Source organism: Bufo gargarizans, chromosome 10 (assembly GCF_014858855.1).
Source record: "Bufo gargarizans isolate SCDJY-AF-19 chromosome 10, ASM1485885v1, whole genome shotgun sequence".
NCBI lineage: Eukaryota > Metazoa > Chordata > Amphibia > Anura > Bufonidae > Bufo > Bufo gargarizans.
The window spans coordinates 122,112,088-122,184,176 of NC_058089.1; positions in this window are offsets into that span (position 1 = coordinate 122,112,088).

The window sequence follows — 72,089 nt, forward strand, 5'->3', positions numbered from 1 at the left end:
GAAGAGCTAAGGTCAGACAAACACGTGGTAGAAACATCAGATCAGTGGTGAAACCACAAAAACCACATGTGAATTCTGTTGCGAATTCACTATGGATTTCAACCCTACGCAGAAATTCACAGTGAACACTTGCAACAACCTGTCCTGCTGCCTTTTTGTTTTTTTTAGCAACGTATGGATGGTGTTTCCAAAAACACATCAACATGTATTGTGATGCAATTGTCTGAATTCAATCTAACAATAATAGGACAGTGCGAACTGTATATGATTAGTGTGATAGATAGATAGATCTCACCCTAACAATAACAGGACACTCAGTGAGAATAGGTGTATATGATTTGTGTCTAGATAGATAAATAGATACATGGAAGATATACGTAGATGCATAGATAGATATGAAAGCCCTGAAAAAAATAGAACATGTCCTATTCTTGTCCGCTTGGCAGACAAGGATAGGACATTTCTACAAGGGTAAAAAAAAATGGCGGCATGTACACGTTTGGGATCTGTGTTGTGTGGGTTCGCAATTTGCACATCGCTAAACACTTACAGTCATGTGCATGAGACCTAACACTAAGGACATAACACTAATATGTGACTGGCGATTAAAGCTTCATTGCCAAAGACCTTAATTAGAAGCTATTACGTGAAATTCTTCTTCTGGACACGACCACACAGATCGGCGGTGTAGTCCATTCACCTCAATATCCGTATGTGAAGTTGTCTTAATCTACAATGCTGCTCTTACTATGGTTTTCTGACTCATATCTGCTTACTTTAGAGTAATCCTCATATGTAGGGCAATTCATTCTTCATGGTCCGTGAGACATATAGATGGAGGGTACTTCTTAAGAAAAGGCAGAATCAGGAGAGCGCACAAACATTGCATCTTGCCTTTGGCCAGACACTTAAAATGTAGGTGTAATACGTGCAGTATATAAGACAATGACAGGTGAAGGTCAGAGTTTTCGCTTCGGTGTATTTTTTTTCTTTTAATAATGTCAACACAAATTAGTTAAGTTTAGCCATGAGATGCGACATGAGGACTGAGCGTATTTGCAATAAACAACACAGGGATGAAGCCCACGTATTAATCTTGCAGGTGGTAAAAACATACGGCTTGCTTTTCTTTGTAACAGCATGTCCAGAAAATCAGCACGCTCACATCAGAGGCTGTACCTGGGGAATGCATCTTATTGTGGAGATGACATTTAAAACAATGCACCTGACCTATTTGAGTGTTAACATAAGTAATAGGAAAGTCTTTGTGTCTATTATTTATAAAAGATTCTCTTTGGAAGACGACCTTGGCCAATGCTTAGATTTCTGCGTTATTCCGGTAGTTAAAGCAGAAAATCGGAAAGAACAATGATAACGTCTGATTCTTAAAGGAATGTGCGTTCCATAGTATTTCTGCAAAACCTTCTTAAGACAAGTGCTACATACCAGGCCATAGAACGCAAAACAATCATCATCTGAAGTCAGCCATAAAAGTGAAGAGCCTCTCCATCCCCTCCCCCAGCACGCTTGCTGCAATCGAAGTGCTCATCAGGAAGACGGCATTCAGATATGGTTATTTCCCATTATGTGAACAACTATACCTATGGAAACTATCTTGAATTTACATTGACCCACATGAAGTTCTTTGGGGCATTGAAAGTTGTAGCTATGGCTGTATCATAAATAAAGGTCGACAGGATGATGAGTCCCCAAAATACAATGCCTTAAAAAATATTTCTTACAATTTTAACTTTCACGTTACACCCACAAACTTTTTTTTTTCCTTTAAATATTTTATTTATTATAATACAAAGATTCATATCAATGTTACATTTGTGGTATTATAAAATCCATAAGTCCGTCAATTCTGATTTGTAAACATAATTAACAATAATTACATACAAGTGCCCATAATTGTGTAGATATTAAAAATCTAATGGAGATCTCACATACTGGGGGAAAAGCACAAACTTAAATGTATTTTATTGGAATTTTATGTGAGAGACCAAATACAAGTCTGTGAGAAGAAAATGATACGTAATTTCCAAATGTTTAATAAATAAAAATCTGGAAAGTGTGGGGTGCATTTGTATTCAGCCCCCCTGAGTGAATACTTTGTAGAACCACCTTTCAAAGCAGTTACACCTGCAAGTCTTTTGGGGTATGTCTCTACCAGCTTTGCACATCTAGAGGCCGAAATTTCTGCTCATTCTTCTTTGCAAAATAGCTCACACTCAGTCATATTGGATGGAGAGCGTCTGTTGACAGCAATTTTCAAGTCTTGTCTCAGATTCTCAATAGGATTTAGGTGGCCATTCTAACACATGAAGATGCTATGATCTAAACCATTCCATTTGTAGCTCTGGCTGGATGTTTAGGGTTGTTGTCCAGCAGGAAGGTAAACCTCTGCCCCAGTCGCAAGTCTTTTGTAGCCTCTAGCAATCTTTCTTCCAGAATTGTCCTGTATTTAGCTCCATCCATCTACCCATCACTTCTGACCAGCTTCCCTGTCCCTGCTAAAGAAAAGCCTCCAAACAGCATGATGCTGCCAAAAATTCCATCTTTGGTCTCATCTAACTAGAGCACCTTTTTCCACGTTTGCTCTACCTCTATCCCCTACATGGCTTGTGGAAGACATCGTATGGCTTGCTTTTTAAAAATGGCTTTCTTCTTGCCACTCTTCCATAAAGGCCAGATTTGTGGCGTACATTACTAATAGGTCTCCTGCGGACAGATTATCCCATCTGAGCTGTGGATCTCTGCAGATCCTTCAAAGTGACCATGTGCCTCTTGGCCTCTTCTACAATTAGTGCTCTCCTTGACTGGGCTGTCAGTTTAGGTGGACGGCCATATCTTGGTAGGTTTGCAGTTGTACCATACTCCTTCCATTTTCAAATGATGGACTGAAAAGTGTTCCATGAGATATTCAGAAACTCACATTCACTACAGTTTACATCATGTACCTTTCTAACGTGTCAGAAAATATTTTTGTATGAGTGCTTCTTTAAACAGCATCTTAAAGATGGAGGCAACTCCTCAGAAATATCTTATTTTAGGACAATTATAACAGATGAGGAAGTTGAATTGGTTTGAACCTAACAAAATATATGAGTGTAACCGGACAACTCAGACCAATTTCATCTCATGTCATGGTTTGTTAATATGGATAGATTCCCAGGCAATTTATTGCAAATGAACCGTTCCTTCCTGATAACTTCCCAATCATTGAGCAAAGGGGAAAGCTGCACTTGTATGCAATTGCACTGCATAAGGACAAGCGATCACTTCTGTGATCGTTCATCCCCCACACAGAATCATTGTTTCTGGGCAGTAGATTCCTGTTTATACAGGATGATGTGCTACCCACACCGAGCATAAGAGGGAAGTGGGGAACAGGGAATCAGGACTGAGAACTAGGGAAGGAAGATGGACACCTCCTAGTAAAATCCTAACCAAAATCCTCACTGACTACCAGTATGAACAGACCCCAGAGGTAGGTGTTTTCATACAAATGAATACCTAGAGTCCTATCTAGCCCTATAGGACCCTGGTGCTAATGGCAGGGACGAGACTACCCGTTCCTCCAAAAGGAAGGACGAACAGGGGTCCCCTCAGGCCTAATACAAAGAATAGGGAAATGCGACACATAGAACAACTGAAACTGAAGCTATAGAACGCACAGCATTGTGGGAGAAGCTACAATAAATAAGGAAGGTTAAATGACCACATTAGCAACACCTGAGGCAAGAGGTGAGGCCATTACCAGAAACAACACAGATGCCTATTGATGCACAAGGAAAACCTGTCGGATCAAACCACGTGTTACCAGTCTCACCGATCTCCTGCAACATGTCGCGGGAACATCCGGGACACTATGATTATGGGTACCAAGATATGATTTCATGATGAATGAGCATTTGCTTGCTCATCAGATGATCGGGGTTACATTTATCCTCAAAAATTATCAGGAACTAGCTTTTTTTATGACTGTTTATCCCAAATAATCATTCAGTGTAAAAGGACCTTTAGCTGGGTCTGCTAGTTCCTAAATCTGTGTGTATAAGCCCAGAAAAGTCCAAGAGTCATCTCCAGACACCAGTCACTTCAATCGGAATGAACATAATGTCACATGAATGAGGCACAGCGGCGAAAAGGCTGCGGCGCTACTGTCTTCTCAAACAGATGATTGGCGGGGGTCCCGATTGTCGGACTCCCACCAATCAGATATAGATAACCCATCCAGAGTATAGGTCCTCAGCTAAAATATCTCGGAAGACCCCTTTAACCCTGAAGTCCTGCATTTAGATACCTAGCCAATGCAAGGTGGCTTGTTGGCCCTGTGCTTGGTACTCAGTACCCAGGGCATTTGCCCAGCTAGCTACACCTAAGCACTAATAATTAAACATAAAATGTATGAAGTGTAACATTGGTGCAGATGTCTATTGTTTGGAGCCTATACCTAATGATCATCAATAATGATCACAAAGTGGATCACTGACAGTAATCATTAAATCTATGGCCAGATCCACTTGCTTCCCCCATCTCAGGAGGAAGCACTTGGTACCGTGGAGTAATCACTGTAGTGATTGCTTCATCCTGCAGTGACTTTATGGAGGAATGCAGTGACTAACATCCTTAGGAAAACATATTCTATTCCTTTGTATCACCTGTCTAGTATCAGCATGAATCTCATACAATGGAGATAAGAGCAGTGATTACTCTAGGCATCCTCTATGCATCTCAGCGTGCAAACTCTTTTGATGACAGTAAAAGAAGAGGTTTTATGGGTAGAATGGACTCATGTGGATAAGGTGGTGGGATAAGTGGGAGACAGCTCCGGAAAGGAAAAAAGCATTATGGGGAAGAACTACAGTGTATTTTCTTCCTAGACTAAATCCTAAAGAAAACAAAAAAAGCCAAAACCAGAACCGGAAACTTTCAGGCCCAGATCCCCATCACTCCATATAGTTACACAGTAATAGTGATGAGGTCTTTACGCATTTCACATATACTGTATGTGAAACACTAAAGGCGAAGTCAATTTATATCAAACTATATAAAATATGGATAGTGCTTTTTTTAAATATAATTTAACAGCTGGGGGACTGTATGGGGTATTTATTTCAGTTTTTATGAGTACTGTAGTTTGCGCCACTTTTTCTCATGAGAGACAGTCCATACCAAATCCAAAATTTGTGATTTCAATAACATACATGTATGCAGTATTTGGGTGGGACTTCATTTTCAGGACTATACTCCTAGTGGTCAAAACAGTGCAAAAAATAGCTATCTACCTAAAAGGAGTGCAGAAAGAATACACCGGGCATACGTTTAAAAGTCTGATGCATGACTAAGAGGTTGCCATCCATACACATACAAATTCTATGGGGATAAGTTTTGCATCCATAAAGTGGATCCATCAGTTACTGGCTACTAGGAGTAAAAGCTTTGGTTAAGGTGAGAGAGATGGACAGGACCACATTTTTTTCAAGATAGGCCACATCCACAGGTTATAATAGAGGAATCACTGAAATTAGTCTTGCCGTATAAAAGGATTGCACGAATTATCCAGAAACATTGGTATTAAATAGAGGAAGATAAAACAATGGGGCCCAGTCTGACAAAGCATCCACCGATTGTGTACACAAGAGCGCCCATTCTGGGAAGTGGCTCCAACAACTAGGAGAACAAAGGACAAAGCATTGACTACACCGTGGGCGTCACTAAAGGGATTTTAAAGATGTGGCGTGTGCCAAAGTTGTAAATTGACCAGTTTCAATAAGAAGTGGACTGTAATTAAATCAAGGAGAGGTTAATCTGCGATAGTAAATCAGTAATATATTTAACTAGCAGAAAGACCCAGCTTTGCACGTGGATATTTCATCTATTTCATCTAATGGTTGTGTGTGTCGTTAAAGGGAACCCGTCATCAACTTTATGGTGACCTCACTGAGGGCAGTTTAAAATAGTGGCAGAAATGCTGATGTCATCGGTGTGTCACACATCAGCTAAAAGTAACTGGTTGCTGAGAACCAGCATCATAATTATTGCAGCCCAGGCCTTGAAAAGAGTCAAATCTACCTGACAAGAGTCCTGGTTATTGCTATTCTCCTGCACTCTCAGCTCTGAACCCAGACAACCCCTTTAAGCTACAGACATGACTAGTGATCAGTCACTTTGTTCTGGAATTTGCTTATAATCTATGGTGCACTTGTGACTGAGGTATTACTACAAATAACACATTTTGCTTTGGAGGACTTGGGTGGCTGTGTATAATTGGCCATTCAACTTGATCAAACATCAAACACGATGTTTCCAGACAGATAATGGACTTAAATGAAGATTTATTTTACCACCCAGCAGGTGGGGGAGGGGTCCGCTACACTCACATGTAATGGGGCCCGGCATTGTCACTGTACTCAACCCCTTAGTGACCACCGATACGTGTTTTTACGGTAGTCACTAAGGGGCCTTAGGCCGCAAGCGGGGAGCGGGGACCCAGCTCTCACATGAGAGCCGCAGCCCTGCTCTAACAGCCCGGAACGGCAGGAGTTCTGATCCGGGCTGTTTAACACTTTACAAGACGCGGGCAATGGCGCCCGCCGCATGCAAAGTGGTGACAGAGGGAGTGGACTCCCTCGCAAATGCGATCGCAGGGGTACCGATGTGTTTGAAGGCTACCTGGCTTCCGATGTAGGCCCTGGTCCTCTCTGGCGCAGCCTGCTGGTCAATGTTAAAATAGCATTGCTATTAAAATGCAATGAATTATAGGGATAATGCATTGCATTTAAAAAAACTATCAAAATACTGTCTGGTATAGTGGTAAAAAAAAAAAACACTTTTATTAAATATAAAAATTCCATTTAAAAAAATTATTCCATTTAAAATACGCTTACGAAAAGAAAAAAAATCTCCCCCATATATTTGGTATTACCGCGTCAGTAACAACCCAGACTACATAAATATCACATAAATTATTCCCTACGGTGAACGCCGTAAAAAAAAATAAAAAATAAAAAAAATATTACAGAATTGCTAATTTATTCTTAGTTGCCACCGAAAAAACTTACCGTAATAAGTGATCAAAAAGCGCCATTTACTCCTAAATGATACCAATGAAAAATACAAGTTGTCCCGCAAAAATCAAGCCCTCACGCAACTCCATAGAAATAAAAAAAAAAAAAGTTATGGGTCTTGGGAAGAGTCAATTTAAAAAAATATATATATATTTTTCAAAAAGTGGTTTTATTGCAAAAAAGTTGTAAAACCTAAAATAAAACTATATGTATTTGGTTTCAGCTGTAATCGTACTGACCCAGAGAATAAAGATAATGTTATTTATACCGAAAAAGGAATGCCGTAAAATTTATAATAAAAAACGTAGTGGCAGTATTGCTGTTTTTCCCATCTCCCTCCCAGGAAGAGTTAATAAAAGTTAATTCGAAAGTTATGTGTACCCCAAAATGGCCATTAAAAACTACAACTTGTCCCACAAAAAACAAGTCCTCATAAAGCTATAAAGACGGAAAAACTAAAAAAGTTATAGCTCTAGGAACGCGACAATGAAAAAAGGAAGAAAAAAAAACCGCTTGGTCAGTAAGGCCCAAAACAGACTGGTCACTAAGGGGTTAAAGCCGTACCCCGTCAGAACGCTCATCACAGCAGCATCACATGCGTTCTGTCTGGCATCTATCAGGCCCCAGTGCTGCCCTACTAGTATTATTCACAAACTAAGCCGTGGGGGTGGTGGTTTGTAGCCTGACTAACATGGGTCAGCTCCCCCCCCCCCCCAACCGAGTCATACATGAATACTACTATTAGAGCAGAGCTGTGGCCTGATAGATGCCAGATCGACCACATGTGATGCTGATGTGATGAGCGCTTTGACGGGGGGCCCAGCATGAAGTACAGTGAAAGTGCCAGGCCCGTTACATGTGAGTCAAGACTGGGGGAAAATTACTGGGGATACTATAGGGCAGTGGAGGCGAACCTATAGCACAGGTGCCAGAGGCAGCACACAGAGCCCTCTCTGTTGGCACCCATGCCCTGGAAAAAGTCTATGGTGTACCAATATGCCTTAGACTTTTCCTGCCATTTATCAACTGATGGCGTGCTATGAACGCACAGGAAGCGCACTAAATGTAGGCAGGTATTATAGCTAAATGACAAAGTACATGGAAGATATACTATATTGGTATTCAGGTTAAATTGCTGTGTTGGCACTTTGCGATAAATAAGTGGGCTTTCATGATCACTGCTATAGGAAGATTACTGGGGTCAGTGGAGGCATGAACATTACTGGGGGAAGTGGGGGACATTACTGGGGTCAGTGGGGGACATAACTGGGGTCAGTGGAAGGACATTACTGGGGGCAGTGGAGGACATTACTGGGGTCAGTGGAAGGACATTACTGGAGACAGTGGGGGACATTACTGGGGGCAGTATAGGGATATTACTGTGGGCGCAATAGGGTCATTACTGGGGTAGTGGGGAGAATAATATTACCACCAGAGACCATGGGTGTAACGATCGCGGTTGCAGAGGGTTCGACCACAACCAGGCCCAGTGGAAGAAGGGAGTACCGATCCAAAGTTTGCCCTGGGGCTCACAGAACTGTAGTTACGGCACTGCCACCTAGTTTTCTGTAAAAAAAAAACTCTGCCTCCTCCCTCACCATTTTGTGCCATTGGGTTAAAAAAGAACGTTCTGTGAGGGTAGAAAGTGGCTGCAAGGTAATGCAATCCATTTTTCTTATTATTATTTCATTAAGCTGTATCTCACTAAACTTCTTCCCAGATCTCTCGGCCGAACCACATTTGTCTCTCCCTGTGTAAATCATAAATCACTGGCCTAAATTACAATGTAATTATAAATGCCTTTCCTTCTAATGCTCCGCAAGACCTTTTACCCTCCTACATAATTCTAAAAAATTGCCCGTCATAATTTTGTTCCCTAGGATAAATAAGGAGAAATATCAGCCTGAATACCACTTATACACAGGAGACAATTAGTATTCACAATACATCCATGACAATGGTTTAGGAGAAATTATGTTGTTGTTTTTTAAATATATAAAATAAGCATGTATAAATCCCTCCTTACTAACCATTGTTAAACAGACAACGGATAAATATAAATGTCAGATAAATTTGGAAGAAAAAGTAAGTGAACTCTCTGGAATTTCCTGTATTTCTGCTTTGGTTTCATTATTAGCCAAGTCACAATTATAGAAAAATTCTACTGTTCTTGTCCTTTATTGAGGACATTAGATAAACATCCACAGTTCTGGGAGAAAATGGAAATGAACCCTTGAAGTTAATCACCTATAGGTCCCCCCACACACACAAAACCTTTCTTGCAAATAAGGTTTGTACAATATTGAGAAGGAATCTTGGCCCCTTCATCGTTATTTCTGGCATACCTTCCATGCTCAGGCCTTCAGCTTTCAGCTCACGTCACAGTATCTCAATAGGGTTAAGGTCAGAATTCTGACTCTTCCATACCAAAACACTAATCTTTTTCAATGACTCTTTAAACTCTTTAGCTGGTTTACTTGTGAGCTTTGGGCTATTGTCTTGCTGCATCACTCAACATCTCTTCAGCACCATGGACACAGCCCTTACATTCCCCTGTAAATTGTTTTCATACACCCAAAATTCATTGTTTCTTCGATGCTCCTAAGATGTCCATGCCCTGAGAAAGAGAGGCAGCTTCAAACCATGATCCTCCTCCACCATACTTCACATTTGAGATGAGGTTTTGGTGTTGAGGTGCATTGCCCATTTTCCCTCCAAACGTAGCCTTGTGCATTTGTGGTAAAAAAAAATCCACATGTCCATTGAACATGTTCCATTGGGCACTGTAGAATATCCAGGTGGTCTTGGACCAGTGTCTGACTGAGGAGGAGATCTGGCTGGTTCCTGGCAAATATGTCGGTATTTGGGGAAACGCTGCAACGCACAACATTTTTTGTCCGGATCATTCCCGGTACTCCATGCTGGAACAGCCTGCTAGAAGGCTGTGCGCAAATCTGAAAGAAGCTTATGCCCTTTTTTTATAACCATCCACTTTTCCTGCTTTGACCCCGTCCTGAGGTGACTATTTCACCGCCCCGCTGTCACTATTCACAGTTCTTACAGTAAAGAAGCCTTGACGCCTCTGACGACGGAACTTCTGGATTTTACATGGAACAGCTTCTCACCATATTTTTTGTATATATTTGTATAGGTTAATCATGTCCCCCTTAGACGCCTCATCTCAAGACTAAGTTAATAATACACAGGTTCACTTACTTTTTCTACCTGTACTGTGAATGTTTACTCAATGTGCTTAAAAGGACACGAATGGTACAACTATTTGTATATTATCAATTTAGTTACGTAGATTGTGTCTGTCTATAATTGCGACCAAAGCACATACAGTGTAATTAGTAACCAATGCAGAAATCCCTGTATTTCCATAGGGCTCGTGTAAAGGGAAATTCCCAACTCGCTAGAACAAGCCACCAATGTCACACAGGCGCGTGTCCTACCTCTGGGACCTGTTTCTATCTCCAGAATGGGCCCTCTAAAGTGAAGGAGAAGACACCACACAAACGCCGGCACTTTCCACCTACCGCTAAGGGAGTTCTGAAATCAGCCAAGCACCAGCTTGGTCATTTTCAATATTTCCATAGCGGTGAATGAAGAGGTGGCGGTGCATACGCAGTGCCCTCTTCTGTGGGACTTCAGAAAATAGCCAAGCTCCTATAGAAGTGACTGCAGAGCAGTGAACTCTCCTTCGCTTTGGGTGGGGACACCCGACATATCCTAGTGATGAACCGCCAATGTCTGAGATGGGAATACCCATTTAAGGCTCCTTTACACTGGCCAACTGTGCAGACAATTATCATTACCTGATCGTGAGTGGAGGTTAGAGCTGCATTAACATGCCGCAATCATGTCCGGTAAATGGAGACAAGTGATGCGATCGTTTGATCCCATACAGATTAATTATTTCTGTGTAACAAATTTGCTACCCAGAAACAATGATTTTAGTGTTTGCATGTACAATGCTTTCACCCGATGATAGGCGGCACCTATATACAGGGCAATTATGGGGAATGATAATTCTCTGATCAGTCGCCTATGTGAAAGGGCCTTATTTTATCTTGCAAATGTAGACAGTTATAGGCTAATTGATTGTGGTACAAAAGTCCTAATGGCCCAGTGAGACATCACCAGACTGGGTACAGCAGGTTGGTTGTCTACAGCGCTGTCAGATTCAGCAAATTTGTGCCTTGTGTTAGTATGCCACCCTCAGTCTACTGCCATAGGCTCCATTCATGCATTTTGGCACAAGTTCAGGTTAAATAGACAGCTGATGTGTTCTTTGTTGTGACAAAGTGAAATGTCTGCTAAAATCAATTTAGGGCTCGTTAATTTCATTGAAATCGCAGCTAACTGCGGTAATTAATCCTGAGTAATTGATCCCAGTTAAAGATCTGTGATGTTTGGTTAATGGGTCTTATCCTTGTCGAAAGCAGATGAGAAAAGGGTTTCTCTCCAAATGTTAGATAGACTCTCTTGGGTATCTGAGACATATTTATGCCATGAAACATGCAGTCATGGTAATGGAGGGAAAAGGAACACATGTGCTGTACAAGAGATAAATAGGCCATGTATTTCTGCCATATGCACATATAGACAGACCAAATATGTCTAATTATCATTATTATTTTGGTACAAATCTGTTTCTTGTACATGTCAAGATGCTATTTTCCAACCGTACATAAATGACGATTGCCTAGAAGTAGTTTAAAGAAAAACGTGGGGAAACATGGGAATGAGCCATAAAAAAAACTTTTTATATATATTATTTTTATTCTTTAAATTATAATCAATAAATCATAACATGTGATTGTTTACAAGCCTTTTTTGGAATTGCAGTCCCTTGATTTTATGTCTTTTTAATGTATCTTTTTGCCTTAACTGTTTTATGACGGGCATATGAAAGGGTTATCCAAGACTGAATAACCTCCGCTACAATGCCCTGCAACACTGTGCATACTTACCTGGTCTCCGATCTGCAAAAACAAGGTTTTAATGGTATGCAAAGGAGAGCTCACAAGTGCCCAGTGGCGGCGTCCTGGCTGTAAGTTCCCAGGCCCCTCAGAGCTTTGTGTTCCTAACTCCTCCTCAGCCTCATCTGGTCAGCCCTGTTCTCATCTTACAGTCATCCTCTCCAGCTCCTGAGATCCTGCACGTGCACAGTTCACCACCAGACCCAAGCACTCCGATAACTACTGCATTGGTTGCTGCAGTGCGCCTGCGCACAAAGCCAATGCCCTCAGTGGTTATCGGAGTCCGCATGCCTGGGCATGGCGGTGAACTGTGCAAGCGTGGGATCTCGGGAGCTGGAGAGAATGACGTAAGATGATTACAGGGCTGGCCAGACGAGGCTGGAGTCTTTTGGATCAAAAGACCCCTGTCAGGCAGGCACATGGCTGCTACATTCATTTCTATGGGAGTTCTGCAGATAACCAAGCACAGCGTTTGGCTAGCTCCGCAAATTCCCATAGAATTAATTGAGTGGCCGCATGCATAGCCAACCGGCCGCTCCCACATTTCAGGGGGCTGCAGTGGGTACGGGGCCCCCGTTCTTGTGATCAGTGGGGGTCCCAGCAATACGACCCCCACCGACTTATAGGGGATAACTTAATGTAACCGGGATACCCCTTTAGAGGGGTTTTCGGGAATAAATTGTTTTTTACTAATGCCCCTGGCCTCCCTTTGCTAAGGAAAGAATCATACCTACCTGCTATCCACTCTTCTGGTCCTGCATGCAGGCTCCTGTATGTCCATCTGACTGGAAGATAGACACGTGGGAGCCTGAGTATAGGACTGGAGCAGCGGGGAGCAAGTAAATATGATTCCTTCCCTAGCAGAGGCAGGCTGCGGGCATCAGCGAAAAATTATTTATTCTCAGACCACCTCTTTAAGAGAAATAATTATAATGAATTAAGAATGTTTTCCTACCGCCTTATGTTTCAGGAAGCAGGAAATCAGAGGTGAAATCTGAGAGATGTGACTGATGCCCACTAATCTGTGACATATCCACAGGACTTGTCATCATCAGTCCATCCTGAATTGGATGTGTTTGGTGCTAAAAAAACAAACAAAACATTTTTCTAACTGGGTTTAATTCAAAATGTTGCTTTCTTTGGCTTCATTAGCTTGCATGCATCCCAATACATAGCAAGCTGCAGAATGCCATTCAGAGCTAAACACTCTAGATGACACCTTTGACGGCTGTGTCTGCAGCAACTCTCTGACTTCTGAAGCTAATATAATCTCAAAAGCTTCAAGAGAGGTCAGAGAGGGGCTGCAAACTCAGCCATCAGTGAGCCTGTCTGACAGATTTAGCTCAGAATGCCGTTCTGCAGCTTCCTATGTGGTCGAATGCATGCACGCTGTTGTAGTCAAACAAAGCCACATTTTTAAGGGCTCATGCACATGACCGTGATTGGTCCGGGGAACACGGTCCGTGCGTCGGCCGCATCTCGGCACAAACTGACTGTATTATAGAAATTTATGATACAGTCAGTCTCTATCTCTAATCTCCAGGCAACAGAAAAATAGATTTGAAAACAGAAAGCAATGAACGTTATCTGATGTTTTAACATCTAGGTATTCTTTTGCTAGGATTCACTTCATACAGCCCCGGATAACTTATTACTGGACATTCTGGTCTTTCCTGCCCACTTAAAATGGCAGAGGTGAGCGCAGAACTCTCTGAAGTCACGCTGATCAATAAGGACAGTCACTTGTATTTCTCAATTGTTCTGCAATGAGATACAGACGGAGTGAAGAGATCATTCCCTGGAGGGAAGCCTCTGATCGGCTTCTTCCATGTAGAGAAGCCAGATTAGTTATTCTTAATGCATGGTATAATTGCCCCTACACCTGGGACTTCTATTAAAGGATGCATAACTTAAGCCGGCCTGCAGATGGTAAGCTAGGGAATCGCTGCTCAGTTGTGAGCTTGCATTTACTGAGGTTTTCTTTTATTTACAGTTGTAGTTTCATACCTCCCAGCTTATAAAAAAAAAATATATATAGAGGGGCAACTTGTCACGGACAGTGTACAGAAAACAAGACAAAGCAACATGCATATATGACTCACTGGATCCAAAGCTAAGGAACCAAAAGGGAGACCCCTGCAACAAGACCTGGCACTTTCCCTGGCTGCTCAGCCTATGCAAAGATCCCAAAGGTGGATGGTTGCATATCCACGTACCTCGACTATATAACCCCTGAACACCCTACAATAGTGAGGGGACACGACCACCGGCTCCCTACACCAGACACGGAGGGAGTCAGGGTCACCTGGGATCCAGCAAACAGAAAATAACAGATAAATGTACAGCACTTAAAGGGGTTGTCCGGGTTCAGAGCTGAACCCGGACATACCCTTATTTTCACCCCGGCAGCCCTCCTGAGCCTGGCATCGGAGCATCTCATGCTCCGATGCGCTCCCGTGCCCTGCACTAGATCGCGCAGGGCACGGGCTCTTGTGTTTTCAATAACACACTGCCGGGCGGTAACTTCCGCCCAGCAGTGTGTTCGGTGACGTCACCGGCTCTGAGGGGCGGGCTTTAGCTCTGCCCTAGCCGTTTTACTGGCTAGGGCAGAGCCAAATCCCGCCCATCAGTGCCGGTGACGTCACCGGGCTGCCTGTCAGCCCCATAGAGAGCCCGGTATGTCACCGGAACTCAGAAAAATGCCTTTGCCCTGCGTGATTTAGCTCAGGGCAAAGGAGAGCATCGGAGCATGAACTGCTCCGATGCTCATGTCAGGGGTGCTGCCGGGGTGAAAATGGAGGGATGTCCAGGTTCAGCTCTGAACCTGGACAACCCCTTTAACTTTGTAGCAGACTGGGAAACAGGATCAGCATGCACACACACTCCAGGAAGAAGTATAAGCCGCCCAGTAATGCATTATGGGGTGGAATTTAAAGGGATGCAATCAGTCCAACTACATGACAGCTGAGAGAGGCTAACGAGATGAGGAACTGAACATCACAACAAAGAAAACTCAAGGAGGAGGTTCTGAAAGGCTTCTGTCAGAGCTTCTCAGCTGTCTGGTTGTGACACAACTACAGCGGCGTGCTAACATTTTACATTAAATGGGTTATGCCATGATTAATGTAATAAGGGAAAATCAGACATCATATAGTCCATGACAACCTCTTTCTAACAAAACTAGAACAGCCCTGTAACTTATATGGATTCAGAGATCTCCCCATTGGTTGATCTGCTAGATTTATATCAAGCTGACCGCTCAGCGAGCCCCTTTCTGCTGCAGCTCAGGGGGAATGTTTATTCTGCTGCACCACAGGAGAACGTTAAAGGATGGAACTGAGCATGTGCATCAACCTCGGGGTGGTGGACAGAGAAATAAGAAAAAAAATCTGCAGATAGTTTATTTATACAGATACATTTTATTGAATAGCTGGCAAAATTGCAGAATATTTTTCTTGGGATCACTTGTTTAAGCCATACCTACAAGTTTACCCAATCCCTATCTACACACACCTAATCCTGTTGTGTCACCCACACAATAAAGACATGTCCTTACTGTCTCTCCACTTAGTACCGCAACACAGTAACAATGTCCCCTCTCACAGCAGTGATGCCTCCACAATGTAAAGGTGTTGTTCAGACAGGTAAATGCAGCCACCCTGGGATCGCAGGGCAGAGAGTGAAATTTGGGACTATCCTTTTGGATCCAGGACGGTTGGGAAGCATGGCAGCAGAACGTAACCTGAATGACATCTCTTATCAGTAAAATTTTTTGAAACCTTTCATGTAAAGTACACAATGTGACTGATATTGTGAGGTAGGGAGGTGGTGTCCAAGACAAAGCGAAGCAATGGCGAGGAAAGGGAGCAGGTAATGTTGCTGGAGAATGACTACATCTGGCGAAGTCTGCTGCGTCCACTTTTCTCCTGCTATTTCCAACAAAATTATTTGACAATGTAACGTGATTCTGTGCAATGAAGGTCAGACTGGTCATTTCTATACACAATGAAAATCATATTTCATATCCATCAATGTCTGGGAGCAATCTATTGTAATAAATCTGTCTAGTAAAAGACAGTGGATTATTTTAATATTTCAATAGTCAATAGCCTGTGTATGATTTAAAGGGACCATATCCTAAATCCATCTGTCTGGTATATGAGTCTGTGAGGGCAGAAGTCATTTTCGGAAACACAGAAAGCTTCTAACATATCATCGGGACATGATCAGAAGTTCTCATCAGTAGGTGGTGGAGGGTCTGTGACAGGGGTTGAGTGGGAAATAAAAGCAGCCCTGGAAAATCCTAAAAGTGGCCCCATGTTGTAGGTAGATCCAAACTGACAGCTCATACACAAGTAGGCAGGACAAACAGAAGTAGGGGGGACCTACAATACCACAGTGCAGCACAAAATACCGCCCTAGCAGAGCCAAATACCACAGTGCAGCACAAAATACCGCCCTAGAAGAACCAAACACACAGTGCAGCACAAAATACCGCCCTAGCAGAGCCAAATACCACAGTGCAGCACAAAATACCGCCCTAGCAGAGCCAAATACCACAGTGCAGCACAAAATACCGCCCTAGAAGAACCAAACACACAGTGCAGCACAAAATACCGCCCTAGCAGAGCCAAATACCACAGTGCAGCACAAAATACCGCCCTAGCAGAGCCAAATACCACAGTGCAGCACAAAATACCGCCCTACAAGATCCAAATACCACAGTGCAGCACAATATACCGCCCTAGCAGAACCAAATACCACAGTGCAGCACAAAATACCGCCCTAGCAGATCCAAACCACAGTGCAGCACAATATACGCCCTAGAAGAACACAAAATACCGCCCTAGAAGAACCAAACACACAGTGCAGCACAAAATACCGCCCTAGCAGAGCCAAATACCACAGTGCAGCACAAAACACCGACCTAGCAGAACCAAATACTACAATGCAGCACAAAATACCGCCCTAGCAGAGCCAAATACCACAGTGCAGCACAAAATACCACCCTAGCAGAGCCAAATACCACAGTGCAGCACAAAATACCGAATTAGCAGAACCAAATACCACAGTGCAGCACAAAATATTGCCCTAGGCCCCTAGCAGAACCAAATACTACAGTGCAGCACAAAATACTGCCCTAGCAGAACCAAATACCACAGTGCAGCACAAAATATCGCCCTAGGCCCCCAGCAGAACCAAATAACATAGTGCCACCGGTCAGGTGCATAAAAACCTGATGCTCCTAAATGAATTAGTGCAGAGAGCATCAGATAGTTATGTACTCATCCCGCAGCCATGAGGAGGGCTTGGAAGGCCCCCTGAGCATTGGCACAACTGGAAATTTCCCTGTATTACCTATGGCTAGTCCGCCCCTGCTCTGTGACCTCCAACAGCAAGAATGATGGGAAGGCTGTGACCTCATGGCGTTCACAGTTTCTTTCTGGACTCCACAGTTTGCAGCATGCTCTACTAACCCATAGAGACACGGTTTGTATGAATGAGACAGGTGGAAAATCCAACCTGATCTTACTTTATTTTTTGGATGAAGGAGCTTGGCAGTCCAAGTCCATGCGCTGACAAGAAGCCACCTGGCTGACTTAGCAATACAAGCTCCAGGATACCAAAAAAAGAATTAGCAACCAGCCGCCTGATGCTCTTCTTTGTTTAGGATACGGGAAAGAAAGGAAGGAGGGTGCAGCAACAAAAAAAAAAAAAAGAAAATAAAAAAAATCCTCAGTCATTTAGTACAAGTCATTTTACATGCTGGGATAATGAAGTATAAAAATGCCTTCAAAGAACTGATTTCTTAGATTTAACTCACTACCAGCCAAGCTTTTTGTGAGGCCCCAAGGAACACGCATTCCCTGCTCCAGCCAAACAAAAGGGCTGCAAATTCATCAAACTATTTAATTATGCCTCTTTATTTTTCTCCATTAGCAGGTCCTGCCAGTACAAAGTAAATAAAGCCACCATGGTCTTTCCCCAGCAGACACATTGACTGGTTTTATTCTTTATTCAGTTTACAATATAAAGGGACCTATCCACCCGGCACCACCCCCCCCCCCCAACCACCACCCTCCTTGCCCCTTTCTTTTCCTCCTCATTCTCATCTTGGCTAGTTTCCTAGTACAAGCATCACAAATTGGAGTGCCCAAATGCACACGCATGGCCCTGGTAAATAGCTGCCACTAAGGCTTTCTGCATTGCAAGCACATAGTTCCCCGTCCAGGCAGAAATACTGAGAGAGGCAGCCGGCGGCAGCCAAGCAGCACTTTACAGCCCGGTGGAAAAGAGGAGCTTTTTATCCTCTAGTAAATTTGCTTTTTACATCTATTTCTTTTCAGAGGGGTTTGTTATTGAGCTCACTGTCCACAAATTCCATTGATCTCAGGCTGTGACTCAATCCATATGCTTATGCTTTGACACCGGCTCAGCAAGCCAGCCATACAAATCCTGTTCAGGCTGCAAAACTTATTGATTTTATAGATTTCCCCCAAAGTTGTGATAATGATATATCATTGTTAAATTTGGTAGAACAAACTGCTTTCCCAATCTGTCAATGCAAGCATGAAAAACCAATTCACAACCCTGTTTAGAAGGCTTTCTAGTAAGCGTTACATAGAACCGCACAACTTCCCTACTGAGCCCAAGGCAAACGCTTGAGGGTCAATCCCTTCCTCTCCTGGACTGATGAGATTCGCGGTGCATGGTCAGTCTCCGGTGGAATAAAACATCCCTTTTTTCATGCTCGTTATTTTTGGAACAGTTCCTATTTTTAATTACTGACATTCACCACTTGCATCTCGTATCAATTAGTTTTTAATTCAAGCTCAGGGAATGTTCCAGTTGGGATTTTTAGGCGCAATTAAAATATATTTTTGGACACAAAAAAAAGAAGACAGAAAAAGCGATTAGTGGCTCTAACAAATTGTTCTTTTTCTTTTAATCAGAATTCTTCCAGTTAATTAAACCTTGGGTACAATGCTTTTTTTTTTTTTTTACAGATAATTGTGATTTTTTTTATTATTTTTTTGGGTGGCCGCGACGCACACTGCTTTTCGTTCTTAATGCTGCCTTAATGGAGGGAGCTGACAGTTGTCATAAACAATTACATAGAAATCACTTCTCCTTTCATTAGGCAATCATCTCTTTTCAACCATTCTCAAACACCCCAGAAACTTTTGTTCAGTCTTCCATGCTTAGAAAAGTGAGGAGTTTATTCTTAGCCTTTGCTTCATTTAAAAAAAAAATTACTGGAGAACGTGGCATTTTATTCTGCGGTGTTTTGCTCAAATCAAGCTGTTTCCTAATTGCAATGGTCCAGATTTTTCAGGGCCAGTCATCTCTCTCTCCAGCATTTGTTCAGCTCCTCTGGGAGGAGCAATTTACAAAAAGCAGTATCGATTTTCACTATAATAAGGCCTGAGATGTCCTACAGACTATTCACAATTGGCACATTGCATCTAACAGTACATATGCAATCCAACTGAACATAGGTCATTACGAGCTTCTCAGCTCCACATTTAACTCATGTGTATTTCATAGCATGTGAAAGAGAAATAGAGAGATACATAGATATAAAGATATGTAAATAGATAGATAGATAGAATTGATAGATATGATACATTAGATAGAGATAGATAGATATAGATAGATAGATAGATAGATATCATTGTTTCATAGATATGGTAGATTAGATGCAGATAGATAGATAGACGGAAGGATAGATAGATATAAGATAGATATTAGATAGATATGAGATAGATAGATATTAGATAGATAGATATCATTGTTTCATAGATATGGTAGATTAGATGCAGATAGATAGACGGAAGGATAGATAGATACTATGGGGGTCATTTACTATGCTAAATTAAACACGAAATTAGGAGTATTTTAGGAACAGACAGAGGCACAATGGTTAGTTCGCCCCACTCAAGCCAGGTCTAAAATTGTGGGTGGGGAAGGGTCGGCACGCCAGTCTCATTCACTATTTTCTACGCCTGTTTTAGAGGTAGAAAAAGTTCTAAATGTAAGATAGCGAGGAAGCGGTCTTACATTTAGAAATGGTGCTGGATGCACCAAAGTTATGAGGTTTGGCAAATTCACCGCCAGTGTAGGGCTTAATAAATGTGCCCCCCATGAATTCCTGCTTGGTTCGTGACCTCGTTCTCCTGCCTGGTGATTTGACCCTTGATTAAAACTCCTGGTGTTTAAAACAGGTAGAAAGAGCAAATGGGCGGAGCCAGCAGTAGCTGGTTACAGCCTATTCACTAATATAAATTATTAATATTATTACCTAATTTTAATAATTAATAATTCCTATAACATTTAACCTCCTGCTGTTTGACTTCTGGCCTGGTATTGTGACTTTGTTTTGTCTCTGACTTGTTTTTGGCATTACCCTCTATGCTTGACCTCAACTTTTTTTGCAGAACATTATCTGTTCAGTCTTTTCCCCTTAAGGTCCGATGCCTTAGTCAGAAAGGGACAGTCATCCAGTTGGGGGCCACCATTTAGGGTGGATCATCCAAGTAGGTGGTTTGGAGACTAGGGGGGTGCACAGATCCCTACCATATTGATATAGATAGAAAGAGAGACAGAGGGACGGATGGACGGACAGATAGCTAGATATGTATTTAGTGTGTAGCATTGCATATATACTGAATATGTCTAGCTACAGTATGTATTCGTGTGGCTCCAGCTATGTATTGTGTGTTTCACTGTGGAGTCTTCCTGTTGAGGGGGCCTATGTCATCACTTCATTACTTATATTGTAGCCGTGACAGTCTAAGCCAACAGAACTCTCGGCATCCTGCTAGATACAGTAAAGCCAGCCATGCACACCAGATAACTGACAGCTGAACGTGCGTTTGGCCAACAGCTATATCTCCTGATCCTCTTGTATACATGCATGCTCAGCTCGGCAGACCATGCATGTGTTCTGAATGGCAGAACGATAAAAACAGCTGCCAGACCCCACTGACAGCACCTTATCTCCCTAATAACAAAAGGATCAGGTGCACTAAAATCCATCTCCCATCAGGGAGTCGGGAGGACTATAGAGATTAGATGGTCGGCTGATCCTGCAGAAATCGGTAGGTTTAGTATATCTAAGGTATATGGTCAGGAATAGAAATGCTCAGAGACTATGTGGTTATTCAGTTATTCAACCCATTAATATTTTAATTTATTGTATAATCCATGAGTATAGAATTTATTTCTGACCACTGACCGTTGTATCAGTCTGTGATATTACCTCACTATCCCTAAAGACTGGCATGTGCATCTCTGTCCTGTAATAAGCTGTCATATCATAGAGGGAATATGACTGCGCTCTGCCAGTAATTAACCCATTACCTTCCATTAATGGAAGGCTGCATAGTAATGCTGATTTAGCTGTCAATAGCATTGGATTATCTATTACTAATTAGAGTGTGTCATTAGCATTCACTTACAAGAAGGACAATTATGGTTCAGCAGCTCCAGAGAATTACAGTAAAGAGAGGCTGCTTTCTTAATGGAATGCTATTGCTATAGTAAAACTGACATCACATTTTGCTGTTGGTGACCTTCATATACTGTGTGTGTGTGTGTGTGTATATATATATATATATATATATATGCCTTCCTTGACATAGAAATTTTAACATCAAGAAGGACAAGCTGTAAGGTTATGCAAATTGAGGAAGTAGCAGGTGTGGCTAAGATCTGCAGATGATCAAGTTTTTAAGCACCTAGCTCCAATCTGTGGCATGTGTGAGGGGTATAAAAGCGAGACTTAAAGGAAGTTTTCTTAGGGCTTATTCACATCACTGTGGTTATAACGGAAAATAACGGAAAGCCATAAGATTTAAATCAAAATGGAAACCTTTACGATAAGCCTATGGGAAAGCCTAACGGATACATCTGGTTTCTGTTATGCTGGATGGAAAACAAAGTCCTGTCGCAAAAATAATCCTTGCTCGGAGAGACCTTGGTTTATCACTCTGGCAGATAGATCACTATGTGTCCTAGGCCGAGATGTCAGCGCTGTTCAATATAGAGTGTCCCGGTGGTTGGGAGAATAACAAGAACTGGAATGACAGCAAGAAGTGCACAAAGGCGAAGCTTCGCCCGGAAAGATTGCCTGATAAAAAGAATGGCGCATAGTGATCCATTCCCAAGCCTAGGGCGGGAAACAGTATCTACACAAACCATCAGAAAGCGTCTGCATGACATTGGGCTATGCAGGTGTCACGGTCCGGTCTGTGACAGGGACTAGAAGACCGGGAGACTGGCTGCACGTGATTGACAGCCTCTTTGGTTTCACCTTTCTGTGTTGTTGCTGGGGATGACCACACCTCTTGTCTCAGGTGTAGCTTAAGTGGTCATTCCTTCTCCTCTATTTAGTCCAGCATCACCCATCATGCTATGCGGTTGATAGCTCCTTTTTTAGTGGAAGTCCTTGTGTTGGTTCTCTCGGAGTTCCTGCTCGTCTGCATACTTCTGGAAGTTAAGTTTATCTTCTTTGTTGTTTTCCTCTACCTGCTGATATTAGGCCGGAGGGGGTCTCCTATTCCTTCATCTGGGAAGGAATAGGCCATTTGTGTCCTGATGCTATCTGCAGGGCCCTGTTAGGGTTAGATAGGGCTTAGGTTCCTATGTATGACCATTCCTACCATCAAGGTCTGTTCATACTGACAGTCAGGGTTTGGCGTAGGGAACTCACTAGGTGTGACCATTTCCCTTTCCCTAGGTTCCAGGCCTAATACCTTTTCCCTTCCATTCTGTGTTCAGTGTGGTGTGTATTTACCATACTGCGCCCGTGACAGCAGGTTCGAATGACCTCACACCACCACTCTCAAAGTCTATAATGGTGCACATCAGGAAAGTAATGGAGATCTTTCCTCGTCAGTGATGAGTCCTGCTTTTGTCTCAGAGGCAATGATGGCTACAGATTACTCTGGAAAGTAAGTGGGCAACATCATGAAGAGGCCTTTCTTAAAAGAACGTCACAGTGGTCATACTCCCAGGATTATTGTGTGGGGCAGGTGTGGATTGTACCTTAGGCTACGTGCACACAACAGTTTTTTTGATGGCCGTCTCACATCCTCTTTCAGACCCATTGCAGTCTAGCGGCCAGTGAATAGCGGCCACCAAAAAAATATGACATGTCCTATCTTTGCCCGTCTTCACAGCCAGACAGAATGGGGCCTTCAAACTTGAAACCGAACTCGGCTTCGGTTCCAACTAGTACCTCGAAACCGAAGCTGAGTTCGGTTTCAAGTTTTAAAGTGGTTGTCCACTTTAAAAAAACAATTACCGAAGTCATTCAATGAAGTCAAGGGCGACTTCGTAAATAACTAACTTTGGCTCATCAGAGCCCATACATTCTAATACTGTACGGGGACGAATCTCAATACAGTATTATTCCAAAGTTTTGAACAAAGCTCAACACTAGGGATCGACCGATATTGATTTTTTAGAGCCGATACCGATAATCGGTGAACTTTCAGGCTGATAGCCGATAATTTATACCGATATTTTATATATTATAATATATATTATATTAGTTGGTAGTCACGGAGGTGGTAGAAATTTGCATTTGGCACTAGTATTTTAGAAATGTATGGTAAATTACAAATTAATAAAGCCCTTAGTTGGTAATCAATTTATAATTTACATTTATGATAAACTAGTGCCAAATGCCAATTTCCACACCATCCCCCCCTCCTCACTGACTTTATTAACCCCCATCAGACCTCAGATTAGACTTTAATTAACCCCCATCAGAACTCAGATCTGACTTTATTTATCCCCACTCAGACCTCAGATCAGACTTTAACTCCTATCAGACCTCAGATCAGACTTTATTTAACCCCCTATCAGACCTCAGATTAATAAAATAAAAAAAACTCCTCACCTATCCGACTCCACGGCTCCTCTTCATCTCCGGGTCTGGTGTCGTCCTCTGTGTTCTCCGGCCCGTGCTGCACTGTCACCTGACAGCGTGCAGCGTCAGGTCATAATGCGCGCACTACATCCTGACGCTGTACAGGGTCAGGACAGTGCAGCGCAGGCCCCAACAAAGAAGACCAAGGAGGGTGAGTATCGGAAGTACTTGCTGCGCTTCTTCACTGCTCCCGATGTATTTGCTTTATATGCATTATCGGCATATAGGCAAGGTTAGATGCCGATACCGATAATGTGCAAAATCCTTAATATGGGCCGATAATATCGGTACTTCCAATAATCGGTCGATCCCTACTCAACACTAGTTGGGATCTTTATAAAAAAAAAAAAGCCAATGAAATTCATCTGTTTTTCATGGTCATTTTTAACGGATGTCAATAAATAAAATGTTTTTTATTGTCCGTTTTACATTGACCAACTGCAACTATACAATTGAATGGGTACGTTTTTAACGTCAGTTTCTAAGAAAGGCATCACTGGAAAAAATGTCAGTTAAAAATGGATAGTTTATCCGTTTTTAACAGACTTTTTTCACTGTTGTTTGCAATCTGTTTAGCCTAAGGGGTTGAAAAATGGTAATGAAAAACTGACAGTGTGTCCTGGTGGGCCGATTGCCTTTCAAATGCAGTGGGCCTGTATCCACTCCTGCTCTGCTTAGGAGTCCTCTGCCTGACTCCATATTGCTATTTCCATATATAGAGTCATCATTGGGGGTATCCCCAAGTACTATGATTATTCTGACACTGTATGAAAATACCCATATTTATTGTGTTTACTTTGTTACCAGAAGAGGTTCAAACTCACAACCTCCTGCTTGAGACAGAAGCCTTACCAGTTCTGCTACAAAGCACACTGTTATTTATGGGAAGGATTTCTCCAGCTAATGTACAATTCACTGGTATCTACAGATACATCTCTATATACCAGGACATTGGAATAACAGCAAAAGCCTAATTTATTTAATAATCACAAAAATGTAATGGAGCAAAATAAATTACGATAAACACATTTTAGTTCTCTTTTAAATAAATAAATACAAAAAAATGAAATATATATATATATATATATATATATATAAATATACAGTACAGACCAAAAGTTTGGACACACCTTCTCATTCAAAGAGTTTTCTTTATTTTCATGACTGTGAAAATTGTAGATTCACACTGAAGGCATCAAAACTATGAATTAACACATGTGGAATTATATACATAACAAAAAAGTGTGAAACAACTGAAAATATGTCATATTCTAGGTTCTTCAAAGTAGCCACCTTTTGCTTTGATTACTGCATTGCACACTCTTGGCATTCTCTTGATGAGCTTCAAGAGGTAGTCACCTGAAATGGTCTTCCAACAGTCTTGAAGGAGTTCCCAGAGATGCTTAGCACTTGTTGGCCCTTTTGCCTTCACTCTGCGGTCCAGCTCACCCCAAACCATCTCGATTGGGTTCAGGTCTGGTGACTGTGGAGGCCAGCTCATCTGGCGCAGCACCCCATCACTCTCCTTCATGGTCAAATAGCTCTTACTCAGCCTGGAGGTGTGTTTGGGGTCATTGTCCTGTTGAAAAATAAATGATGGTCCAACTAAACGCAAACCGGATGGAATAGCATGCCGCTGCAAGATGCTGTGGTAGCCATGCTGGTTCAGTATGCCTTTAATTTTGAATAAATCCCCAACAGTGTCACCAGCAAAGCACCCCCACACCATCACACCTCCTCCTCCATGCTTCACGGTGGGAACCAGGCATGTAGAGTCCATCCGTTCACCTTTTCTGCGTCGCACAAAGACACGGTGGTTGGAACCAAAGATCTCAGATTTGGAGTCATCAGACAAAAGCACAGATTTCCACTGGTCTAATGTCCATTCCTTGTGTCCTTTAGCCCAAACAAGTCTCTTCTGCTTGTTGCCTGTCCTTAGCAGTGGTTTCCTAGCAGATATTCTACCATGAAGGCCTGATTCACACAGTCTCCTCTTAACAGTTGTTCTAGAGATGTGTCTGCTGCAAGAACTCTGTGTGGCATTGACCTGGTCTCTAATCTGAGCTGCTGTTAACCTGCTATTTCTGAGGCTGGTGACTCGGATGAACTTATCCTCTGCAGCAGAGGTGACTCTTGGTCTTCCTTTCCTGGGGCGGTCCGCATGTGAGCCAGTTTCTTTGTAGCGCTTGATGGTTTTTGTGACTGCACTTGGGGACACTTTCAAAGTTTTCCCAATTTTTCGGACTGACTGACCTTCATTTCTTAAAGTAATGATGGCCACTCGTTTTTCTTTGCTTAGCTGCTTTTTTCTTGCCATAATACAAATTCTAACAGTCTATTCAGTAGGACTATCAGCTGTGTATCCACCTGACTTCTCCACAACGCAACTGATGGTCCCAACCCCATTTATAAGGCAAGAAATCCCACTTATTAAACCTGACAGGGCACACCTGTGAAGTGAAAACCATTTCAGGTGACTACCTCTTGAAGCTCATCAAGAGAATGCCAAGAGTGTGCAAAGCAGTAATCAAAGCAAAAGGTGGCTACTTTGAAGAACCTAGAATATGACATATTTTCAGTTGTTTCACACTTTTTTGTTATGTATATAATTCCACATGTGTTAATTCATAGTTTTGATGCCTTCAGTGTGAATCTACAATTTTCATAGTCATGAAAATAAAGAAAACTCTTTGAATGAGAAGGTGTGTCCAAACTTTTGGTCTGTACTGTATATTTTCCAAAATGCCATCTAGAAAAACTACAGATTGCGCCACAAAAAATCCGCCTACTTGGACTGGCCACACCTTTTGCCAGCTTGGCTCCTCCAACAACATGGGGCCACTTCTACTTTTCTACTTTTTTTCCAGGGCCACTTTGAGTTCCCAATCTGCCCCTGGTGTAGGGGGTCATATTATATGGTAGCCAGATATCTCCAGTTTTCATTTTATGTACAATAACGGCTTGGCATTACATTGATTTGGTCGTGGAACACGTAATACGGCTAATTTTCCAAAGTGCCATTTTTCAACAGGACAACACCAGGCTTCATGTTGCTCGTGCTACTGAGACCACTCTGCATGGCCTAAACATGTTGCCATGGCCTGCAGAATCTCCAGATTTGCCTCCCATCAAGCACATCTGGGATATCATTGGTCAGCAATAGCAAATGGAGCTGCCAGCAGTGGATTTTTGATGATTTTCGTGCCCAAATGCATTTAGACTGGCCAGAGGTGTAGCTAGGCTTTCTAGCACATGGGGCAACGGTTCAGCATTGTTGTTGCCACTAAAATTTACAGAAAGAACTGAAAGTTCAGTGACGCGTGTAGCATTTTTACACTAAGCCATTGCTCTAACCCCGCCCAATGCAAAACTATACTCACCCAGTCCCACCTAATAAAATCTATCATAGGGTACACATCGGTACCAATACAACTTGTGATAAATGAATGAACCAACTGGTCCTACCTCATCCAGGGTGTCGCTGGCGTGTCGGCGTAATGTCTGCAGGATCTGGAAAAGGGTCCTTGTGGTGACAGAGTGAAAAGAATAATCACATAAGGAAGGGATGGTAACTATCCCTGTGAAATCCCCAGCAGGAGGCGCTGTGAAGGCCCTGTAAGACCGAGTCATCGCAATGTTTAACAGGGTAATCTAGGGCATTTCTCTTTTGTTCTACCACACAGTACTAATGCCTACATGGTGCCCCCTCACAGTAGTTATGCCCACATTGTGTCTCCTTTACAGCAGAAATGACTACTTTGTACCCCCTTACTGCAGTTTTTCCCACATTATGTCCCCCACAGTAGTTATACCCAAGGTTGTGTCCCTCCACAGTAGTTAATCCATATATACTCCTTGTTGCCCATTCACTGTAGTTACACTCACCTTGTGGTCCCTTCACAAGTTATGCCTACCTTTGTGCCCCTTTACAGTAGTTATGCCCATCGTTGTGCCCCTTAACAGTAGTTATACCCACCTTTGTGCCCCTTCACAGTAGTTATGTCCTTGTGTCCCCCTTTGGCCCCTAGTGCCCTCTCCAGCTCCATAAAATAAAATAAAAAAACACACACACACAAATACTCACCTGTTTCCCTGAAGATCGGCACATCCTGATTTTCGGACTTTCACCACTTCTCCCTTACAGTCAGCAGTGTGCTGTGCGGCCTGCCGAGAAGCGCCGGAGATCAGCTGAAAGGTGAAGCAGGGAGCGACCAGCTTCCTACTTACCCATTTAAACAATCCATAGGCCCCCCCCAGCCTCTGTACCCGGGGCACGTACCCCCATTGCCCCCCCTCGCCAAGCCCCTGGTGTATCAGACCATTCCTCAGACAACCATGAATAACCTCACTGATACCATGCAAAGGAGTGTAACGGCGTGAATTTCTGCACATGGTGCTCATACATGTGTTTGAAATACTTTGGTTCCATTTTTCATAATTTGCATATCATTAACATGTCTATCTATCCTGTGATTTCCATACTTACACGACTTTTCCTTCCTGGCGTTGCAATTTGAATGTTGAAGAGTGTATGTATGTATATAAATATATATACATAAATATATACACACATACACACAGTGCCTGCTATGAATAATTGCCTGTGTATTAATACTGTTTATTTCTTATTATTTCACGTAAAGGCGGTTAAGGTTGTATTTTTTTTACAGGACAATTTGTCATTTTTTAAAGGCAAGGTTTAATATGCCATATGATGTATTAAAGGGAGTCTGTCATCAACATTTCACCTTTGTAACCCTTTCCATAGCTTTCTAGCATCCTTACAGTTAATAAAAATGTTACCTTTCTGATCAAAAACATCTTTGTAGCATATGCAAATGAGGGTTCGCAAGTGCCCTGCTAGCTCAGCCTTTTCTTCGCTTTCCCCCGCCCCTTCCTTCCCTCCGCCCGCCCATCCTTTCCCACTGACCGCCTATCTACTAACTTCTTGTTTCGCCTGAGATCCCACGCCTGCGCACTCAGTCCGTCGGCCGGCCCATGCTCACTGCGATGCCCATTCCTTGTATGGCATCACAGTAATTAATGCGCATGCGCCGGCTACCGAAACAAGAAGTTAGTAGATAGGCGGTCAGAGTTATGAGGTGGTGCTGTGTCCCTGCACAGTCTGACACTATCCAGTCATTGCTGCCAGTGTCAGATTATGCAGGGACACCCACACCAAACTGGTAACACCCAGATGGACCTTTACGGCGGACTGCTGGCAATTCATTCATAAACTTCAAGAGGATTAATAGAAGAATGGTACAACTTAGAGTCATAAGAATAGAGGCTCCAGAATTGATATTACATGGAGAACGCAAGTCACTAAAACAGACATGTCAGGAGAGGTGACAGGTCCTCCTTAACCCCTTAAGGACACAGGACGTACCGGTACGCCATATTTCCTGAGTCCTTAAGAACACAGGACGTACCGGTACGTCCTGACTTAAAATCGGGATTCCGGCGCCGCGGGGGTTAATCGGAACGGGACGCCGGCTGAAATCATTCAGCCGGCATCCCGTAACAACGCAGGGGGGGTCATTTGACCCCCCGTATCGGCGATCGCAGAAAACTGCAGGTCAATTCAGACCTGCGGTTTTCTGCGTTTCCGGTCCATTCGGGTGTCCTGTGACCCGATGAACCGGAAAAAGACTGCGATCGGTGGCGTAATTATACACCACCAATCTCAGTCCGAGGATTTGGAGAGGCGGTGCTGGCCCTGGTGCTGAACGCCGCTGTCCAGGGTGCTGATTGGTGCAGGGGAGAGAGGCGCGAGATTCAAACTTCCTGTGCTCCTCTCTCCCCTCCTCTTCCTGTCCAGCACCCTGACCGTGCAGCATCGTCCAGCACCAGCTCCTGTGTCCCCCTAATCGCCATCCATCACCCTCCTGCACCCATCGCCACCCAGGTAGGTTAGGGTCAGTGAGGGAGAGGCACCATTAGGCAGGGAAAGAAGGGAAAAGTAAGTTAGGAAAAAAAAAAGAAAAAGTACTTTTATTCCAAACTTCCATCTATCCATCTAACCCTAACCCAGACCTCCCCCCTGCCACTTTCTACTCTAGGGGTGCATCAGGGGGCTGAAAAGGGTACATGGTGTAAATAAACCAGTCCAGCAAAATCTGTCTCCAAAAACCATATGACGTTCCCCTTCTTCTATGTCCTGCCGTTTAGCCAAATAGTAGTTTACAACCACATATGTGGTGTTTCTGCAAACTACAGAATCAGGGCAACCCATATTGAGTTTTGTTTGGCAGTTAACCCTTGTTTTACTCCTGGAAAAAAATTGATTATATTGGAAAATTTTCCCAAAAATATAAATTTCTAAATTGTTTCTCCATCTGCCATTAACTCTTGTGGAACATCTAAAGGGTTAACAAAGTTTGTAAACCCAGTTTTGAATACCTTGAGGGGTGTACTTTCTTAGATGGAGTCACTTTTTTGAAATTTCTATTCTAGGGGTGCAACAGGGGGCTTCAAATGGGACATGGTATAAACAAAACCAGTCCTGCAAAATCTGCCTTCCAAAACCCATATGGTGTTCCCCTCCTTCTATGTGCTACAGTTTTGAATACCTTGAGGGGTGTAGTTTCTAGAATGGGGTCATTTTTTGAAGGAGGTTTCTATTATCTAAGACTCACAATATGACTTCAAACCTGAACTGGTCCATAAAAAGTGGGATTTTGAAGATTTCTGAAAAATGTCAAAATTTGCTTCTAAACTTCTAAGCCTTGTAACATCCCCAAAAAATAAAAGATAATTCCCAAAATGCTACAAACATGAAGTAGACATATGGGGAATGTAAAGTCATCACAATTTTTGGGGGTATTACTCTGTATTACAGAAGTAGAGTAACTGAAACTTTGAAATTTGCTAATTTTTCAAAATATTTGGTAAAAATAGTATTTTTTTAATGCAAAAAAATTAACTTTTTTGACCCAATTTTAGCAGTGTCATGAAGTACAATATGTGACGAAAAAACGATCTCAGCACGGCCTGGGTAAGTCAAAGCGTTTTAAAGTTATGAGCACTTAAAGTGACACTGGTCAGATTTGCAAAAAAATGGCTTGGTCCTTAAGGTGAAAATGAGCCTGGCCCTTAAGGGGTTAAAGAGCTCCTTTAGTAACAAAAAGGGATTGTTCAAAGTGGATATCCAATGTAAAGTGTGCCCACAGTTGTTGCAGAGCTAATAGTACTGTCATAATTTGTTATATCTGGGTCTGAAGAGAACTAGATCTTAATTCAGGGGATTATGATGAAGCACAAAGAAAACGTTGCGTGCAGCATGGTAGCTCAGTGGTTAGAACTTAGGTCCTGGGACCAAGGACAACATCTGCACGATGATGATATATCCTCCCTGTGCACAGTGCAGTTTTGTATTGAAGTAAACACCCATTGGTTAAAAAAAAAGAGTTGAAAAACCACATCAAAAACACGTCAAAAACCACAAGAAACCTGCACGGAAAAAAGTGCTGAAAAAAAATATGGTTGGATTTAATTTCTAAATGAATTGTGTGAACATACCCTTACACTTTACGTATTGACTGCTCCCTCCTTGACTTTCTATAGCTGTATTGAAATGAGACTGCCATAAAGGTGAGCGCTCGCTGGACGTGTGCTGTGCCTAGTAACAATTCCATCTGTTTGAGCGCAGAATATGCTTCAGTGGAACACTAGAGTTTTATGACAGCAACTGGGATTCTGTGGCCATTTCACTAGGTGAAATATGATTAAAAGAGAATAGCAGCTGTGTATAAATCCCTGACTGCTGCAAAATTTATGTGCGGTGTTGCAAAGGAGAGGATGTTTTAATTGAAGTGATTTTATAGAATTCTGGTTAAGATTTCATGAGATCCATGCGCCTGAAAGGTCCTTTTTTCAATTTATCGCTCTCGGTCGGAATATCTTGCTAAGCTTTCAGAGTTCTTTTGATCCCTTGCCTGTGGTTGCACAATCCAGGTGTCTTCACTGGGGGTGATAACTCTAATTCCAGTCTTTATTTATTTCCTCCTTACTACTTGTAAGTTTTAGGAATGAGGGGGTTATAAAAATAAAAATGGCAGCTGGCTAGACTCATCTAACCTAACAGGAACATAGATGGTGTGGTAATAATGGAGAAGAGGATGAAAGCATTTACAGTGCATGTAAACCTACTAGATAATTGTAGCATAATCTACATTTCTACTTTATATCAAAAGGATTGTCCTGAAATAAAGGGCTTTCCAGCCTCGAAACGCGTTGACTATCCTGTGAATAAAACTATCCACTTCACCCTACCAGTGATCCTGATGAATATTTCCTCTAGACAAGCACCGGAACAAGCGGTCCAAAAATCCGTTTTTAGTGTTTCCTGTTATATCAAAAGGTAGAATCTTTAGATGTCACTTATACCTAAAGTATTGGGACACCTGCACATTGAGTTAGGGCAGCAGTTACCAGACAGTTTTGAGCTTAGCGGTAGGTAGGGTCCTAATTGATCAGTTAGCTAACAGATCATAGGGAAACAATCGTACAGGGACCCTATTGTTTATCTTTATTGGGGGTGTACTACAGTGGGGCAGAACTTAGAGCCCCATATTGTATAGTGACATCACTTCTGAAGTGGGAGAGGTTAGTGTACTATGATCAAGGTGTACACACAGCAACAGCGTTGATAACATACACACTATAGGCATGCTGTAAACCTACCCACTTCAGCATTGATTTGGACTGTCTGTTTAAAGGGATTTATTATTTTTTACTTAAACGCCAATAAAGATTTGTCATTTTAGTTTTAATACCGTCCATTCTAGTCAGTGACTGCGTATTTAATTTAGACGGTAAACATCCCTATCAGTATGTTCTGTGATATACACCTGCACATTACACTTACGGGAGCTTTTATGACGTCCCATTCTAAATCCATAGGCATTAACATGGAGTTGGCCTCCCACTTTGATGTTCTTGGAAGGCTTTCTACAAGAACTTGGAGGGTGTCTGTATGACTTTTTTTTTTTTTTTTATCAGATCATATTTATTGATATTTGTCATACTACACGGAAAGTACAAGGACCAGGAAATACAACATAGCAAACAAAACACCCAAACCTTTCCTCACCTAACCCCGTTCCCTCCATACAGTAGAAGGAAAATTCCTCCTCACACAGATATTAAGATAATATATATTGGCCTTTGTTAGTAGAGTATCCTAACAGCAGTAACATACCCACTGCATACCTCAGGCTTAGGGCTTAGGGCATTCTGACCATTCCTGGAATTAATTGTTCAGGAGTTTTCAAGACTTAAAGAGGACCTCTCCCCGCTTCTGACAGGCCTGTTTGAATAGCTTCATACGTTCCTCATGTAATAACGATTCTGGAACATCTGTTCTTATGGCTCTATGTTGTGCCGTTCCTTTATTATTTCTACTAGTTATGAATGAATTGCTAGCAGTCTGCAGTAAGGGTACAGGGGGGCGGTAACCAGCTGGAGGGGTGTACCTGCACAGACTCACTCTATCCAATCAGTGCTGTCATTGTCAGACTGTGCAGGGACCCCCCCCCCCCAAATTGTTACCACCACTCTGTACCCTTACTGCAAAATCAGTCAGCCCATGATATTCTATCCATGAGAGCCATTGAGCATTGTATTTTTTGTGTGTTCCCTTTTCTAACAGAGTCAAACTTGAGGCAGCACGATGGCTCAGTGGTTAACACAGCTTTTTTGCAGCGCTGGGGTCCTAGACTCAAATCTCACCAAGGACAATATCTACATGGAGCTTGTATGTTCTTCCTGTGTCTGTATGGGTTTCCTCCAGGTTCTCTGGTTTCCTACCACACTCCAAAGACAGACTGATAGGGAACTTAGATTGTGAGCCCCATTGAGGACAGCGAGTGATGATCATGTTTGTAAAGCGCTGCGGAATATGTCAGTGCTATATAAGAGCACAAAATAAATAATGAGATGCCTTATAAGTACACTAAAAGTGGGGGTGGTGGGTACCATTGAGATGCTATCAGTTTCCTCGACTGGTATATAAACTTTGCTATTGCTAATTTAGCACCTTCATGCAGTGAAAGGACATCTACATATGCCAAACAGAAGAGCATTTGTGAGGTCATAAGCTGATCTTGGAGGAGAGGGTCTGGCTTGCAATCTCGTTTTCTAGTTTATTCTAAAGGTTTTGGATGGGGTTGAGGTCAGTGCTTTGTGCGGCCATTCAAGTTCTCCCACACCAAAATTCCCCAACCATGCCTTTATTGGCCTTGCTTTGTGCCCTGGGCCACAATCATGCTGAAACAGAAAAGAGCCTTCGCTAAACTGTTCCAACAAAATTGGAAACATAAATTGTCCAAAGTGTCTTGGTCTGCTGAAGCATTATGATTTCTCTTCATTGGAACTGAGGGGTATAGGCCAACCCCTAAAAATCAACCCCATAGCATTGTATGTTCTCCACCAAACTGTTCAGCTTTTTCAGGCAGGTAATGTTCTCTTGGCATTCACAGAACCCAGACTATCAGACAGCCAGATAGAGAATGGTGACACCACAGAGCACGTTACCACTGTTCCAGAGACCAGCGTGCTTTACACCACTTCATCCGATGCTTGGCATTGCGCTTGATAATGTAAGGCTTGCATGCAGCTGCTCAGCCATGGAAACCCATGTCATGAAGCTCTAGGCACAGCACAGTTTTTGTGCTAATGTTCATGATAGAGAAAGTTTGGAGCTCTACATTTATTGAGGCAGCAGAGTAACTTTTATGTACTATACACCTCAGTACTCGGTGACCCCGATCTGTAAATTTATGTTGCCTCTACTTTGGGGTTGAGTTGCTGTTGTTCCTTCTGCTAAGCAATAATATCTCTCACAGTAGATAGTGGAATATATAGGAGGGAAGAAATTTCCACTAACTGACTAGCTGCTGAATTATGTTCCGATCCAGGAAGCTCTTTAGCAGGCATCCTCAAACTGCGGCCCTCCAGCTGTTGCAAAACTACAACTCCCACAATGCCCGAACAGCATACAGCTATAAGCCTACAGCAGGGCATTGTGGGAGTTGTAGTTTTACAACAGCTATTCTTTTACAAATGCTTGTAAAGGCAGACTGCGTAGCTAGGGACTGGATTTTATACACCTGTAGGAATGGCAGACTGCATGGCTAGGGACTGGATTTTTTTACACCTGTGGGAATGGCAGACTGCATGGCTAGGGACTGGAATTTAAACACCTGTGCGAATGGCAGACTGCATGGCTAGGGACTGGATTTTAAACACCTGTGGCAATGAGACATCTGATTTCAATAATTAAGAGGTACCGTAAGTCCTAATACTTTTGTCCATATAGTGTATCAGAGAAAATGTGTAAGCTTTGTTTTATCTTCCTCCAAATTCTACTTTTCATCCTCTATAGCAGGCATCCTCAAACTGCGGCCCTCCAACTGTTGCAAAACTACAACTCCCAGCATGCCTTAACAGCCTACAGGTATCAACCTACAGCAGGGCATTGTGGGAGTTGTAGTTTTACAACAGCTGGAGGGCCGCAGTTTGAGGATGCCTGCTCTATAGTGTGGGAGCTGAGGGCAGGTGCCTAGCTATGTATCCCACCGTGTGTGGGAAGTTGACTCACTGCAATGAGGGTATTACTTATTGTGGTGCTATAGTTGTCACTAGGGGTGAGCGAATTGTGCTTGGAATCCAAGATCTGAAGTCGATTCGTTCCCAAACTTAATATTAATGCAGTATGGAGACCTGTCGGCTTCGGTACCGAGGTACCAGCTGGTATAGAAGCCGACTTCGGATTTTCAAAGGCCAAAGTTCTTTATCGAAGTCTTGCGCAACTTCGGACATAACAAATTTTGCCTCTGCGAAGCCCATAAATTTTAATGCTGTATGGAGACAGGTCCCCGTATAGCATTAGAACAAAGTTGGGGAACGAATCGACTTCGGATCTTGGAACCGAAGAGCGATTCGCTCACCCCTAATAGTCACAATAATTAAGCATACCATTTATTGACAAAAAGGTCCTATGGATGTTATTACCCTGGTATCACCCAGGAGCCCAGACCAGATTCAGACAGCCATCTTCAGCCCATGGACTCACAATAAGTTATCCACAAATTTGGAAAACTAGACCAGTAGCCCATAAAAATCCAAACTCATAAAATTGAGGCAGCAAAAGTAAAGAAAACTCAAGTTGCAAAAGTTGACCAAAAAGAAAGGAGACGTTACCTCAGGGCTGGCCAACCTGCGGCTCTCCAGCTTCTGTGAAACTACAACTCCCACCATGCTCTGCTGTAGGCTGATAGCTGTAAACAGACTGGGCATGCTGGGAGTTGTAGTTTTGCAACAGTTGGAGAGCTGATAATAGTTGTGTGCTATGTGTAGGGAAGGCTCAGAAAATCTGATCTCAGCCCAGAAGATCACATTTTAATTTTTGTTTAATTAACTGATATAATGCTTTAATATTCAGTTGATTTAATATCAATCTGGCAAATTATACAGATTGATGAAACAAAAATGTTATTGCATATATTTTATTATATGTATATTTATTCCACATACTTGAGCCTAAATGGTATAATAACATCCTCTGTAAAACAGAGCTTTTGAGGAAAGAAGAAGCTCCTTGTAATATCTGTTTTTCCATCAGATTACATTTGCTGGCAATATAAAGTGCTGCCGCAACAACAAAAAGCAAAAGTAGAAGCTCAATAAAGCAACATGTTTTGTAACACTATACACCAAAAAATCAGCCCACTGGCCCTTACAAAACAGGACGCAACATGTGTCCTACACGGCTGTACAATTATAACTAAAGTGGTGTCTTGCCGTTCTCAGAAAAACAGATTGAAGATTTTATTTCCTCTAACATCTTTGCACCAAAAGATTTTTTTATTTTTTTTCCACAAAACCACTCTTTCCAGTTTCTCCGCTAATGTCCCCGTGTCTGCACCTGGTAACCAGATTTTGCAAAACACAACCCTTTACTGTATGGAAAAAAAAAGGAGTGAAATTGAAATGCTGCTGTTTTATGGCTAAATCAAAAGGAAATTTATAAAACATCAAAGAAAATATTTAAAATATATCAAACACAATTTGTAAAATAATATAGCAGAATAGAAAGAACATTCGGGTGGGAAGTGCTGCGCACATGTGGAGAATTAATTTATTGACCATGTTGTGCAGACTCCAGATACTCTTAGAAAACAGATTTCGGGAGCTTTTTTTTTTCTATCCTGTGCAGCAGCATAGCAAAATCTAGACTGGGCATGGTGAATGCCGCAGCTGAAATATACGGCTAATATGTTACAAGACTTGATTACGGACGATGACCTGTGCAGACCTCTTCAAGTGAAAAGCTAGGGCAGCCATTTCAAATGCTGCAGCCTTCCTCTAATTCCTCTCTTTCCGATGATAGTCACGCAGCAGATTTCAGGATGTAGGCGTCCTGGATCTTGGCGTAGAACAAGTAACGTGTGTTTGCTGTCTGTAGGCCCCAGAAAACCAAAACAAATGATGACTTGACGTCTTTATCATTTAGCCGAGCTTTCTGAGCGCCAGCCGGTGCTGTGTAGGTCTTGATTTATCAAAGGTACAAAGGCTTAGCACTTATCTTCAGTTCATGTAAACGTAAGTGCTCAAAATAATGTCCTTCTGATAAATCTAAATCTTACATTTCCACTTTTCTTGCTGTCACTTTGCTTTAAAGAATCGGTTTCATCTTCCATTAGTAATAAGGAATGGAGCTCTTCTTCTATGTTATCTAGCTAAATTTGTTATCAAGGAATCTTTGCAGCTTCTTTAGATTGCAACAACAAAGCTCGACACCATAGACTGCCTAAAATGATCATTATTCAGGAGGGATGGCTACTGCCATAGAGGCCATCATGGGCTTTTGATGAAAATAAACTATAAATACTGTATAATTATTAAACTGTTCAGACCATTAAAGGATATTATATACAATAATTTACCTCTGGTAGACTATAGGAACTAAGAAAGACAACTTAACAAGTCTTCTATAAGGGACAGTTGCTAACTCACAAGACCCATTACTGGTTCTTAGAGAGCCCACCAAGTTCTCCTATAGACCGTCTTTATACTATGATGCACTGGAGATTTAAAGGGGTATTCCCATCTTAAACAATAGGGGCATATCGCTAGGATATGCCCCCATTGTCTGATAGGTGCAGGTCCCACCGCTGTGACCCGCACCTATATCGAGAATGGAGCGGGGAGCGCAGTGGCTGGAGGACCCCAGAATTCCCGTGGTCCGTCCGCCACCAAGCGCTAATCCCTGCCTCTCCCATAGAAGTTAATGGGAGAGTGCTGCGCATGCGTGGCCCATGCTTCCATTCATTTCTATGGGGCAGACGGCAATCGCCCAAAAAAAATGAATGGCCCCATAGAAATGAATGGAGGGCGGCTGCGCATGCTCAGTGCGCTGTCGATATAGGTGCGGTGGGACCCGCACCTATAAGACAATGGGGGCATATCCTAGCGATATGCCCCCATTGTCTGAGATGAAAAAACCCTTTCCTTATGGGATTGCTTGAAAAGGACCTGTCAATATTCCTGACATGATTGTTTTAGTAAATAATTAGATTCAACATGCAACGACCATTCTGGAGCATCTCTTCTTCTAACCTTATTTGTTGCCATTCCTCTATTATTCCAACTAGCAGTTCATGAATGAATTACCAATTGGGTGTTAGGAGTCAGTTTCACACTAGTACTAAAATGATCTGACAGGCTGATCCGGCAGAGAAGTGTATTGCATCTGGCATAGCCAGAAGGGGCCAGAGCAATGCCATTGACTATAGAGGGACCTGGCAGGAATCCAGCCTGTTGGCTGAGATTCGGCCGGACAAATACTGCTGCAAGAAGTGTTTTTTTCCCAACCAAATCCCGGCACTAATGCTGAAAACAGGCTGGATCCCCACCGGGTCTCATTATGGTTAATAGGCTTTGGCGGGGAAAAGCAGTATCTGGAAATGCAGAATACCATGAACTCCAGCTCATTTTAGCGCTAGTGTGAAACTAGCCTTACCAGTTGGGTGTGTCCCTGCACAATCCGGCACCGTCCAACCAGAGCTGCCAGTGTCAGACCGTGTGCAGAGACATAACCCCAACTGGTAACACCTAGTTGCCAATTCAGTCATTGGTTTCTAGTAGAATGACAGAATGCCACAATATACAGTTATATGAAAAGATGCTCCAGAATTGTTATTGCATGGGGAATGCAAGTAATTATTAAAACTGACTTAACTTTTTAGGCTGCGTATCTCCCATTAGAATAAAAGGATTGGGCAAAAATATTCATTTCCCCCAATCCTTCTCTTCCCCGACAGATGAGTCGGGAGCTTCCCACAATGTGCATTGCTAGCTCTATCCACAGGCTATTATTTATCCTAGCTGGGATTTGCCAGCATATATTTCCTTTTAACTGTACATGATAGGACATCAGACTGCGCTTTCCTATACAGAAAAAAAGGTATATAGGTATAGGTGGCATACTTATTTTTTTACATTTTGAGCAATGGGCACCATGCCACTGTATCTCTACACATTGGGAAACATTCCAGTTTTCTATGAATAGTGTATGGCAGGGAATATGACAAAACTCTGACGAGATGTGACCAGAGCCTAAGATGTTGGTGCACAGCGATATCACATCCCCTCACAAACCCATTCGTGAGTAACATTCAACGAGGCTGTGATACTGTTACTGTAATCGGGACAGACGACAGAGAAAGTGGCCGCTGACGACTTTTGTCTCTGTGAAACCCCCGCTATGGCAATGGAGCAAAATTATTTACCTCAATCATCCATTTTTGTGAGCGGTATGGCGGTATTACACATTATGCACTGTCTTTTGGGATAGCATTATTGAGCCGCCTGATATGGCTATCATTGCTGTATATTAGATTTTTATTAGTAGTATTACCAATTTTTTTTAAAGAAATCTGGTGTTTAAAATGTAATTTAAAGGGCTGTATCTAATAGTTTCTCATTAAAAATATATGGCTGGTAAACCTATTTACTGATTATCAATATTTTTGTGGCACCTATATAGTCTTCATTTACATTGTCCCTCTCCACTGTGGAGTTTACAGTCAAACATACTGTCCAGTTCTAGTTTGGCATCTCATGCATGACCAGATTTCTTCTCATCTTGCCATGGAAGACTCTCTTGTAATGTACACAATTGATGTAATGGGGCATCATACAAATGCCCATATCTAAAATGGATCCTGTCCTGTTGGTACATTTCCCCTTAAAGGGGTTGTCTTTAACCAATGGATTCAGCTGAAATAAAGAACAGGTAAGTACTTACCTCTGAGATCACACGCAGTCTCTGCGGTTCTCCCGACCAAGCTTTATGTACCTGACTGCAGCAGTGATGTCATGTCGACCACTGCAGCCAATCACTAGCCTCATCAGGTGCATCGCTGAGGCCAGTGATCGGGTGCAGTGGTCACATGTGATATCACCACTCTAGCCGAGTAAATATAGAGCTGTCATGTTGACTACAAGTGACGGCTAAAACTGCTTCCTCCTGGAACTGGACAACCCCTTTAAATATTAGCACCCAAAATGAAATCCAAAGGCATAAGTAGTTTTGCCATCCAAAACCACAGAGAACGACAAATGCACAAATGAAATCTAGCTTGAAATCTAGGCTGTAATTATATGAAAACATAAAGGTACATATTGTATTATACAGTCAAAATAGTCTTCCCTCTTCAAATAAATTCAGTTTCAATTATACTGTAAAGGAGATTAAGGTGTAGAATTTTAAAGCAATCTGGGTTAAATTACAGAAATATCAAATCTAGGTGGGGGGTGGGGGGATTGAGAAACATGGTATATGTGAAGTGTTACACAGAGGTAATGGAATTCCAGCATCTGGCAAGGTGTGAAGCAAAAACTGATTAAATTGTCTCTGTTCTGTTTTCATGTTGGTCAAGACTAGTTCAGTTATGGCGTAGGCGGCAATGACTTCTGTAACATATATTAAACCTAAAAAAACATGGCTGATCAAATTTACAGCACACACGTATAAATGATTGCTTGCTTTAGTGTGAAAAATATACTGCATTAAAATTAAAGTTAAGAAATGTAAGGTGTTTGCTTTAGATAACCCAGGGAATTTTCAGATATTACGTAGGAGTCCAACATTTAGGAGTATTATCTATCTGTCAGGAAAAAAAAAATGGCTACCAAGAGCATCTCTCTCTGGAGGATCTGACATGCTAATTGATTTGAATGGGAAATGTGTAATGCTTCACTTCCCCAGTGGAGGCACTGCAGAGAAAATGAACACTAACTGCAAATACGGATTACGGCCGATTGCTGGAGGACATGACAGTCTTAAACAAAAAAGAGATTGTCCAAAAAAGGGGACACACCTTTTAATTAAAGTGCTCATATCACCATGCTATGATACTGTTTTTAATGACCTTGGTCTTTGTAATAGGCAATGAGAATTTTTTTTTTTTCTACTTTTAACCTGATAAATTATGACATGCCTTAGGTTGTATTTATACAGTAGTAATCTGATAATTCTGCATGCTTATAGATCATCTGATGACAAATTACTGGGTTTCCTTGACCATTGCAATTCCCTATTACAGATAATTAAATTCAGTTCTACAATGGTCTCCAAAAGCTATCCCTTAGCATATTTATATTCATTTACATTATGTGCAAAATACATGCATTATTAATAATAGGGGAGAAAATAAACAAGGGTAGGCTTGCAGTCCTTGTTTGACTTAATGGAAGTCATAATGTCCTTGGCAATCTCAATAAAACAGGGCTTAAAGGAATAAGAGCCTATCATTCAATGCCCAAGGGATCACAATAAAGACTGCCCATCATAACTGCATCCATGGTTGACAGTAAGGAACGTGCAGCCCTCCCGCCGGGGATATCTAACTGCATGGAATATCTACCAGGTTCTGACAGTCTTATGCAAATAGCCTAATACTGTGACCATTGGATAAGACTCGAGAATTTTCTATGACATGGAAGACTAATAATATAAGATGTAATGTAAGATTGTGAAATGATGAGATCTCAAGACACGGGTACACAAACAATCTCAAGAGACTCTAGCAGTAGTAGGTCGGGCCCTCAGCTGTCAGGGACCCTGAGGAGAGTTTAGAACCGCTTCTGTATACGCTTTTCCAGCCTACATAGCCTGCAATGAATCGCAGTGTTGCTGCCTCTATTGGACCTTGTGATCACATGATCGCCAGATGCCCCCCTGGTGTGGAAGAGATGCTGGGTCTTAGCAGAGCCAGATGAGCTCTTCCTTTGACTAATATCATGATGGAGGGGTGTTCTCACCTGTAACTTGGGCTACCATCGATGCTTTATTTTCAGTGGTAAAAGTAAAGTAAAAAATGTGAATATCCCTCCGAGGTCTTTTATGATCACGTTGGGGACATATCATCCCAAATTTTTATATATATATATATATATATATATATATAAACATGGGTAAAAAATATAAAATGTAAATAGAGACGCTCATGCAACCCAAACTGCTGCCAAAGCCTCCCTGTTCCCCTGAGACTATACTTACTAGACATCTTAAGAACTAAATATTGAAATTGTAATATTTTTTAACTATATGTTTTTATCTTGTTGTATCTGGGTTTACAGCAGCATTTCTATCTCATTGTACTGCTCTGTTATTGGAACACAACAACAAAAATAATGAAAGTGACGTTTCTGTCAAATGATGGAAATGACCAGTGCTTACCGACCCCACTGACTACACTGGGATATGCTGGGTTTCCCTTAGAATACCCAACAATTTACCAGGGAAAATAGAGCAGCACATTGTGCCATTGTGCGTGATATTCTTCATAGAATTTGCTACTCATGCCACTAAAGAGCCTCCAAAACATATACGAACATACGCTTACCCCTAATATAACGGAAAAAAATGAATATATTAATCAAGAGAGTGTATTAAATACAGACCTATGCATCATTAAAAAAAATCTAAAAATCATGTTGGTAGCCCAACTTATAAAAAAAGTTAGAACTGTTTAACCACCTTGAGCACAAAATGTAATTATCCAATCACAACTGAAAAAATCTGGAGGTTAAGGCCCCCTGCACACGATCAGGATTGCGTGCGGATTTTCCGCGCGGATTTGCGTGCGGAAAATCCGCACCGTAGGTCATGTACATTGTATTCTATGAGAATTTGAAATTCTCAATGCACACGATGCAGATTTTTTCCGCGCGGATTTTGACCTGCGGTGCGGATTTTAAAATCCGCGACATGTCAATTAATTTTTTTTTTCCTGACCGGATTTTCTTAATTCACTTAGTGAAATCCGCATGCAGAAAATCCGCACCGAATCCGCACCAAATCCGCACGCAAATCCGCATGCAAATCCGCACCAATTAATGCGGATTGACCGCACGGATTTGCCTGTGAACACCTGCGGATTTCAGTGCGGATTCTCCGCACATGAATCCTGAACGTGTGCATGTAGCCTAAGGAGTTAAACCAGTAGGTAATTTTAAAGGATAACTGTCTCTTTTTTATTTTATTTTTTTTGCTAGTTTATTAGAGCTAGGCATGTATACCTGAGTTAGTCTGTCAATGATTGCTAAAAGATCTGTAATTACCTTATGATAACAGCTTTCATTAATGTCCCCTGTCCCTCTCCACTGCTCCCTTAAAAGACCGTTGCTAGAGCTCATCTGTCTCCGGCTCGGAAGACAGAGGGGCGGTCCTTCACACTGCATGCCTGCCTTAGGCTTCAGAGTGAGGAGGCGTGTCTCTCAGTAATCCAATCTGATTGGCTGGCAGGAAGCTGCTGGCTACAGCAAGTTTGTATGTGACCTGAGGGAATGCAGTTTTGGCCTCAGAGAACTGGCAGAGGAGCCATCTTGAGAAGATCCTCAATGTAGGATTCAAAATAGCCGTAACTAAGGGGAAAACTCAACGAAAACAGTGGTAAGTGAAGAAACTAAAGATTGCTTTATGCATAATGCTGCTGCAGCAGTAACATATGCTAAAATTGATTTTATTGCTGAAAATATGACAGTTATACTTTAAAATTACAAATCTAATGTTTTACTATCTTCCTCCAAATACAGGATAGGATGGGAGGACGGCCACACCTCGTGCTCTCCCAGCACATTTGTACCTGGAGATACTGTATATTTTAAAGGGGTTTTCTTAGGATCAGCTCTGGGGGGGTCCAACTCTCCGCACCCCTGTTGGATCAGCTGTTTGAAGGAGCCAGTATAGCCTCCTTTAGGTTTATCAGTGAATGAGATGAATCTACAATACCCTGCACCACCGCTAGGTAAACGATGGCTGCAACACTCTTCAGCCCGTCAAGCAGCTGATCCGTGGAAGTGTCATGATACTGAACCTCATCAATCTGACATAGATAGCCTATCCTAAGGATGCGTCATAAATTGCTGACTCCAGAAAACCCCTTTAAGATGAACTTCAGTAACCCGAGAAAGGGGGAATATAGTTTTTTCTTTTATTTTGACATGTGGACATGTGACTGCTTATAAATGGCTCCAAGGGTATAGGATTAGGAACAGGTGCTATGGATTCTGGGATAATTTATCACGACGATAGGTAAATCCACTCTTGGAGAGCAGAGTCACCTATGCTTGAGAAGACGCCTGAAAACCTATATATCTGTTTTATGATTCAACAAATATACTTCCTCAGCTTTAATATGAAGCAGTAACTCTGAATTTCTGCAGCCAAAGACTTATGTTCTGCTAAAGGATACTGATATGGAACAAATTGCTGCTGTTGAAAATTCTCACAAGCAAGTAAAAAAAAGAAAAAAGAAAAAGAAAAAACTTGCTGAGAGTACTCAGATGATCTTTATGCAGTGATAACTGTAGAGAAGAGGTTATTATGTGAGGAAGAAATGAAGGCAAGACGAGTGAAGTGCCATTTGCTGCTTTGGGAAAACTCTGTGCTGGATCCCCAACAATCAATGGTTTATTTAGTTTCCGTTCAGTATCTCCTCAAATTTGAAGAGTGTTGTTAACTAAACAAGGTGATTTTATTTCCCGCCAAGGTCACCATAATTCTAGAGTATTGTTAGCTAAATAAAGCCGCAGCCCTGATGCCTCCACAAACAGGAGAAAGGAATTGGAAGCGTTATATGCAGTCACTAAACACCGTCTGGAAAACAATAATGTTTCACCTTGAGCTAGATTCGTCATGGAAAGAGAGGTCCTGAGATACAGGGATTTGTATAAGAAATATATTACAAACAAATATATAATAAAAAGTCAACATTGAATGAAAACATACAGGGAGGCATTTACTAATCTCTTTATGTCACTTTTGTGACATAAACACTGTTTTGTTGCATGTCATTTGTGCAGTGAAATTTGCGAACTTTACCCGCTCAGACCACTTATCCAAAGTGGCAATAAAAAGGGTCACGGCATGGATGGGGAAGCAAGGGATGGGGACCCAGCTCTTTTATCATTTTCTACAGTGGTTTTAGGCATGGAAAATGGCATAAATCTATGCCAGCAAGAGGTCTGGCGTAGAGTTAAAGGGGTTGTCCAACCACTATAATGCCCCTCAAAATGCCCGGGCACCTACTACTTACCCCGCTCCTGATGCCCACATGGCAGTCGCTGCATCTCCCCGTCGAGTGAATGAAAACATCCAGCTATGGGGGTGGTTTTGTCGAATCGCAGGCTACGACGGGAACGAACCTCCCTAGCATCTCCCGGTCACTGGATGTTTTGATCCGTGCGACAGGAAGATGCAACGATGGCCGTGTCGGCATCAGAGGTGACACTGTTGCCGGGGAGCGGGGTTCGTATGACCAGTATGAGGGGCCCGGGCATTAGGGGAGACATTATAGGGTTTGGATAACCCCTTTAAGTTTGTCATACAGCCCGCCAGATGAAGCAGCAGAGTTATGTAGAGGCCTGTGCAGAGAGACTTGAGAACATCATGCAAAAACATCAGTCTAAATGTACTCCACAGTTTTTTGGTGAGGTTGGCTAAAAACTATAACTAAATATTACTCGCACTCATGGTCATGGTCATAAATTCTGAAAGACTGATTTCTGAGAAAATTAGAGAGTTGGACCAGGGCTGTGAAGTTGATAAGCCAAGCTTCCCACAATGACTCCAACTTCTCTTTTTCTACACTCCGACTTTGACTCCAACAACCTATTACTAACTCTGACTCCGCAGCCCTGCAAGTTATGAATTATTTATTTTTATAAATTGGGGCCTGAGATTGATAGAATATAACATTTATTTAACTCATTAAAGGGCTTCTATCACCCCACTAAACATTTTTTTATTATTTTTTTGTTTACTTATAATCCGGGTCGTCCGGGTGTACTCGACGTCATCGGCGCAGGCGCATTGAGGATGGAGCAGCCAAGCGAGCGTCCACCTCTCAGTGCGCCTGCGCCGACTGAATACCGTTACGGCGCAGGCGCGAGATCTTGATAGCAGACAGGGCTAGCCAGAGGAAGATCCCGTTCGCTGGCCCTGTCAATCAACATGCGGAGGGGGCGTCTTTAGGCTAGGAGGATGCGGCAGCTACCAGCAAGTAGCCGCCCTACTTGCTGGTAGCAAGGTAATTTGCATATTTATTTTAAAAGTACGTTTTTAACAGAATCTACTGAACCGAAATGATTAATTAGATTATGTATGCATAAATCGCAGTATAGGGATTATAAGTAAACAAAAAAAAAATGTTTAGTGGGTGACAGAAGCCCTTTAAGGACCTAGGATGAGAATGCTCGTCCTAAATTGCCAGGACTTGGCACCTATGACAAGCATTCTCGACCTGCGGTCGAGAATGTAGCAGCGGAGGCCCGGCTGTTACTGACAAAGTGAATTCATAACTGAACTGGTCCTTAAAAAAGTGGGTTTTTGTTAATTAAAAATTTAGCTTCTAAAATTCTAGGCCTTATAATATACAAAAAAAAATAAAAAATTACATTTACAAAATGATGCAAACATAAAAGTGTACATATGGGAAATATAAAGTAATGACGATTTTATGAGATATCACTATTCGCCCTAAAACGCTTTTACTTATCCAAGCCATTCTGAGATTGTTTTCTCGTCACATATTGTACTTCATGACAGTGGTAATTTAAGTAAAAAAATATCATTTTTATTTATAAAAAAAATACAAAATTTACCCAAAATTTCAATTTCTGTACTTTTATAATAGATAGTAATACCTCCAAAAATAGTTAATACTTTACATTCCCCATATGTCTACTTCATGTTTGGATCATTTTTAAAATGACATTTAATTTTTTGGGGGTCGTTAGAAGGCTTAGAAGGTTAGAGGCAAATCTTACAATTTTGAAGAACTTTCCGAAACCCCAATTTTTTTTTAGTACCAGTTCAGTTATGAAATCACTTTCTGGGGCTTACATATTAGAAACCGCCCATAAATCCCCCCATTTTAGAAAACTACACCCCTCAAGCTATTCAAAACAGATTTGACAAAACTTTGCTAACCCTTTAGATGCTCCATGAGAATTAAATGAAAATGGGAATGAAATTTCAAAATTTCACTGTTTTTGCAGATTTTAAATTATAATCTTTTTTTTCTGCAACACATCAAGGGTTAATAGCCCAAAAAATATCAAAATCTATTACCCTGAATCTGGAGTTTACAGAAACACCTCATATGTGCTCAAAAACTGATGTATGGGCGCACAGCAGGCTTCAGAGTGGAAGGAGCACCATATGGCTTTTGGAGAGTGGATTTAGCTGGAATGGTAATTGGGAGCTATGTCGCATATAAAGACACTCTGAGGTACCCCTAGAGTGGAAACCCCAAAAAAGTGACCACATTACGGAAATTACAACCCTCAAGGAATATTTCAAGGTGTGTAGTGAGCACATTGACCAATTGGGTGATTCACAGAATTAGGAAACACTTGGTTGTGAAAATGAAAAATTACAACCCCCCCCCCCCCCCCAAAAAAAATTGTTTTTCACCCACATTTTTCAGGTTGACAAGGGATAACAGGTCAAATTGCCCCCAAATTTTGTTCCCCATTTCCCCCCAAATATGACAACACCCCATATGTGCTCAAAAACTGATGTATGAGCGCATAGCAGTCTTCAGAGTAAAAGGAGCACAATATGGAGAGCGGATTTAGCTGGAATGGTAATTGGAAGCTATGTCGCATGTGAAACACCCTGAGGAGGCCCTAAAGTGGAAACCCCCAAAAAGTGAATCCATTCCAGAAACTACACCCCTCAAGGAATATTTCAAGGTATGTAGTGAGCACTTTGACCAATCGGACGATTCACAGAATAAGGAAACGCTTGGCTGTGAAAATAAAAAATTATAATTTTTTCCAGAAAAAGTTGCTTTACACCCACATTTTTCACTTTCACAAGGGGTAACAGGACAAAATGCACCCCACATTTTGTTACCCATTTCCCCCTGAATATGCCAACACCCCATATCTGCTCAAAAAATGATGTATGGGCGCATGGAAGGGCTGTAGAGTCAAAAAAGCTAAATATGGATTTTGCTGACCTGAATTGGCAGACATGGATTTTAGGTGCCATGTAGCATTAAATATATTCCTGAGGTCCGAGGTCCCAGCAAATGAAAAATCCCAACAAGTGACCCCATTTCGGAAAGAGCACCCCTGTACGAACAGTTTAAGTGGTGGAAAGGGTACTTTTCAGCAAACCGCTGTCTCACAGAAGACAGAAATACCGGTGAAAGAATTTCAAAGCACACATTTGTAAAAATGAAAAATTACTAGCAGACCCCAATTTTTCACTTTCACAAGGGGTTAAAGGAGAAAATGCACCCTAGTATATGTTCCCCATTTTCTCCCCATTCAGGAAACACCCCATATGTGCTTGTAGCCTGCTGTATTGGTGCACAGCAGGTCTCTAGAGGCAAAGTGCAAAAACTGCTTTTTGCAGGGCTGAATAAACAGACATCGATTTTAGGTACCATGTCGCATTTAAAAAATTCCTAAGGTCCCCAGAAATAAAAATAAAAAAACAAGAAGTGACCACTTTTTGAAAAGTGCACCCCCGTACAGACATTTTAAGGGGTGTTAAAAAAAAATATGTAGTGGTTGTTGGAAAGTGGATATGCAAGCGAAGTGGAGTAATTCAGAGATATAAAGTGGAAATATTACAGGGGGCAAAAAGGATGAAATTAATACTCCATGGACGTGTGGTAGATTCTGAAACACTCCTGCATGCACAGGCCAGGTTTTTCAAGGCAGGTTTCACAGTGGTAAATGGTGTCTTTCCTTATCCCCCTTTTGGAACACACCATCTTTTTTGGGTCCTTCCCTTCCTTGCTGTCTGGGGGACTTGGGGAAAATGTTGCCCTGGTACAACACAGGCACCGAAACTTCCTAAAGTACTTCCCACTAACTCCTAGGATGGGGACATTCTGTGGGTGATATTCGGGAATCTCTCACTTCATAAAGGCGGAGTTTATGGGTATACCTGGAGCTACTCTCAAAAAGTTTGTATATTTTTATGCCCGTTTGCTAGGCAGGTACTGACGGAATCTAATCCTCCCTTTGAACAGTAATAGGGACTCATTTACACATACATTTTTATCAGGGATGTACACCTCAGCAAACTAGGTGCTGAAGTGGTCAATGACAGGCCTAACTTTGAACAGACAGTCAAATGTTGGGTCGTTTTGGGGTGGGCACTGTACATTGTCATTGTAGTGTAGAAATTTCCTTATTGAGTCAAATTGATTCCGGGTGCATGGTCTGACTGTAAATTGGAGTCTGGTAGAAAATGTCCGAACGCCCATATGCAGCACGAGTCCCCAAAATGTCATAATCTCTGCTGCACTTACTGGGGCCAACCTAGGGGTCTAGCATATGGCGAAGTAGGGTTCTGGGAAATAAATTGCTGGTCATATATATTTGTTTGGGTCGCCATCAAATTTATAAAATCTTCTGAGAAAAAGATTTTGAAAAAAATCTATTTCTGTGAAACCCGTGCAGTCAATTTGGATTCCAGAGTTTCCCACAAACTCTGGAATTTGGGGCTGATAATCATCAGGGGGTGGGGTCCATAAGGGTTCGCTCTGGGGGGCTGCCTCCTCTGCTACCCTGGGGTGCCTTCTAGAGGGTCCCTCATCAGCGGATGATGATAATGATGAGGGGGTAGAGGGATAGAGGAAAGTGGCATTCTCTTCTCCCTCACTGGCCGATTCAGTTTTGGAGGCAAGCATGGCGTATGCCTCTTCAGCTGAGTATACACGTTGGGATGGACGGGCCATTTTTATTTTTATTGGGGTGTGATCTGTGAAACATGTAAACCTTTATTTAGTAAGGGGTGTGTATGTAGTGTTTTCACACGTGAAGGGGCTTGTATAGATTTAAAATAAATGTAGAAGAAAAGTTGTAAAAAAAAAAGTATTTTCTGCCAAAAAAAAGTATTTTCTGCACAAAAAAGTCTTTTCTGCAAAAATAAAAAACAACTTGCAGTGCAAACTGAGCAGACACAAATCAGTAATGGACACTACTGATTGGTGCTCAGTGGTTGCAAAATACCTCAAAAATGTGCAGATGCTACGGAGTAAACTACTGATCGGTGCTCTGCAACATGCACGCACACAGATCGTACGTGCAAAAAACTGTAGTATAAAAATTCACTACAGTGAACACTGGCTAAAAATTGTACTTATATATATATCGAACTCTATATATATTTATATAAAGCCCCAACTACTTTTTAATTCTTAAAAAAAAAATACATTTAAATTTGCCCAAAAATCTGACAGGCAGGTACGCACTGAACAGCACTTGGCGGTCACAGTTCGCATGCAGAAAAAGTGGTGCAGAGCTGGAAAATGGTAAAAAAATAATTATAAAAACACCAAAAAAAAGTGCAGGGACCAAATGGCGTCCGTAAAAAAAAGGATGGGGGATGGGGGGGGGGGGCTAGGAGGGAGGGAGGGGGACGGGAAAGGACAGGGACGGAGGGTGGTTTAGTGATCTGGAACAGCTGCAAATGAAAAAAAAAATCTGTTCAGCTATTCCAGATGTTGTTCTTCTTTTCTTCTTCTTCCAGCCAATAGCAGCGCTGGCAGGAGACCCAAAAAACTGGTGTCCCCTGCCTCACCTCGGAGGTGACCGGTGCTGACTTGATCGGCCAATCGCAGAGCTTGAAGCTGCAAGGGGGGGTGCAGCACCATGCTGCCCTTACCCGGCATGGCTGCCTGTAAGGCAGAGCCCCGCGGACCTTGCGCCGTACATGTACGGCAATGGGTGTTAAGTCACATCCGGTTGCACCGTACATGTACGGCGCTGGGCATTAAGGGATTAATAATATGTAAAATTGTATATTTTTATTTTGCAGCTACAGTTAGAGCTAGTACATGACTACCAACTCAGATTCAAATGGGATCCAACTCTGACTCCACAACGCCATTCCCACAGCCTGAATCATGGTATGTTACAGCTCCTGTTTAAAAATGTTGGGTTATTAAAAGGGCTGGGGCTACAACAACTTGAGTGGCTCGGTGGTTAGCACTGGTGTCTTGCAGTGCTGGGGTCCTAGGTTTGAATTTGACCAAGGACAATATCCGCACTGAGTTTGTGTGGGGGTTCTCTGGTTTCCTCCCACACTCCAAAGACAGACTGATAGGGAAATTAGATTGTGAGACCCATTGGGGAGAGTAAGATAATGTCTGTAAAGTGCTGTGGAATATATCGCTATATGAATATACTGCTGTAGAATACCGCGCAACAATGATTTTGCTACTGAGAGAAAAACATGTGATTTATACTAAAATGAGCGCACTGATTCCAAATATGAACTCGGAATTTGCCTGATTTTAATCCCTTAAGGACCATGGAATTTTCCATTTTTGGATTTTAGTTTTTCACTCTCCGCCTTCCCATAGTCCTAACTTTTCCATATAGCCTTATGAGGGCTTATTTTTTGCGGGACAAGATGTACCTTCTAATGGCACCATTTACGGTTGCATAACATGTAGTAGGAAGCGGGGGAAAAATTCCAAATGGGGTAGAATTGGGGAAAAAATGCAATTCTGATAAAAGGTTTCTGCTTGAGGCTTCAACCTATTAGATCAATGTAACAAGTTCCCCGATCTCAGCCAGGGAACGCTGTTACCGGAGCGGAAATGCGCGACTTCCGCTTCTGGACTGCGCAAATGCCGTGGTCACATTATTTGACCACAGCATCTGAAAGGGAAAATGTATGCGATCAGCCTTATGGTTGATCGCATACATATGCTGTGGTTCTCTGCTATTTAAAATATCAGAAACCCAGCGGCTATGGCGCCCGCTGCACGTGCGAGCGGGCGCCACGTTTGGGAACCGGACTTCCCCCGTACATGTACTTAAAGGGTTAAGTTATACATGCAAAGCCTATTCAGTAATAATATTAATGCATTATATTGGAGATATTCCAATGGACATGTCCAGACCTGTTCGGACGCACTTAGGCTGATGTCAGCAGTAAGTATATAAGGCAAGCTGGACAGATTTTGATAAAGTGATCTGTTATAGTGCTATCAGTTTTGAAACTTAAGATGGATAAACACAAATGTGTCCAGACAATTTCTGCTACATATGTGGCAAATACACTACTTATGATCAGCGCAAGAATCTGACAAAGTGAGTGCGTCTTGCAGCTTGGGATGCATTTGTGCTAATAGTGCAGAACTTCCTTGTTACTTTTAACAGTACTGGGCCTTGCTCAAGTAAGGGTGGGTTCACACTAGCGTTAGGGATTCCGTTATGGCTTTCTGTTATAACATGGTTATAACGGAAAATAACGGCATGCCAAGACAGAATGCAAAACGTCTTTAAAAGGCATTCCGTTTGCTTTCGGTCCTAATAGAAGTCTATGCGAAAACATAATGGATCTGTCTGGGTCCCGTTATGCAACACGGAAAACAAAGTCCTGTCGATAGAACTTTGTTTTCCGTCTTGCATAACGGGACCCAAACGGATTAGTTTTGATTCCCATAGACTTCTATAAGGACAGAAATCAAACGGAATGCCTTTTAAAGGCTTTCGCTTTGCATTCTGTCATAATACAAGTCTACGGGCAGAAGAATGTATCCGTCCTTCTGTCTTATCGATTCCGTTATTTCCCATTATAACCATGTTATAATGAAAAGCTATAACGGAATCCCTAACGCTAGTGTGAACCCACTATCAGACTTTTAAACTGAAAAACTAGACTTTTTGAAATTTGGTTATTCCGTTACATTTTCATATTTCATATTTTCATATTTCAATTTTACTGCGCAAACTTTGATGTAGATCAGGTAATTGTTGGAGTAAAACTCGTTCTGTTCAAAATTATTCAATGCTTTCCAAGTGCTTAATTCATTTAGGCATACTTATGCATAGCAACATTTTGTGAAGTGTTACAACAATTCTGACTTCGGATTTGTAGTCAGCACACTCAATATAGTAAAGGACAAATGGTTGTTACCCAGTAGAAGACAAAAACATTTTTTTTTGTTGCGTGGTGAGTAAAATACTTTTTTTTTTCATGGAATTATCAGAATGGGTGAGTCCAGAAAGAAAAATGAAATATATAAAATTATTTCAAAACAATATATGCATTGGCAACAAGTGATATTACTTTAAGATATATGGTCAATGGAACTTAAGGCTAGAATTTTCCAAATATATTTGTTGCGTACCCTCCCAAGCGGTAAATAAAAAGTACTGTATTGTTACATTTAAAAAAAATAATGAAAAACTTAAGATGATGTGGTACATTTAGATCTGACGGTAAGTAACTCCAACACATTAAAGTAGATTTACTAACTATATTTAAAATGTAGGCAGCATAAACTTTGTCTAAAAATGCAGCAAATTTATCACAATGGCTAACGCTTTATAATAAATTTGGAGCATAGCTTGGCACTTTTGTCTAACTATACCAACAGTATACCAACTATTGGTCAAATTTACTTTGTGCCAAAATTGTGGCACAACTTAGGCACATACTATTGGTTCTCAAGCCATTCCCATTGTGTGTTAAGTCTTGTCCCCTTTTCAAACTGGAAAAAAACAGGCAAGCTAGGAGCTAGACTTATGCTACAGAACCGCAGCAAATCGTGCTGTATTTTACGACATTAGCAAATCTATCGCCCTGTCCCAACATTATTTTCTGGTACTGACTTTGCTACATACGTGCTCTACAAAAAAATGTCTATGAAAACCACTAGGCTGATACAGGGACACTTGACCCTGAAATCTAAATGGAAAGTTGTCACCACATACTGAGAATGATGTATCATCTGTAACACTGTACAAGTTCTCTAACCCCAACTCTTGGCAAAAAGTCCATCAATGTAAAAAAATAAGTTTGGTCATTTTGCTAAGAACATTCAACTGATTTAAATTGGAATTATTTTAGTAGTAGGTGTCATCTCATCATACCAATAGGATGGCATAGAAATGTCCGGTTCTAGTAAAATTCTCCCTGACCTCCCTCAATCCTATAAACCTTCCCCTTTCTCCCTCTCTGAGGATTCTTCTTGGTTCTCTTATCTTCTGCTTCTTATAGCAGAGTTAAGACTTGTTCATCTGCTTCATTGATTAATGCACCAATTCCTGTTCTTATGAGCCAATCTGACTCTATGTTATAAATATATTCTTGCCTTTGAGCCAAAATATTACATTTCCTGTTTTAAATGTATTCCGGCTTTTAAGCCAAAAAGCAATGTTTCGTTCTTTGGATTAAATGTATCTTGGTCTCCATTTTTTCTTATTCTGAAAATGATAAATAAAATTTAAAAAATCTCCATGATTTAGTGGTTGCCCTTTATTCAGGATTACAATAAGACCTAATAAAGAACCATTGGTATAGGCCATCTAGGTCAATCCACTATTCTGCAGCGTTGATCCAGAAGAAGGCAAAATCCATTCCCAATGCTAATTGCCCTTGACATAACATAGAACCATTGGTAATGGCCATCTATGTCAATCCATTATTCAGCAATGCTGATCTAGAATAAGGCAAAAAACAGTTCCCAAATACCACCGTCAATTACCCTTATGTTAGAAAGGAAGAAATCATTTCTGACTGCACATAGAGAACAATAAATCCCTGGATGAACCACCCATCTCAAGCCTTTTAAAACACCACATGGATCTATATTTGTTTTAGACCTTCTCTTTCTCTAAAAAGACATAACCTGGGTCTGAGTAAGAAAAAACAAGCACTCAGGCAGCAGAATGGACGTGTCACCATAATCATATCTTATATACTAGTAAATGAAAGTTCTACATTTTATTGACAGTCTACAACAACCGATGGCGTAAAAGATTGGGAAACGATGAAAAGGGTTAAGTGTAACACTGATCGAGCGTAGCTTCTTTCTTCATACCTCCGCAAAGGATGTAGCCATGCACTTACAGACGCCACATTAGAGAGGAAACCAGGCAACTGCTTGGAAAATTATGGAGGATGTAAAGAGCGAGAAAGGCGTGTCAAGACTGTCGGAACATTGGCAACCTGTCTTTTAATATCAAACTCGTTTGAAAGGGCTTTAATTTTATTATAATGGGTAAAAAAAGGTTTCTTTGCTAGATTAAACTTATGAAAGCCATTCATACATTGTTTATAAGGTACTCATCTCCCCTTCAAATACTTTTTGTTTTTGATTTTGTATACCAGAAAGTACTGAAAGAGTTGTCTGCTTGTATCAGAAGGAATGAAGAGAGAGATGTCCTTAACTGTCACTTTTAATAAGAGGAGTCAACATGCCTCTATTCAGGTTAAATATTGCCCTGTCACTTTTCAATGAAGTCAACAGATTTCTTAAAGAAAAGTCAAAAGAATCATGCATGCAAAGAATGAAAGAGAAGAAAAAAATTTGAGGGTCCTGTCAGACAGTGTCAAAGCCGTCTTTATTGTAGGGGAGTGGTAGTAGGACAGAAAGTTCTTTTGTAAAATGGGAATAAAAATACTACTCATAATAGCTGCTGCCATGATGAAAAAAAACCCACTCAAAACAAAGGGATTTTCTACCGTAATAATAACCTGCAAAATGTTATTGTGGTTGGAACAAAAAAAACGTCAAACGTCCCCCTTTCTCAAATAATAACCTTGTTGGTGCATGTTGTTGCTACTAAGTTATGCAAAATCTTCTGTCATGTTAAGCGTGGCTTCCAAGAACCAGTATAAGGTGTATGGAATTGACTTCATAATAAAGACTGATTAGATGGATGAATGGTGGCATTGGGTCCTACAAGACTAGTAAAACTAGGAAAAGACTACGGCCAAGGAATGGTAATTTGGACCATAACTGTTCATGAAGTATGTCTCACAGAGATCAGGGGTAGGGATGAGCGAATTGACTTTGGATGAAACGTCCGAAGTCGATTAGCATAAAACGTTGTGCCAATACTATACAGAGCAGGAGCTCCATACCATATTAGAATGTATTGGCTCTGATGAGCCAAAGTTATTGCTTTGCAAAGTCTCGCGAGACTTCGGGTAATTACTTCATAAATGAATTTGTTCTGTAAAAAACATTTCCCGAACTCAGGTTCGGTTCCAAGTAGCTTGGAACCAAACCCGAGTGCGGTATATAATCCCTACCCTGATCTCTGTGAGACATACTTCATGAACAGTTATGGTCCAAATTACCATTCTTTGGCCATAGCCTTTACCAACCTTTTCCTAGTTTTACCAGTCTTGTAGGACCCAACGCCACCATTCATCCATCTAATCAGTCTTTATGATAAAGTCAATTTCATACAAATTTTCTCTACAGCAGCCATTGAAATTATGAGCAAGTAAGTGCTTCTGCAACTTCTCTCTGCTCTTGTTAATAGGACACAGTAAAACAAAGTGGTGTCCACAGAGGACAATCCCTTTAAACTAAATTTCTGCCTTAAATTACAGTTTGGCTCTAAATAATTCTGTATCCCCGAAAGAGGTCTCATCAAGAAGATGCTTTTCAGATATACAGACGTGGACAAAATTGTTGGTACCCTTTGGTCAATGAAAGAAAAAGTCACAATGGTCACAGAAATAACTTTAATCTGACAAAAGTAATAATAAATTAAAATTCTATAAATGTTAACCAATGAAAGTCAGACATTGTTTTTCAACCATGCTTCAACAGAATTATGTAAAAAAATAAACTCATGAAACAGGCATGGACAAAAATGATGGTACCCCTAGAAAACACAGAACATAATGTGACCAAAGGGACATGTTAATTCAAGGTGTGTCCACTAATTAGCATCACAGGTGTCTACAACCTTGTAATCAGCCATTGGGCCTATATATATGGCTCCAGGTAATCACTGTGTTGTTTGGTGATATGGTGTGTACCACACTCGACATGGACCAGAGGAAGCAAAGGAAAGAGCTGTCTCAAGAGATCAGAAAGAAAATTATAGACAAGCATGTTAAAGGTAAAGGCTATAAGACCATCTCCAAGCAACTAGATGTTCCTGTGAGTACAGTTGCACATATTATTCATAAGTTTAAGATCCATGGGACTGTAGCCAACCTCCCTGGACGTGGCCGCAGGAGGAAAATTGATGACAAATCTAAGAGACGGATAATCCGAATGGTAACAAAAGAGCCTAGAAAGACTTCTAAAGAGATTCAAGGTGAACTTCATGCTCAAGGAACATCAGTGTCAGATCGCACCATCCGTCGTTGTTTGAGCCAAAGTGGACTACATGGGAGACGACCAAGGAGGACACCATTGTTGAAAACGAATCATAAAAAAGCAAGACTGGAATATGCCAAACTACATGTTGACAAGCCACAAAGCTTCTGGGAGAATGTCCTGTGGACAGATGAGACAAAAATCGAAGTTTTTGCCAAGGCACATCAGCTGTATGTTCACAGACGAAAAAATGAAGCATATCAAGAAAAGAACACTGTCCCTACTGTGAAACATGGAGGAGGCTCTGTTATGTTCTGGGGCTGCTTTGCTGCGTCTGGCACAGGGTGTCTTGAATCTGTGCAGGGTACAATGAAATCTCAAGACTATCAAGGAATTCTAGAGAGAAATGTACTAGCCAGTGTCAGAAAGCTTGGTCTCAGTCGCAGGTCATGGGTCTTGCAACAGGACAATGACCCAAAACACACCGCTAAAAACACCCAAGAATGGCTAAGAGGAAAAAATTGGACTATTCTAAAGTGGCCTTCTATGAGCCCTGACCTCAATCCTATTGAGCATCTTTGGAAGGAGCTGAAACATGCAGTCTGGAAAAGGCACCCTTCAAACCGGACACAACTGGAGCAGTTTGCTCATGAGGAGTGGGCCAAAATACCTGCTGAGAGGTGCAGATGTCTCATTGACAGTTACAGGAAGCGTTTGATTGCAGTGATTGCCTCAAAAGGTTGCGCAACAAAATATTAAGTTAGGGGTACCATCATTTTTGTCCATGCCTGTTTCATGAGTTTATTTTTTTACATAATTCTGTTGAAGCATGGTTGAAAAACAATGTCTGACTTTCATTGGTTAACATTTATAGAATTTTAATTTATTATTACTTTTGTCAGATTAAAGTTATTTCTGTGACCATTGTGACTTTTTCTTTCATTGACCAAAGGGTACCAACAATTTTGTCCACGTCTGTAATAATACAAAAACAAAAACACTACAAAATTTGTGTCAATAGATGCTCCTGATCCAGAAGGAAAGGAGAAGTAAACCTATGTATTTTAAATGTCCAATACAGAAGAATCCAGGGGAAGATGAGATTTCCCACTGTGTGCTATTACTTGCTGACCAGCCAGACTGTATCTCAGAGCCTTATCTCATCTGTGAAGAAAGGAAAGGTCTGGGATGGTGCTTTACCGAAAAGTTCTTTGTAAAAACTTCCTTCTTGCTATATACAATGGATTCAATAATTATTATTATTTTTTTGCATGGTCCAGGAAAGTGGACTCCCAACAGAACGATACCTTTAAAAAATTCTTCCTGCCCTAAGTTCATGTGTCAAAATAACAAACAAAAGAACAGAAAGTATGCTGAAGATGACATACATACATACATAAAGGAATATGAGCATACAATAATAATGGATAAAGCCAATATGATTTTAAAAAGCATTATGTATGGGGACAAAACTGTTCCAAAACAGTAAGAACATAACAGATTATAAGAGTAATATGGGTAAAATATTATCAATAATGGCTCAGCTCCCGTGGTCGTAGAAGAAAATTGGGTAGGGAGGGGATGGGAAGATTGCTTGTTATACAGGGTTATAAAGACAGAAAGTACAGTAAGTTAAGAGAATTGGCACAGGTCATCCATGGGCACCGTTAATGGGATAATTTAGGGTAGCATTAAGGGGGTAATTTTTCAAACTGGTGTAAAGTAGAACTGGCACAGTTGCTCATAGCCACTAATCAGATTCCTCCTTTCATTTTCCAAGGGAGCTGTCTAAACAGAAAGGCGGAATTTGACTGGTTCTATGGTTTTTCGTATAACGAGATTCTGTTGACCCTGTGGATAATAGTCAAGATAGAGAGTGAAGGGGACCTCCACCTGGAGGTAATATGTCTTCTCGTAGACATGTGGATATATTGTAGAAGCTTGTAGGCCGTATTATTATATGATGGGGGTTTAAGCCCAAGCAAGTATACAAGTTCCGAAAAGGGAAGATCTCTCTTAAATACCTCAAATAATCCTCTCCGGATATTGGTCCTTAATCATCTAACTATGGGACAGGTCCACTATATATGTAAAGTATTACCAACTTCCTGGCAACCGCTAAAACATAAAGGAGAAACCATCAGATAAATTAGGAGCAGTCTAGAAGGCACCATATATACTCTATGAAGTATCTTTAAAGAGGTCTTCATTAAGGCTCCTGACAGTTCCCTTTGCTGGTTGCTGTCTGCCCTACGTTTAGGCTGAACCTCTCTAACTCTAGCTTATCATTGACTTAAATATTTTTTTTAAATGCTCATAATGGTTTAAAATAATAAAAAAATCTAACTGATAAACCGGACCGGTAAAATTACTTTTACTAATATTATTTTATACTATTCCGAGTTGTTTTTAAATGATTAAGTAGTCAGACAACCCCTATAGTAGAGCGAAGGTCCCACATGCTTTTGGGGTTCCATATTCTATAACCTTATAAATGTTAGTTTTCTGCCATGGTAGAAAATAAAAAAGGAAAAGCACTTGACCATCACAACACCATCAATTAATGATTTGTGTACCAATAAGGCTACCCATCTGCATTGTGAAATCTGGCAGAGAAACTGCCTGCCCGCAACTCACCGTATCTGATAGCCAGATAATAATGAAAACTGCCATTTCTCCATTGACTACAATTGGATATGAAGGGGATCCGTCCACTTTCTGCCATAATGCTGGCTTTCAAAAGTCGCCCGTGCAGGATGTTATGGCCAGCTAAAAGTCAACATTTATGCTGGAAAGCATCCGGATTCCCATCAGATCCTATTGTAGTCAATGGGGATCCAGCAGTCTGTGGCATTTCACAATGCAGATCTGAACCTAGCACAGATGCTTGTGGATAAGGCTGTTCCCAGCCTCACTATTGATCCAGTGTATTTTTTACATATCTACTACATTATCACATTGTACACTTGATATGGAGTATATGTACTTGTTAGTGGTTGCCGGTTATAATTTAATGAAGTCTCTCACAGTTAAGATACTATATAAAACCTTTTTTATTGTGATAAATCATATGTACGAATGGAACAACCCTTTTTTGTGACCTATTCCCATTCAGCAGGAGCATACACCAAGCCATCAGGGTGGAGCAATAATATATAGGTTCTTGGAGCCTCTAAATTCCCAATACCATTCACCTGGATTTATTTATTGCTCCCATGTACTCCAAACATCTATGTATACATTCATACAATACATACTAGAAAACATGGATCATAAACTCTTTTAAAATGCTTGATGTACCAGAAATAACCCATGGCTGTTTATGAAGTATATATACAGTAGTCAATCATGTATCTTTTAGCGCATTGACCTGTAAGCTACAGTCTTCTAATCAACCTGCACAGGGCGTTATTGGAAGTGGTGGTTTCAAACATAAGAATAATGCTGGGCTTTACTACTCTTGTATGGAAGAATGTGTTAAACTGCTCATTTTGGGTTTTGCTATACTGCACCCCAGGCCCTAACTGGTGGAGCACATGCCCCAAGAGTTGGGTCCTAGGGGAGCGCAAACAAGACACTTAGCCTTAAGCTGGCCATAAACATTAGATGCTTGTCAGCCAAATGCCACGGTTTTGTGGGATAAGCCAACCATTTAATGAATATGGAAGCCTCCTGAAAGATGTTGGATTTCAGCATGACTGATTCTTTTGCTCTTGAGGAGAAAGGCCACCTGCCAGAGGTGCCTGGTAGCAGCTTCTTCCCCTCTCCGGTCCCCAGCATATAAATGCTTGGCAAAGCAGAGCGGGCATATGAATGGGGGCATCGGAAGAGAGAGCTGTTGGCCATACGACTAATTAGCCAACAGTTATGCGTACGGCTGGCTTTTTGCCAGAGTATTCAGAAGGGTACTGAATCTTTATACTAGGTAGAGGAAAGCCTTGCTAAGCCTCAGGGGCACCCTCCCATTGTACGAACAATGCTAACCCATCAATACCCTGCACTCTATAGAAGAATAAGCAGTGCCCTAAATGGTCTTCCTGGTGCCACAATTATACCCAGGCCCACAAGCAATGCAGCCATATCACCGGATGGCACCATGAAGTCTTATTTCTAGAGTGACACAACTGAGTTTTGCTTAAATACAATGTAGTTGAATCATCATAACAAGTAACTTTCTCACTGCCCTACGGTTTCTCTATTTAGGCAAGGGTCCCATGGGCCCCCTATGACCGAGGGTATGATTAAAACCTCCTCCGACTCTGCTACACCACTGCTTTTATAGCTTTGCGCAGTCAATCATTTATTGTTGAATTTTCAGCTGACAAAATGGTTTCTTTCTCCGTGTGCAGAAGAACTGGCAGATATAACCTTGAAAATCCATAGTGTTTCCAATTATTCTAAGAAGAAGAAAAAAAAAGCTGATCCTGAATTACATATTTAGAATAATAAAAGTAGACAGAAACACCTGTTATACAGCATGCCAGGTCATTGCTATATCTCATTACATTGTTCACTATCTGCACTTTCCCTGTGTATCAGCTTATTACATATTAGTCTTCTATTGACTGTACAGCTCACTTGTTATATTACAATAGAAAACAGTGCTTAAACCAAGTGGTTAACTAAATCACTCCTCAGCCTTTATTTCTTTCACTTTGTGAATTACTTCATTAATTTATTGTTCCATTATTGAATGTGGTGGTGGTGGGGAGGGAGACAAAAACTTCATTTTATTTCAGTTTTTTTCTTTCCCTTCTTGGAGTTTCATGCAGCAGAGGATAAAGCTGGGAAAGAGAATGCCGCCTTTTGATTCTGTAAGCTATAATAAAGTGTAATTTGTACAAAAGACATGTTTAACCATCCCGTCTGCAAGTAGAGACAAAAGAATCATACTGAGTACTGTGAGGACTGAGCTAAAGAAAACATTTCTTGCGTGTACTTTGGTAACATTTAAAGCCCCGTATTACATCTACAGGGATAATTAGTCATTACATATTCCCAAGACTGTGACCTTATCCTTACAGTTCTATCTAATCAGCAGCACGGCTCTGTGTCTTCCAGGCTCCTAAACTAACACCAATAAAGCTCGTCCCTCTGCCGCCTTGGAAAGAAATTTTACAGCAGAGATCAAGAAGAAAAATAGACTTTATTTTAATAGAAAGGTTTCTCTCTTAAGGGGGTTCTCCACCTAAGTTTCCTTACAAGTATGAGCAATATGCATTCACTGTGCATTTGCAGTATATGATTGGCACGTGCATCAGGAAAGCTCCTATATGGCCTCCTGCACAAACCAAAGATCTGTAAAACATGGATACCGACCATGTGCATTTCGCACTTTCTGCAGACCCTATTGTTGAACTGCCTATTCTTGTCCGTAAAACAGACAGGAATCGGACATGTTCATCTTTTTTGCCAAATGGCCGCACGGACATAGCAATGTGGAGAAGCACATGGTGTGCTGTTCAAATTTTTTGCAGCCCCATTGAAATTAATATGTGCATGAGGCCTAAGCTATATATATGCCAAATGTTTCCATAAGCTCCCAACCACCCAACATAGTGTCCTTTTGGCCTCTGTCATTCGGTCATACTTTTTTGGTGTAATTGACTACATGAGTCGGACACAAATGTTGATAAATCCTATCGATATAAACCTCTGATATATACTGCAAATGCAGTGTGAATGCCCCCCAATGCAGACTGAGCGGGACAGTCCCTCTACCGGAGTACCAGTCATTGGCCCGTCATTAGCGTTTGCTTAGAGACATTCTACCTGGGTTCATACAAACCTCTGTTTACCTAATCACTGAAATGCTGCCGATATCCAGACAAACAGCACTTGTGGGGTTATCGGATCTATTATGCAGCACTGAGGATCGTGGTTTGTTGGCAAGACATGTCCCATGTAACAAAAGGGATGTCTTGATGACTGGGACAAATGATCATACTAACAATCGTTCATCGACATACTAACAATAAATGGAACTTAATGGGCACCAATCAACATGTTGTATCTTGTCGATTGGGAATAAAATCTTACTGTGTATAAATTAAATATATTCTAAAATAAGACCATTGGAAGAGTGTGGTCATCCTAATCTAAAGTAATGGTGCAACTCAGACGGCAGACTATTTACTGACGGATGAAAATCAGCCAGAGCACAAACCAACTCCAAAGAGCATCTGGCTCTCTCTGGAGGACCTTGCACATCTGTATGTTACATGGGCAGATTATTGAACTCAACTGGAACCATGTAATGCTTTATTTCACCTGTGGTGGAGCTGTAGGGAAATCAAACTCTTGCTAGACTAACGCCGATCGCTGGGGAAGCCAATAGTATGATATCGTATAATCAAATTATTGGTAATAAAACTTTACTACCCAAAGCAGGAAACCCTTTTAATATATATAAAATAGACAAACAGAAAATAAATTACACAAATTACCAATCTATTTTCTGTAATATAATGCCCAGCAACACAAAATAGGGAACCCACTTTAATAATTTATGCAGTTTAATCATTCGGTAGTTTTCCAAAAAAAAAAATTTTTTAAATTAAAATAAAGCCCTAGGTGTCACGTAAAGAATTTTGAAAACATTATATTGACAGTCCAACAGATAAAAAGTTAGGACTATTAAACCACCACATGCACTAAATCACGATCATCCAGAGGATAGATCATCAGTTTAAACAAAGTGCAGAACCCCTTTAAGCTATATCCACAAGATATACAATAAATGTCTGATGGGTGGGAGCACTTTGACGCCCATCATGGCAGGGGAAGAAGTTACTGGCCAGCAGAGCCAAGCAGAGGTGAATGGAAAATTGCCCAAATTATTGATATTTTGTAATATAATGGCCATAATTTCAGAACATATCTCTACAAGGGCGAAAAATATATTTAATGTGTAAATCCTGCCTTAGAAAAGACTACAAAGATCACTGTCTAGTAACTAAGGACCAGCTCTACCTACTGGTAACAAAATAGAACCGCAACAGTTGTATTTTACTAGTATTTTTCATGGTATGCTGATTTATACATTAGTTTTATATTATATTTGCTTTATTCATGCCATTGCCAAACATCAGCAGCTCCATGCATGAATTACTTATTAATTGATAGGATATCAAATATAGCTAACGCAACTGGAAACAAGCTCAGTGAAGAGCTTCTCTCACACTAGGATTGCAAGGATTGGGATAAACGAAAGTTAATTGCATTTCCAGATGACAAACCTCTCACCTCTGAACTGAATGGCTCTTTATAAAAGCTATCAGTAATAAACTGTAAATCTCATCTATGATTGCAAATAAAGGTCAGGTCCGTACAGGCTGCCACTTTCCCCGGCTTCACTACGGATTCGAGAACCTTCCTTTTAAGGTGTTCCAGCTGTCATGTTACAAAGTAGTGCAATGACTGTTCTTTGGAAAATAATATTACACAGTGCCCTGGTGGATAAGCTTTCAGCTCTGCAGAGGTTCACAGGAGAGAATCAGCAAAACTACCCAGACTTTCATTAATACCCAAATAACAGCATTACTCTAAAATTCCAAGCTAATAAAATACTTACATAGCAAAAAACACAAGTGAGCGAAAAATTAGAAAAAAATACCCACAAAGGTACTGAGATTCTGAAGGAAGCTTTAAACGGAAAATCTGACAAAACAGCAAGATAGACTTATTCTTTATTCTATTGTAATTATAATAATCAGACATCATATAGGACATGACAATCTCTATCTAACAAAGCTGGAACCAGTCCTGTACCTCACATGGGTCCAGAGATCTCCACATTCATTGCTCTGTAAGATTTCTATCAAGGGCGTGTCTTTTCTGCTGCAGCTCAAGAGGTGTGTCCTTTCTGCTGGATCTCTCTCCCTATCACAGCTCAGGAGTCAGTGGAAGCATGAAACTGAGCATGTGCGGCCATCTCAGCCAAACAAACAAATAAGGTAAAATAAATAAACAGCAGGTGGCGCTATACCGATAGATTTCATGGAATAACTCAGTAGTTGTAATAAATTTTTAATTAAATACAATTACAAAAGATCAGATCCAGGTGCTGGTTTAGGCTACGTCTACACGACGACATTTGTCGCGCGACATTTTGTTGCACCAATGTCGCGCAACAATTGTTATAATAGCAGTCTATGGTGTCGCACTGCAACATGCAACATGCTGTGACTGTGACGCAACAGTCGCAGAAAATCCATTCGAGATGGATTTTTCTGCGACTGTTGCGTCGCAAGTCACAGCATGTTGCAGTGCGACACCATAGACTGCCATTATAAAAATTGTTGCGTGACAAATGTTGCAGTGTAGTTGTGCCCTATCTGTCGTCGTGTAGACATAGCCTTAAAAACTGCAGAATACTTTTTGTGGGACAACCCCTTTACCACTTCACAGAAATTTACATCAGCGATTGGTTATTTAAGAATGGCGCCCGCTCGCACGTGCAGTGGGCACCATAGCCGCAGGGTTCCTGTTGTTTTATTCAGCAGACACCCATGGATAATGCATGTAATTGACGATAGTGTCGACTGCACACATTAAACCCATCAGTGCATAGGAGTCAATGAGAGAAGTAATCTGATGATTGCTTGTTCAAGTAAAAAAAAAAAAAAGTTTTTTAAAAATATTTAAAAACTGAAAACAAATTCAAACTCAAATCACCCCCTTTCCCTGAAATAAAAATAAAAATACATAAACAATATTAACAATAAAAAATTGACAATTGCCTGTGCAAAAACGCCCACGCTATAAAATTTTTATTTATTTATCTCATAACGGAAAAAAAATCTGTGAAAAATGGTAGATTCGCTAATTCTTTGTCACTTCACCCCCCCACACAAAAAAAATTAAAAAAGTGATAAAAAAGGCGCACATACTTCAAAACAGTATCATTATCTGCAAGATCCCTCGGACAGCTCTGTACACATAAAAATAAAAAATGTGCGGTGCTAGGTGAAGGGATTTAAACAATCAAAAGTGTCAGTGCCTCCAGAGGTCTTTTAGTAACCTCTTGGTGGACATATGTGCCAAAATATATAAAAATTATAAAAATATACAATAAAAATAAAAGAAAAAAATGTATAAAAACACGCATGCCAATCAAAACTCTCACCGTTCAGACAAAACTATGCAGATTATATATCAAAATGACTAACACAAAATAGGAAATCCATTTTAATGTTTTATTTTGGTATCAATTTTCATATTTAAAAAATAAAAAGGAATAGTTTGAAAACAATTTAAAAAAATGCCCTAGGTGACTTGTAAAAATGTCAGATAAATTACTATGACAGTTCATCAAATCTAAAAAAAAGTTAGGACCATTAAAGCACCATGTGCACTAAATCACATAAGTATCTGGTCGTTAAGAACTTTTCATTATATTTAATGCTACCAAAGAATTAAAGCTATATCCACAGGACGTACAATAAATGTCTGATAGGTGGTAGTGCTACAGGTGGAAGCAGTCTGACCACCAACATGGCAGGTAAAGCGACCACTGCCTACCAAATCCAAGCAGAGGTGAATAGAGAATTGCCCACAGGATAGGTGATAAATGTCAGATAGTCTGACCTCAGGACCCCCCAGCAGTCACAAGAGTGGTGGTTCCCCTAGTCTCCTCTCTGAATAGAGTGGTAGTGTCAGTTCCACCACTCCATTCACTGCTATGAGACTGATGAAGTGCTGTCTACATCAGTCCCATAGGATTAATTCCATTCAAGATGGTCAAGAAAAAGTGTACGTTCGGTCACAGAAACATCCATTGGGGGAATACACAATGGTAACAATAATGATGATAAAAATCCAACATTGAAGGGGTTGTCCACTTTCTGGTTACTGCTGACTAATGTGCTTGTGAGATGATTATATGACACTTACTAATATAGCCTTTTTTGAATGTTTTCTATACTTCATAAGCAATGCCCCATTATTTACAGATTGTTTTGTGCTGTCTACATAGAGGTCCTGTCCATAAGATGGCGGCTGATGAAGGATTCGTGTGACCCGGCAGATCACCTCCACGTGATGTCTCCACCATTCAAATACACTGCACCTGCACTAAACTCCCAACATAACAAGTACAGATGGCAGGTGCATGTATTTGAATGAAGGAGACATCAGCATGGAGGTGATTTGCCTGGTCACATGACTCTCCATCAGTAGTCTTATGGACAGGACCTTTGTATGGACAGCACAAATACTGGTAACTTTGTAAACAAGGGAGAATACCTTATGAAATATAGAAAATGGTGCAGAATTTCAACAAAAACTAAATTAGCAAGTGTCGTATAATCATCTCACAAACACATTGGTCAACAGTAACCAGAAAGTGGCCAATCCCTTTAATCTCGGTACAGATATTTGGGTTGTTCCTAACTTTTGACTAACAAAAAACTAGCAAGCTATTATAGTGTCTTCAACAAATAGGTACGTAACAGGTCAACAAATCTGCTGACAGATGCACTATAAAGATTGATTATTTTTTAATTTATGGTCCAATAAACATCTGATATGTAAAGTAAAATCAAAGATGGAAAACCCACAAACCACAGCGAGAGATTCTGGGAAGAAAAATCTGTCTTATTCCTGGGTCGTCTTTTTGGGGATAATTACAAAATAAAAAAAATGTAACTATCCAAGCACATAAGCAATTACCAAGACATTGCTATTACTGTTGTATTAAATTTTCATTTCTTATTCCACTGATGGCTTAAGACAACATAAATTATATATATATATGTATGTACCGGTATATATATATATATATATATATTAAATCCAAGCGCAAGCAGAATTTTCCTCATGTAAGTAGCAAATTCCAAACAAATTGTAAAATACATATAAAAACTGGTATGCAATTAACCCTTTCACGACTGCCATACAGATATATACGTGCTATCTGCACATACCATGCAGATAGCACGTCTATAAACATTATGACAGCTCTTTAATCTAAAGCTTCTGCCCCTGCACTTCTGTGGTCACGGATAGTGTACACTCCGGTAATGCCGGCAAGGGACCAATTAGAATGGTCCCTTGCCAGTGATCGCATTGTAAAAATGCAGTTTTCAGGCTCTGATCTGCACTCTGTAGGCCCTAGCTGATCCGTGCCGGCACTGCCCCCATCTGTGTCCCCCTGTGCCGCCCCCCTGCTGTATCTGATGGCGGCGGTTCCGTTCCTGCTGTATGCTGACACTCTGCAGTAAAGGGCGACATCAGTGCTGGCACCGATATCGCCCGTTTAACCACTTAGATGCCGTGGTCAGTAGACACCGGCGGCATCGCTCGATTTAATAGAGGGAGGGATAGCGGCCTGAAGGTTGCCATGGCAACAGGGCACCTTGCAAAGGCATTCAGTGTTGCCATGTATCAGTGTAAAACTTATAGTATTATACTTGCAATACAAGAGCATTGCAAAGTATATAACAGCCATCAGGCCCACTGTATCTTCAAGATCCAAGTAGGACTTGATAAAAAAAATATAAAAAAATTGTGTAAAAATAAAAAGTAAAAAATGAATGTAAAAATATAATTAAAAAATGTAAATTAAAATAAAAATAAATTGCCTTTCCCATATTTGCTTATTTATAAGAGTTCAAAATATGAAAAAATAAATAAAAATACACATAATTGGTATCGCCGTGTCCATAATGACCTGATCTATAAAATGATCATGGTACTAATCCCACGTGATGAACACTGTAAAAAATAAAAGTAAAAAACCATAGTAGAATTGCTGTTTTTTTTTGCCTCACCTCCCCAAAAAATTTATTGAAAAGTGATCAAAAATTCATATGCATCTCAAAAATAATACCAATAATAACTACAGCCGACCCCACAAAAAATAAGCCCATATTCAATTATGTTCTTGGAAAAATAAAAAAAGTTATGGGTCTTTGATTTTGGTGATGCAAAAAAATGTTTGATTAAAAGTGATTTTTATGAAAGTGGTAGAACATGAAGAAAACAATACAGATTTGGTATCACCGTAACCATATCAAGCTACAAAATTATCATATAAAACATACCACATGGAGAACCCATTAAAAAACATTAACAGAATAGCAATTTGTGCCCATTACAAAATGGATAAAATGGAATAATAAGCGCTCAAAAAGTCATATAGACCCCAACATTGTACTACTAAAAATTACAGCCCATCCTGTAAAAAAATAAGCTCTCACACAGTTAGATTGGCAGAAAAATAAAAAGCTATGGCTCTTCGAATTGGGGATGCAAAAAAATTAAGTTTGATAAAAAGTGATAGAACATGAAAAAATACCTTTACAAATTTGGTGTCGCCATAACCGTATCAACCCACAGAATAAATTTATCATATCAAATATACCACATGGAGTACCCCATAAAAATTTAAAATTAAAACCACTGACCGAAATGAAATTTTTGCCTAGTTTACCACCAAAAAAAAAAGAAAAGCACTCAAAATCATAAAGTTCCCCCAAAAATGTCCCAATAAAAAAACAGTTTGAAAATTCTATAGAAAATTTGAAAAATAGCTTCTTAAATTCTAAGCCTTCTAATATCCTAAAAAATTAAATTTAATTTTCAAAATGATGCTAACACAAAGTAGTAGACATATAGGAAATCTTAAGTAAAAACTATCTAATGATGTATCACTATCTGCCTTTAATGCCTAGAAATAAAAAATTTCAGTTTTTTTCCAAATTTTCGGTACATTATTTTTTTTATATTATATATATATATATATATATATATATATATTATATTATAAAAGGTATAAGCATATAGACCAGAATTTACCCCTAACTTCAAGTACGAGATGTCACGAGAAATGGTCTCAAAATGGCATTCCAAAGTTATTAGCACATAAAGTGACACATGTCAGATTTAAAAAAATTAGGCCTGGTCACGGAGGAGAAAAAAGGCTTGGTCTTATTATTGGTGACAAAGCAAAAACTGCCAGCTACACTACTTCATATAGATTTAAATAGTGAGTGAAAAGAAACCAGAAATATCTTTTTAATTTTGTGCAAAACAGTTTATAATTAAATAATCTGAAGTTATAGTCTGAAAGCCGTAGGCTCCATCTCACTTAGGGCTCATGCACACAAACGTATTATCTTTCCACTTCTGTTCCATATTTTTCTCAGACCGTATGCGGAACCATTTACTTCAATGGGTCCGCAAAAACAACGGAAAGTACTCCGTGTGCATTCCGTTTCCGTATTTCCGTTCCACAAAAAAGTTGTGCATGTCCTATTATTGTCCGCAAATCACGGTCCAAGGCCCCATTCAAGTCAATGGGTCCGCAAAAAATACAGAAGCACATGGAACACATCCATATTTTGCGGATCCATACTGTAGAAATGCTATGCTCAGCCCATATTGCTCATGTGTTTGGTGATTAATAAGTTCCTGTTTCCGTTTCCAAACCGCAAAAAACGGATCGCACAAACCATGTGAATATGTTTTGTGGACTAACGGAAAGGAAGAGGACCTAAGGCCTCATGAACACGACAGTTGTTTTTATCGGCCTCCGTTCCATTTTTTTTGCAGATAGGCTGGGGACCCATTCATTTCAATGAGTCAGCAAAAAAATGCTGATAGTTCATCTGTTTGTGTTCCTCGTCCGATGTCCGTGTTTCCCTTAAGCAAAAAAAATAGTGCATGTCCTACTTTTTTCACATTTGTGGTAAAGGATAGGCATTTATTACAAGGATCTGTGGAAAAAAACGGATGCCGCATCTGTTTTTTTTAGCAGACGCAAAAAACAACTGTCGTGTGCATGAGGCCTAAATCAGAGGAAAAAAAACTCTGATACGGAACAACGGATTCGTGAAAAATGGACCGCAAAACAACAGCGGTCGTGTGCATGAGCCCTTACAGTCATTAAGTGTATTAAAATCACCACATACATCAATATCTATGTTGTATTAAGTTTGTATTATGACAATTATGTGTATATATCTGTGGAAATAGCTAGAAACGGTAATTTGGTGTACACTAAAGAGCCTATTATATACCTGTTCTGGTACGTCTCATTAAGGCCCCATTCATGTAACCTTGGTGCCATCATGCCTGTGTTGTGGACCGCAAACCACAGGTCCGCAAAACACGGGCATTGGCCGCGTGAGCTCCGCAGAGCCATTCACTTCAATGGGTCCGCGATTCAAAAGATGCGGTGAAAGATAGGACATGTTCCATCTTTTGCGGTGTGAAGGTTAAGACCCAGAAGCTTTCTGTGTCCTTCCAGGTCCGTGCCTCCGCACCGCAAAACATAGGACATGTCCTATCGTTCACCACATCTGGTGGATAGCTGCACTATTGAAGACAATGGGTCCGCATCACTGTGCAGAGTTCACACGGTCATGCCTGTGACCTTTTTTTCCTCAGTTTATTTTTTCATTTTCATTATATAAAAAAAAAATCCTGAAATGCTGAGCCTGGCCATGGAAAGAGTGAATATCGT